The 67,173-nt window shown below is 43.1% G+C and overlaps 4 protein-coding genes across 4 annotated transcripts; 3 read left to right on the forward strand and 1 right to left on the reverse strand.

Moving 5' to 3' along the window:
• Positions 1-12,922: 12,922 nt before the first annotated feature.
• On the forward strand, positions 12,923-16,680 carry p4htmb (prolyl 4-hydroxylase, transmembrane b; the record flags this gene model as incomplete). Its single annotated transcript, XM_080545736.1, has 9 exons — positions 12,923-13,531; positions 13,616-13,697; positions 13,820-14,010; positions 14,123-14,219; positions 14,630-14,792; positions 15,147-15,332; positions 15,823-15,913; positions 16,082-16,205; positions 16,475-16,680. Exons 1-9 carry the CDS (start codon positions 13,214-13,216, stop codon positions 16,678-16,680), a joined length of 1,458 nt encoding a protein of 485 aa, XP_080401862.1. The 5' UTR covers positions 12,923-13,213.
• Positions 16,681-20,044: 3,364 nt separating this feature from the next.
• On the reverse strand, positions 20,045-28,679 carry slc26a6l1 (solute carrier family 26 member 6, like 1; the record flags this gene model as incomplete). Its single annotated transcript, XM_080545737.1, has 19 exons — positions 20,045-20,062; positions 20,506-20,648; positions 20,723-20,777; positions 20,987-21,385; positions 21,715-21,825; positions 22,002-22,094; positions 22,187-22,256; positions 22,363-22,469; positions 22,606-22,701; positions 24,411-24,488; positions 24,717-24,830; positions 25,685-25,832; positions 25,966-26,048; positions 26,304-26,456; positions 27,232-27,396; positions 27,554-27,729; positions 27,914-28,024; positions 28,132-28,271; positions 28,540-28,679. 19 exons carry the CDS (start codon positions 28,677-28,679, stop codon positions 20,045-20,047), a joined length of 2,400 nt encoding a protein of 799 aa, XP_080401863.1.
• A 2,201-nt stretch (positions 28,680-30,880) lies between these two features.
• Positions 30,881-33,776, forward strand: kbtbd12 (kelch repeat and BTB (POZ) domain containing 12; the record flags this gene model as incomplete). The annotated part of the gene is made up of 5 exons (XM_080545738.1): positions 30,881-31,953; positions 32,324-32,594; positions 33,046-33,196; positions 33,289-33,486; positions 33,607-33,776. The coding sequence occupies 5 exons, from the start codon at positions 30,881-30,883 to the stop codon at positions 33,774-33,776; spliced, it is 1,863 nt and encodes a 620-aa protein (XP_080401864.1).
• Positions 33,777-42,758: 8,982 nt separating this feature from the next.
• cUnh1orf159 (chromosome Un C1orf159 homolog) lies at positions 42,759-59,056 on the forward strand (the record flags this gene model as incomplete). The annotated part of the gene is made up of 9 exons (XM_080545739.1): positions 42,759-42,785; positions 43,825-44,004; positions 47,209-47,290; positions 47,437-47,523; positions 47,913-47,969; positions 48,641-48,775; positions 48,909-48,934; positions 55,654-55,684; positions 58,784-59,056. 9 exons carry the CDS (start codon positions 42,759-42,761, stop codon positions 58,882-58,884), a joined length of 726 nt encoding a protein of 241 aa, XP_080401865.1. The 3' UTR covers positions 58,885-59,056.
• Between the last annotated feature and the right edge of the window lie 8,117 nt (positions 59,057-67,173).

Genomic DNA, 67,173 nt, shown 5'->3' on the forward strand with positions numbered 1-67,173 from the left:
GGTATGCGAGGGACAGATCCATTTGTGTGTCTTCTAGTTAAGATGTTATTACTTTATGCTTATTGTGAGCATCAGTAAACTGGCAATAACACAGGTGGAAGTATCGTCTCTCCTTTCGCTCATGTGTGCGTGTGTTGCTTAACTGAGAATGAGACATGTTCAACGTGACGTTGTTTCTCTAGCAAACTACCCACCACAAAAACATAAAAATAAGTACTTTCTCTTTTGTTTTCTTAAAATGTTTATTCACCATAATGTAGTATGGAGTTCAAAGTACTAGAATACCACATAATATCAAAATCGCCAAAATCGCGATTTCCATCTATATTTGCTCTTTGCCACAAACGAATGCCAGCGACATCCGACGGGTTTTCCCAGGCCACCACACATATGTTTGGCAGAGACTTTTGGCTATGTTTTGTTGATAGCAAAACATGTCTAATATTGATAATCTGACTCCAATGTAATTATCACTATGTGCTTAATTTTTTCTCCTCATACAGGGTTAGGGTTACACTGGTCAGATCGCTGTCATACAAAATCTCTGCTATTCTGAGCAGAACAAGGATAGCGGGAGGATAGACATTAATAATATTAGTGTTTCTGTGTGTCAAAGCGGGAAAAGCAAGGCTAGATGTATGCAAATAAATGATGTATCAATTTCTTCCCCGTGTATAATACTGAAGGTAAATGTACAGCAGCGACAACCTTTATCAATGTTCAAACCTTTAAAACTGAAAGTGTTGAAAAAAAAGTTCTGTGGAAAACGTCTGGCCACAGCACATAGTGAGAGGGCTGCCACACGGTACACGTTTATCATGAATGAAAAATAACAAACCGGCTAACCCTTTAAACTGAAACAAAAACCCGGAATTGCTGAACGTCAAACAATAGTCCAAACTTAAATAACAAGATAGTAATACGTCATTGTCGCACGCTCTCCAAACACACAGCCAACTCTGCCACAGGTGTCTGTGGTTTCCTCTCACTCATTCAATCATCTGTCACGCCCCCGTGCACTTCCTCAAACTAAACAACATTTATACAAATTAATCAATGGGCAGAAAGAGTGATACTATAGGCATACATGACTTGCACTGGGCAAAATAATTACACCACCAAGCATCACTATTGTAGTGTTTGGCAAACTGTTGCGTAGCTGAGTGAGCATTGGTAGATCCTACTAGTACAGACTTTACACTCACACAGGCTTTCTCTCTCTCGCTGATCTCCTTATTTCAGGTTCTGGATTCACTACACTTGTCTTTATGAATGAGTTAACATTATTTATTTAAAATTATTGAGATCAAAACAATGTACATTAAATGAACAATACCGTTTAAATGCGTTTACGTAGCACTCATCTGATACACTGCAATACTAATGTATGAACACGTGAGGGCGCCATCATCACGGCCATATAGCAGAAACACTAGGCACGGCGCCATCTGGTGGTCAATTGTCGTCAGCACAACACAAAGCGAATTGGCGAATCCAGAACTTCATGAGAATATTTCCTATTCAGTGGTTGAAACTCACACACATCTGGCACTCCGAATTGTTTCAGCAGCAGAATAAAAAACTGTTATATTTTCCAATGTTTTTATTTATATGAAAGGCCTCCTATTATTGATGAATGTATCCAGCTGTGTAGCAGCACAGTAACATTCCACTCCATGGAATGGAAAAGCAGTGGGATCACCAGCGCCCTCATGTGGACAACATCATAACCTGCAGCCTGCCACCTGGGTGCACTGATACTGTAGCTAAAAGGAGGAAACTAGACTCTCAAACAGTCTGGATAGAATAATGGGGTGACATACGTTTTATTGCATAAAAATAGCAGGAATACAATGACCATTTTAGAACAGGAAGAATGGTTGAACTGACTCAGGCTGTAGAGCAAATATAATAATATCAGTTTTCACATGAATGTTTGGCAGAGACTTTTGGCTATGTTTTGTTGATAGCAAAACATGTCTAATATTGATAATCTGACTCCAATGTAATTATAACTATGTGCCTAGTTTTTTCTCCTCATACAGGGTTAGGGTTACACTGGTCAGATCGCTGTCATACAAAATCTCTGCTAGTCTGAGCAGAACAAGGATAGCGGGAGGATAGAAATTAATAATATTAGTGTTTCTGTGTGTCAAAGCGGGAAAAGCAAGGCTAGATGTATAAAAATAAATGATGTATCAATTTCTTCCCCGTGTATAATACTGAAGGTAAATGTACAGCAGCGACAACCTTTATCAATGTTCAAACCTTTAAAAATGAAAGTGTTGAAAAAAAAGTTCTGTGGAAAACAGCTGGCCACAGCACAGTGAGAGGGCTGCCACACGGTACACGTTTATCATGAATGAAAAATAATAGGGATGTCCCGATCCGATACTGATATCGGATATCGACCCGATATTGGTCCTGAATGCTGGATCGGGGATCGCACCAGAAAAAAAAAAGGCTCCGATCCGATCCTACTGTCATCCGCAGTCAAACTTATGTGTATAAGCGATGAGGAAATAAAAACAGTGAACAGAAACACGTGTCGCAGAAATGCTTCACGCGAGTCCTATATGCGCTTAAAATGCGCATAGCGCTTCACGCGAGTCCTATATGCGCTTAAAATGCGCATAGCGCTGCGCTGTGTGCTTCCGGTTTAATTACAAAGAGGTTAACCCTATATGTGCCTGACGTCTAACAACATTCAAATGACTCTAACTTCATATTTTTTCGGATTTCAATGTATGACACATCATTTGAAAGCTTATGATCCGTAGTTCCAATCCACAACACGTCGCATTTGTTGCTTTAATAAAGGCTGGCAGTCTTTAATTTAACTGTTGTTGGTGTGGACTATATACTGGGGAGGTATTTGTTATTATTCAGAGGTCAAAAAATGTATACAAATATCGGATCGGTATCGGTATCGCCGATACCCGAAGCCCAGGTATCGGTAGTGAAAAAGTGGGATCGGGACATCCCTAAAAAATAACAAACCGGCTAACCCTTTAAACTGAAACAAAAACCCGGAATTGCTAAACGTCAAACAGTCCAAACTTAAATAAAAAGATAGTAATACGTCATTGTCGCACGCTCTCCAAACACACAGCCAACTCTGCCACAGGTGTCTGTGGTTTCCTCTCACTCATTCAATCATCTGTCACGCCCCCGTGCACTTCCTCAAACTAAACAACATTTATACAAATTAATCAATGGGCAGAAAGAGTGATACTAGAGGCATACATGAATTGCACTGGGCAAAATAATTACACCACCATGCATTACTATTGTAGTGTTTGGCAAACTGTTGCGTAGCTGAGTGAGCATTGGTAGATCCTACTAGTACAGACTTTACACTCACACAGGCTTTCTCTCTCTCGCTGATCTCCTTATCTCAGGTTCTGGATTCACTACACTTGTCTTTATGAATGAGTTAACATTATTTATTTAAAATGATTGAGATCAAAACAATGTACATTGAATGAACAATACTGTTTAAATGCGTTTACGTAGCACTCATCCGATACACTGCAATACTAATGTATGAACACGTGAGGGCGCTATCATCACGGCCATATAGCAGAAACACTAGGCACGGCGCCATCTGGTGGTCAATTGTCGTCAGCACAACACAAAGCGAATTGGCGAATCCAGAACTTCATGAGAATATTTCCTATTCAGTGGTTGAAACTATCACACATCTGGCACTCCGAATTATTTCAGCAGCAGTATAAAAAACGGTTATATTTTCCAATGTTTTTATTTATATGAAAGGCCTCCTATTATTGATGAATGTATCCAGCTGTGTAGCAGCACAGTAACATTCCACTCCATGGAATGGAAAAGCAGTGGGATCACCAGCGCCCTCATGTGGACAACATCATAACCGGCAGCCTGCCACCTGGGTGCACTGATACTGTAGCTACAAGGAGGAAACTAGACTCTCAAACAGTCTGGATAGAATAATGGGGTGACATACGTTTTATTGCATAAAAATAGCAGGAATACAATTACCATTTTAGAACAGGAAGAATGGTTGAACTGACTCAGGCTATAGAGCAAATATAATAATATCAGTTTTCACATGAATGTTTGGCAGAGACTTTTGGCTATGTTTTGTTGATAGCAAAACATGTCTAATATTGATAATCTGACTCCAATGTAATTATCACTATGTGCTTAGTTTTTTCTCCTCATACAGGGTTAGGGTTACACTGGTCAGATCGCTGTCATACAAAATCTCTGCTATTCTGAGCAGAACAAGGATAGCAGGAGGATAGAAATTAATAATATTAGTGTTTCTGTGTGTCAAAGCGGGAAAAGCAAGGCTAGATGTATGCAAATAAATGATGTATCAATTTCTTCCCCATGTATAATACTGAAGGTAAATGTACAGCAGCGACAACCAATGTTCAAACCTTTAAAACTGAAAGTGTTGAAAAAAAAGTTCTGTGGAAAACGTCTGGCCACAGCACATAGTGAGAGGGCTGCCACTAGTGATGGCGAGATGAAGCCGACGCTTCGGAGCGTGTGTCGAGTAACAGAGGCAGATTTTTGTGAAGCGCGTACCGAGGCGTGTGTTGATGACGTATATGGTAAGAGTGACGCTTCGTCTTCCGGCCGTACCACGTGACCGATTCGGGAAGTGGCTCTGATTTGGCTCGAGACTCGAAACATAAAAGGGACAGATGAACGCAATGGATTCCCCCTCACAGTTTGTTGACTTGCGACTTTATAGTTTGTTTGTTTGCAATCTTTTGGAGCTTCTTTTTTTTGCGATGGAACCAGCGAGAAAGAGGTGGTATTCCCCTGTCTGGGAACATTTTGATCTGATCTCTCCTAATAAGGTATGCACTATGCACATAGTAATAAATAATAACTAGTGTACTATACTGTAAATAAATGTGACTACACAGTGTATCGTCCCTTGTTCTAATGTCTTTCTTCTAATTTCTGCTATTGTAAAAGGTGAAGTGTCTGGTGTGTTCAAAAGAACTTGGATACAGCAATAACACTTCATCTATGCTGAGGCATTATAGAGCCCTGCATGAGAACAAGGAGACCAACCAAGGTGGACCAAGCTCAGGTAAGCCTTTTTAGGATGCAATGATAAGACGGCATACAAACATACAATTACAGGGTACGTTTTTATTAGACAACATTAATTTATATTTTAAATATGACTAATGAATGACATCTGCAATTGAATACTGCTTTTTTTTTCGTCAGCACTGAATAATGATGTGGATGAGGCCTTGGTCAATATGGTGATTGAGGATTGCCAGCCCTTCACCATTGTGGAGGACAAAGGGTTCAGAAAGCTTGTTAAAGCTTCCAACCCTACCTATGTTCTCCCCACAAGGCAGGTGTGTATGTGAGCACATGAAGCATTTCTCCCCATTTCCTCCTAAATTTCGTTGTTTGGTACCTGTACTGTAGCAATGACAATAAAGTCCATTCATTCATTCATTCATTCATTCATATATGCCATTCCAAGAGTGTTCCCTTCTTTCCTTTAGGCTTTGAAAGCTATGGTGGAGGACAGATATCAGGAGTCCAAGGAGAAAGCCAAAGCCATTGTGTTGAAGGCATCTGCAGTTAGCTTGACTACAGACATGTGGACCTCCATCAACACTGATGCATATCTGGCTGTGACCTGCCATTTTATAGATGAAAGCACCTCTTTGCACACTGTTGTTTTAGGGGTGCTGCATTTCCCTGATGCACATACTGCTGTGAATTTGGCCAACGTCAAAGCAGCACTTATGGCCCAGTGGGGTATTACCACCAAAGTGTCTTGCATGGTGACGGATGGCGCAGCAAATATGGGTGCTTGTGCCAAGGAGTTGCACTTGCGTCACACAATTTGTGTGGCGCACACTTTAAATTTACTTATAAAAAAGGCTATTAAAGAAAACAACGTGTTGGCTGACATCCGGGTAAATTCTCAGAAGATGGTGGGCTATTTTAAGAGCAGCACCAATGCAAAGGTGAATTCCTTTCTTTCATTGCAATATTCTAAATGACGCTGTTTGGTTTAAGTTGCTGCTGCAGTGACTCTTGAATTAATCACTTTTTGTTGGCAAATTTTATAGGAGAGGCTGACACTGGTGCAGGTGCAAATGGGCCGGCCGGCACTGAAGCTGATCCAAGAGGTGGATACACGCTGGAACAGTACATACCATATGCTCAGGGGTGCACATAACTTTTTGGGGCCAGTGCTCAGAGGAGCACCTAGGGATGCTGCTTGATGCACCCCGAGCTCGCGAGTCATGACCCGTCCCACAGGATGGATAAAAAAGGGATACATGGATAACTTATATTAGCAAAATGACATTTATTCATAAATAAAGATGAACGAACAAATGATTGTGTGCAAAACAAAAGAAACAAATGCAAAATCAAATGACTGCTCTTTAAGCATGAAAGTCTGTCAGACTCCTTTAAACACAATGAAATCAACTGACATCTCTTTAAGCACTAACTGAATGTCTGTTCTTTAAACACAATGAAATCAACTGACATCTCTTTAAGCACTGCTCTGTTCTGTAAACACTGAAATCAACTTTTCAACAAAAAGTTACAGCCTAAGCATTTACTTATGCTACAAGCTTAATCATCATCATCACTGCTCTCTTGACTGCTGTTAATACTGTCCTCAATTTCAACCATGGTAGAGGATGTTGTAGGGAATGTAGGCTATCACTTTAAATAGCTCATTATTTTGATTGTGCAACAAAGTTTTTTTTTTTTTCTTCTAATAGAATTCCCAACCATATCCTGGGTCAGGGGTCTAGGTGCGATAAGGAAGCTGTAAAACAAACATCTGAACGTTTGAAAGCTTCAGAGAAAAGAAACGTGTCCCTTGGTGTTGTTTTTCCTTTTAGCGATGAGTCGTTCGGGACTGAATGTTCACGTGTCGGCGTGATAACCATGCGATGCGCGATACGCGGAATGAAAGTACGAGTCACGATACTTTCCGAATGTTTTCGTGAGGGGAGTCGCCGTGGTCGTCGTCGGTGGGTACATTGTGGTCATGAAAGGATATGGTATTGGTATTAACGGGCAGTCAGCAGTAGGAGTTTTGAGGAAGTCAATTCCTCTCCCAGCGGTCCAGCTGTTGGTGCGCAAGAGCGCGTTCATGCCGCTGATCTGCCGCGCAGCATGCATTTTGGCGACGCATGCGCACCAGTTATGTGCACCCCTGCATATGCTGCAGCGTGTGTATGACCTCAAGGAGCCTATAGCAGCAGCTTTGGCCGGCCTACGTACTGACATTGTCCCACTCACATTGGAACAATATGACATCATCGCAGAATGTCTAAAAGTGCTAGCCCCATTCAATGATGCCACAGTTGAGCTGTCAGAGGAGAAGAGAGTGTCCGGTTCAAAAGTTATTCCTCTTTTATCCATGCTATACCACACACTGGAGGAGGAGGAAATGGGACGTGTCCAAACACAAGAGAGCATGGCAATGGTTGAGAGTCTAAGAAAACAATTAAAGGATAAGCTGTACTCATTGCAATCGATGAGCGTAATGTCACTGGCGACACTGCTTGATCCACGTTTTAAAAAGATAGGATTCTTTAGCCACAATAAAGCAGCAGGCCGAAAATAGGCTCATTTTGGAATGTGCTACCGTTATACGAAACAGCGCCGCCTCCTCCTCCTCATCACAACCCCCCATATCAGAAGCTTCGCAGCCTGTGACTCAAGGTAAAGTATACTGGATACATTCTAATTGTCTTATTGTATATATTCACTGACACTGACAGCCTGTTTTAGGTAACAAACTGTGGCGTCGTTTAGACACCACAGTCCGGCAGGCGAGGACCCAAAATGTAACTGCAGACGCAACAGTGGAGGTCCATACCTACCTGGCTGAACCAAACATCGAAAGGATGCAGAACCCCCTACAGTATTGGGAAGAACACAAACATGTGTATCCTAATTTGTATAAACTTGCCGTTAATTATCTATGTATCCCAGCTTCATCTGTGCCCTGTGAAAGGATCTTTTCTAAAGCAGGTGAAATCGTCTCAAAAAAAAGAAACCGCCTGAAGCCCAGCACTGTGGAGAAATTGTTATTTTTAAATAAAAATGAATAAATGAATAAAATGTTGTTGTTCCTAGTAACACAAGCACATTTATTCAATTCAAAGCTTCACACACCAAAGCCACGGTGTCATTATCACTCTGCCTGCTATACATTTATTGTCCACTTGATAGCGCAGTAGAGCAAATGAAGCAACATGAAGCTTCGGTCCAAGTGTGACGCAATTTGATGGAAAGCTTCAACAGTTTTGATTGATTGATTGAAAACTTTATTAGAAGATTTGCAGAAGTAGGTACATGAAAGTACATATTACATACAAGGTCAACTAACAGGATAAAAACCCAAGAAAGCCACTGGCTTATTTCAATTGGGGTCCTTGATTCAAGTTGAGTTCAAGAAGCTTAATCTCGCCATCACTAGCTGCCACACGTTACACGTTTATCATGAATGAAAAATAACAAACCGGCTAACCCTTTAAACTGAAACAAAAACCCGGAATTGCTAAACGTCAAACAATAGTCCAAACTTTAATAACAAGATAGTAATACGTCATTGTCGCACGCTCTCCAAACACACAGCCAACTCTGCCACAGGTGTCTGTGGTTTCCTCTCACTCATTCAATCATCTGTCACGCCCCCGTGCACTTCCTCAAACTAAACAACATTTATACAAATTAATCAATGGGCAGAAAGAGTGATACTATAGGCATACATGACCACCATGCATCACTATTGTAGTGTTTGGCAAACTGTTGCGTAGCTGAGTGAGCATTGGTAGATCCTACTAGTACAGACTTTACACTCACACAGGCTTTCTCTCTCTCGCTGATCTCCTTATCTCAGGTTCTGGATTCACTACACTTGTCTTTATGAATGAGTTAACATTATTTATTTAAAATGATTGAGATCAAAACAATGTACATTGAATGAACAATACCGTTCAAATGCGTTTACGTAGCACTCATCTGATACACTGCAATACTAATGTATGAACACGTGAGGGCGCTATCATCAAGGCCATAGCAGAAACACTAGGCACGGCGCCATCTGGTGGTCAATTGTCGTCAGCACAACACAAAGCGAATTGGCGAATCCAGAACTTCATGAGAATATTTCCTATTCAGTGGTTGAAACCAGTGGCGCCGGCAGGATTCGATTTCATAGTACGCACAGAAACGTAAAAAACTTTGCAGAATTACTTTATTTATTTATTACAAACTACACATTTTGGGCACTTGCGATCCATATACAGCACCCGCCGCAGTATTTCAATCACTAAAAACAGCGAAGTCGCTGCCAGAGCTCCAGGTCGGTGATGTCTACATACATCTTGTGGAGAATCATTCCCCTCACACTGCCGCCAGGATGAAAGCGAACAAAAGTACAGACAGTTATCTGTTTTTTCGATCTGGATGGGTCAATAATGCTAATGTTAGCTAGCTAAAGGACCTACACAACCAACTCCAAGCGGGTAGCGTCCACACCCACAACAACAAACCATGTCAGAACGATTATGCAAAGATAATGACTAAAAATAGAATAACAAGGCTAGTCAAAGTCAAAGTCAGCTTTATTGTCAATCCAATATATGTAAAGACATGGATTATATGTACAGTCAATCCAATATATGTACAGACACAAGATTAGAAAATACCGTACCTATATATACAAAAAATACTAGATAAAAGATTTGAAATGTGCGGTACAATGTACAGGGGTGGAATACAATATGAACAATGACAATAGTGCAATAGTGGTAATTGGCTCAGTATAATCGAGTAAAGTGGCTAAGTAAATAATTAAAATCATCAGTGTTTACTTGAGCTTAATCTTCTCCTCTGAGTTTTTCTTTTTCTGACGGAATTCTGTAGAAGCCCAACCCAGGGTCGTCTCCTCGTCGGTTAGTGCACCCGATTGCACAGCAACTATCCAGCATTTTGTCAAACAACTAATTACTTGGTAAAAACCTGATAAAATAGCTGGCAGGCAGCGGAAGAAAGATTTGTTTTGCCCGCCAGGTGGGCGTTCCCCTTATGCCGTGACGACACGTGCAAACAGCATGGTGACAGCGCACCTCGAAACACAGATGAAAACAGCCCAGGTGACAGCGCATGCGCACCTAACACATGGGGGAAACAAAGGGCCTATTTGGTGACAGTGACAGCGCACCAATACATAGGCTAGCACCGAAACGAGAGTTTTGCACTCACTTTAGGCCTACAACACACACAGCAGCATACACGTTTCAACGACCAGATATGTGACAATATAGGCTAGCCCAGACAGAAGCCGCTGCACCACTTAACAATAAAAGCAAGACCAAACCAATCCGACTGGCAATAAAATCATAAAATGTTCCTACCTATTTGAAGTGAAGTCTGCGCCTCCCCGTTGCATCAAACTCCAGCAGAATGGCCTCCGCATCAATAGGAATATCATGATGTATATTCATAAGGGCAAGTCCACTCAGTCTCTTGTCTGTCATGCTGTTCCGGAGATATGTCTTCAAGCGACGTAAACAGCTGAATGAACGCTCGGCACTGGCAGTGGACACGGGCATTGTTAGGAGAACCTTCATGACAGTATGCAGGCTGGGGTAGAAGTCTGCGGTTAGTCTCAGAACTTGTCATCTCACCGTCAGCCACTCTGGTCTCTGCAAACAGTTGGTTGAGCACAGCACTGCAATAGCACATGTTCCTACCACCGTGTGTCTGTTGAACTGAATCCTCCACTGTGGAACTGCAGACTAAAGGGAGTGGTGATTGTTCAGGTGAGCTGCCTGCTGGGTAATTAGTGAATTGATTTCAGCTGTGCAGGCCCTGACTGTCATCTCATGTTTCTCCTCTGGGGGGAGTGAGAGCCAAACCCATGTTGGGATGGCTGAGTTTCTCGAGGGAGGAAAAATTGGGCTCTTTTTCCTTGTTTGTGACGGAATGGTACTGTATTTGGTTTCTTGTTGAGTTTGCCAAGACACTTGCTCTTAATTAACAAGCTGATCAATGTTCAAATTAATTACAAGATTTCCCCCCACCTAATTCTGACCTCTTAAATCCTATGAATGACTAATACTTCTAGAGTAAGAAGTAGAAGATTAAATGTCATAAATCCATTTTATTTTTCAGCATACAGAAAGCTCAGGGCTGAATCCCACGTCAACCAGCTGAGAGCCAGGAGCCAGGACATTGTCTCTTGGCAGGTTGAATTACAAGTTGCAACTCTGCCCTAAATGTTTTTTCTTTTTTGAAGCGCAAGGATGCAAAGGAGTGACAGGCAACGCTTAATGTGACAGTAAAAGGCAGTTATACCATATGAATGTCTTGTGAAATGTCTACTTTGTGTGAGCAGTGCACAGTGGTCAACTACAGATGATTGCACACTAGTGTTTTTTTTTTTTTTATCTCTCCGAGATAACATTTACATCAATATACTGACACAATACTGGTAGACTGTAAATTAGTAGAATCATAGAAGAATTAAGTTAACAATCTGTGAAATGCGATGACCAAAGTTATTGAAGATTCCACCAGGGGGCAGTAACGCACATGTTTCTGTTCTTTCTCTCTGTTTGCTGTTCGCGCGAGAGTATAGACACAGATAGGAGAAGCCAGAGAGTTCACTCCGCATCCATTACCGTTACGTCCGCTGTCTGTGGAAAAAGCACATTGTCCTTATTGATTTTAGCTTTGTAATATCCAGGGTCTTAACTTATATTTTCGCCGCACATAATGTAACATGTTGTCTAATCGGCAAAAAAGACTTTATTTAAGGAGAGCAACTGTCCGACAAGACCCTCTGCCCTCGTGAATAATAGTGTTTAAGTAAGTGGGAATTTAGATATCATGTTATTGATGTTTTTATCAGCTGATACGGCTGAATAAAACATTTGTGACACAATTTTAAATATATTCCCACTTACTTGCACTTCGCTGTGCAGTTACTTTCACAAATGTATATGACAAAATATGAAACCTATCACTGATAAAGCTAGGTTGCTAGTTTCCGTGGTAAACAATGGCTACCATTGGACCATCTTCTAATTATCCAACATCTTTGTTGTGGACGAGCTACGTCACTACGGGATGCCGCAGTGGCCAGTTGTCAGCGCGATGGCGTCTTATCTGCTAGGGAACAAATGCTGCAGTGATATTTATGGCAGAAATATGTCTGGAAAAGGATGTCTGCATATTTTAACGAATACTCATATTTATAAATGACAATTGCACTCACTACTGGATATGGATAAATCGTACAGGTTTTGAAAATGCTGACGTGTGAGGGTTTATAGGGTTAACCTGCAACGTAAACAAGACGTCCTGCGTCTCAGTCTGACCGCAGCGCTCCTGTGGTTCTGTGGTTCTGTGGTCCTGTGGTCCTGTGCTCCTGTGGTGCTGTGGTTCTGTGGTCCTGTGGTCCTGTGCTCCTGTGCTCCTGTGGTGCTGTGGTCCTGTGGTCCTGTGGTGCTGTGGTTCTGTGGTTCTGTTCTGTGGTTCTGTGGTTCTGTGGTTCTGTGGTTCTGTTCTGTGGTCCTGTGGTCCTGTGGTCCTGTGGTCCTGTGGTCCTGTGGTCCTGTGGTTCTGTGGTCCTGTGGTCCTGTGGTCCTGTGGTCCTGTTCTGTGGTCCTGTGGTCCTGTGGTCCTGTGGTCCTGTGGTTCTGTTCTGTGGTCCTGTGGTCCTGTGGTCCTGTGGTCCTGTGGTCCTGTGGTCCTGTGGTTCTGTGGTCCTGTGGTCCTGTGGTCCTGTGGTTCTGTGGTCCTGTGGTCCTGTGGTCCTGTGGTCCTGTGGTTCTGTGGTCCTGTGGTCCTGTGGTCCTGTGGTTCTGTGGTTCTGTGGTCCTGTGGTCCTGTGGTCCTGTGGTCCTGTGGTTCTGTGGTCCTGTGGTCCTGTGGTCCTGTGGTTCTGTGGTCCTGTGGTCCTGTGGTCCTGTGGTTCTGTGGTCCTGTGGTGCTGTGGTTCTGTGGTCCTGTGGTGCTGTGGTTCTGTGGTCCTGTGGTCCTGTGGTCCTGTGGTTCTGTTCTGTGGTTCTGTACGTTACTGTACATTTGATATGACAGTCAGCCAGCTACTGTAAATCCAGCTTCTAGTAAGACAGAATCAAACGCTGTCTCATAACGGTAATAACTAGCTAGTCATCAACTTCCATTAGGTCTTGAGAAGATGTTTGAACCTCAGGAAAGCGACGATGACACCGGTCCTCCTCCTCCTCCTCCTCCTCCTCCTCCTCCTCTGGCCAGGGTTAGAGTCCCGCTGGAGAAGAGCAGCGTGTGTTCGCGCTCCTACTTCATGGTTGTCATGGTCTTTTTCCATGTTTACATCATCAATGTCATTCTACTACTTCTGTACGTGCATTACAACAACGGTCCAGGAGAAATGACTCCGGGTCGGGATGAGGCCAGCAGTCGTCACACTGAGGCCCAGTCACAAGAATCTGGATTTCAACGTGACATGAACCTTCCACGCATCGAGGGGATACGGGTGAGATAAGGCTTAAGACAATGTATATTGTGTATTATGGTGCAAACTTAAGTTTCGTTAAGTAGTCATTGTTTTGTCTGTCAGGTCGGACATGTCCAGAAGGTGTCACTTGTGCCAAACAGAGTGCACGAGATGCGGACCCTGAGTCTGAAGCCCTTGCTGTTCGGTGAGACTCCTGGCCCTCCTATGCCCTGAGATGTGGGTTTATGTCATCAATCTGGTTCAATTAAATGCTCTCCAAGATTCTGTGTTTATGCTATATATCTCTCTGTGTGTGTTAACGTGCAGAGATCCCTGGGTTCCTGTCTGAGCAGGAGTGTGCTGTGGTGCGGCGGCTGGCCCAGGTGAAGGGTCTGATGGACAGCCAGGTGACGGTGCCCGAGGGCCAGGAGGAGCTGGCGGAGCAGCTGAACCTCGGCCCCGAGGAGATCTTCAACCTCCTGGATCTCAATCAGGATGGCCAGCTGCAACTCCAGGAGGTGTGTGTGTGTGTGTGTGTGTGCGCGCGCGCAAGCACGCGTGCTGAACATGAATGTATTTGTCGTGCATTATGTGTGTATCCATGTGTTTAATGCCTCTCGGCTCCCACAGATATTGACCCATTCACGGGTGCGAGATGGGATCTGGCTGACACCAGAAAATCTACGAGAGATCTATGCTGGACTTAAAGCCGACCCAGATGGAAATGGTAAGAGTTAGGGTTAGGGTCAGGCTTAGGGTTAGGGTCAGGCTTAGGGTCAGGCTTAGGGTTAGGGTCAGGCTTAGGGTCAGGCTTAGGGTTAGGGTCAGGGTTAGGGTCAGGCTTAGGGTTAGGGTTAGGCTTAGGGCTCCTATTCTACTATACAGTAATAGAGAGAGCACCATAAGGCCCGCGGCCCAGATCCGACCCACCTATCAATTTAGACCATTCCTTAGACCAGTTTTAAACATTACCAAACATATGCAAAGAAATCCATGCAAAAATCTTCCGCTAAAATGAGCCTGAATCAAATGTCAATAGAAGAATTCAGGGGCAACATTACCCACAATCACAGCCTCTGTGTCAGTGTACAGGATGTGCCCTCTGTGTGACGTGTAGGCCCTCTGTGTGACGTGTAGGCATGCTGAGCCTGGACGAGTTCCGGCTCCTGAGCGGCGATGCGTTCCAGCGCTTCCTGCAGCAGCGTGGGGTGGAGAGGAGCCAGCTGGTGAGGAACAGCAGACACACCTGGCTGTACCAGGGCCAGGGAGCGCACCAGGTCCTCAGGGACCTGAAGAAGAGGTGAGGAGACCCCTAACCCTAACCCTGAAGAAGAGGTGAGCTAACCCTAACCCTAACCCTGAAGAAGAGGTGAGGAGACCCACTGCTGCCCTCTAACCCTAATCCTGACTCTACTCTGTCCTCTAGCAGCCTGGCATCATTCAATCAAACAAAGGAAATCACCAATGGATTTATTTTGAATATGGTGTTTAACATGTTTTCAGGGGCTTTTAATTTTAATTCAAACCTTATTTTGTTTGTTTTAAGATAATTCAAAACAAATGTCACCACTGAAGTGGCAGTTGATTAAGATGTTCATCCTATTCCCCTCCTGTGTCTGTAGGGTGACTCCTCTGACCCCTCGTGTGTCTGTAGGGTGACCCGTCTGACCCGGCTGCCCTCGGCCCTGGTGGACCTCAGCGAGCCCCTGCAGGTGGTGCGCTATGAGGAGGGGGGCCACTACCACGCCCACCACGACAGTGGGCCCGTCTACCCAGAGACCGCCTGCACACATACCCGCCTCGCAGCCAACACCTCCACTCCCTTTGAGACTTCCTGCAGGTGAGAGAGGCCTATGGCACTGATAGGTCAGGTTTAATCAACCAATGACTGGGTCCACCGGTATATGAGCATACTGTACATGTGTGGTGAAAATGTACTATGAATATGTGAGTGTGTGTATGGTAGCTTGGTGTGCTTGATGCATTGTGTGTTGTATGGCTATGTTTAGGCTTCATCAGTGGCATAACAATGACTGGCATGTTACTGTGAGTGGGGTTGCCCAGCGTTAACATAGCTGTTATGTTACGTATATATAAGATAGTTTGTCCATCGTGTGGGTTTGTTTACCTAGGTACATCACAGTTCTAACCCTACCCCTAACCTTTGACCCTAACCCTAACCCTACCCCTAACCCTAGGTACATCACAGTTCTAACCCTACCCCTAACCTTTGACCCTAACCCTAACCCTACCCCTAACCCTAGGTACATCACAGTTCTAACCCTACCCCTAACCTTTGACCCTAACCCTAACCCTACCCCTAACCCTAGGTACATCACAGTGCTCTTCTACCTGAACTCTGTTGAGGGAGGCGGTGAGACCGCATTCCCTGTGGCAGACAACAGGACCTATGAGGAAGTGGTGCGTAATTTGGGGTGTCTGTGAATGAGTGTGCACATTATGTCTGTTTGATTCATCTCTATATACATACTGTATGTGTTTATGTATGTATGAGTATGTGTATGCATATGTATGTGTCTTGGTCAGTAGTGTTATTGAGTCTTAGTGTTTATGTGTTTGTGTTTTTAGTCTCTGATCCAGAACGATGTGGATCTTTTGGACACCAGAAAGAACTGTGACAAGAGTAACCTGAGGGTGAAGCCCACTCAGGGGACGGCAGTGTTCTGGTACAACTACCTCTCTGACGGACGAGGTACACTGATGCAACATGCTACCTAACCCTAACATGCAACATGCCCCTCAGAGACAAAGGGTAACCCTGTACACACAATTACTGGTATTGAGTCAGTCACTATATTTTATAACATCACTACCTTTCAGGCCAAAAATACAAATACCTTGTTTTAGTAAAGGTTATCAGGACACCTGTTGTAGAAATATTTAGAAAAATAATACCCACTAGAGTCTATAGTAGTTGTCATGTATACAGCATCAAGCAGCTACTTTTGTTTTTCCCCATAGGTTGGGTAGGGGAGCAGGATGAGTACTCTCTGCATGGAGGCTGTGTGGTCACCCGTGGGACGAAGTGGGTTGCCAATAACTGGATCAACATCGACCCAGACTACCAGCGTCAGGCTCGCTACCAGCAGCTGGTCTCACAGCAGCAGGAGGATGAGGGCGAAGAGCCAAGCCCTGAACTGTACACAGACACCCACCAGGACCTGTAGCCTAGCAACCAAAAAGAATGACCTCCCACACCTTGTCTTGAGTCCCAAAGCTACTCCCTTCGCCCCTTGACCCAACTTGACTGTCCTGTGCACAACTTCCCATAATTCCCCCTGCGGCCAGTACAGAGAGAGATATTCAGGGACTGTAGTCATGTTGGGTTTATGCAAATGTCAAGGGAAATGAGATTCAAATTGTTTTAAATGTCCATGTCTTTGTGTTAAGGTTTCCTGTGTTAATGTTACTTTGAACTGAATTCAAGCTATTCCAAACCTTTTTTACATGAATGCAAAATGTACCTCTCCTCTGAATGTCAAAAAACATCAATATTACATTTTTATGAGGTGGAATTCTTACTGTAATGCACCTATTGTGGGAGAAAATGTGACCAGCGAAAAGGTACCATTTGCATGTACTATATCAGATGTTAAGTGAGGCTTTTTTTTTTTTACATTATGGTCATAAATAACCATAGCCAATAGAAAAATGACTTAGACAGATTGTCTCTTGTTTATTTATTATTGTATATCATAACTGCACCAGGTAGGATTGGGAGTATATTTATTTGAGTATTTATTCAGTTTTGTTCACCTTGTTTGTGTCTGTTCCAAATTGCACTAAATCACTTTGCTCTGTTCCAAATAAACACTTTACATTTTTAAATAAACGGTATACATTATCTTCCTTATTTTAGCATAGTGTAGGAAGTGTTAATTCATTTCTGTCATCAGTATCAGAATATTGCCCTTCGTCAATAACTTAAGTTACCTAGTAACACCTCACTGGAGTTCTCTGGGATGAACATAGCAGGTCTGCGCTTGTGGCTCTACGGCTAACCCTAACCCTCTACGGCTACGGTCCAAAGTGACGCAAATTTCAGAGCTGCCCTAAAAACGAAATTAATCTGACCGACCCATAATGGCAATAGCCTATATTCCCCAGCTTTGTCACCCTGACAGTACTGTTGGTATTCTGAGGATAGTGTATGAGTTACAGGATCTTTAATAGAAATAATGATTAACGTTATACATGTTCTCTGCTGTAAAACTATATTTACTTTTTACTTAACTTAAGCAAGATAGGGGCCTGTCCTAATAACTGAAAAGTATCTATCTACCAAACCATACTATTACTAGTTCTGAAAAGTAACCAGAAGTAATGATTATCTCAATCATTATCAATCAAGCTCATAAGAACTTGATAGCATTGATGAAATTGATGGGAAAAAAAGAAACTGCTGGACTGAGCTGTGCATTGCATGAAATATTTTAATTAACACATATTCACATTTTAATTCTATATTACCCTCAATCAACCTCTGTAATCTTAAAATGAAATTATCTAATTTTGAAAACAGTCATACCAGAATAAAGATAAACAAAACATGCATCCAGCAAGCATCCTTTTAGAAAATAAAATGGACCCTGACCTTTCTCAAATTCTTTTAAACTTAATTCCCTTGTTTTTCCACCTTTCCAATCAGATAAAAGGGTCAACACAATAACTTCTGTCTGGTCCATCATAAACATCTATGATCAGTTCTATGATCAGTTCTGTCCAACCATGTTTGTTTTAGGGTCATTTGGCCTGAGGATGTCCATGGGTCTTCAAAATGTGGCACTGCACTGCATATCCTGTAATTACATATTTAAACATGCATATCCTGTAATTACATATTTAAACATGCATATCCTGTAATTACATATTTAAACATGCATATCCTGTAATTACATATTTAAACATGCATATCCTGTAATTACATATTTAAACATGCATATCCTGTAATTACATATTTAAACATGCATATCCTGTAATTACATATTTAAACATGCATATCCTGTAATTACATATTTAAACATGCATATCCTGTAATTACATATTTAAACATGCATATCCTGTAATTACATATTTAAACATGCATATCCTGTAATTACATATTTAAACATGCATATCCTGTAATTACATATTTAAACATGCATATCCTGTAATTACATATTTAAACATGCATATCCTGTAATTACATATTTAAACATGCATATCCTGTAATTACATATTTAAACATGCATATCCTGTAATTACATATTTAAACATGCATATCCTGTAATTACATATTTAAACATGCATATCCTGTAATTACATATTTAAACATGCATATCCTGTAATTACATATTTAAACATGCATATCCTGTAATTACATATTTTCAGAGTTGATGAATTTGTTAAAAGCAATGTATTGTCTTCTGTTCAATAGTTGTACAGTTGCAATCAAAATTATTCAACCCCCATTGCATATTAGGCTTATTGGCTAAATGTAACATTTTTCAGCTGTTTGCAATAAACAAAGTAGACAAGAACAGTTTAAATAGTTCAATAAAACTAATTACCATGGTTTTTATCCAAATTCAACACAAAATGCTACTTTTAATCACTACTGCAGTCTCAAAATGATTCAACCCCCTGTCTCAAGCACACTAATCAAGGGCTTGAGATAGAACACATAAATACCAGGACTGGCTCAGGGTTAGAGCAGGGATGAGCAGGGCCACATGGAGGAACATTGGGCCTGACTGGTCAAATCGTGGCACAATAACTTAATAATAACGACAACTTCAGATAGTTTTCTTTGTTTTACTTTGGTCCAAAATAGCACATTCTGAAAATGTCACAATAATCCTCTTATTTGAAAAAAAGCATTTGACATTTCAAGAACACAGATAAGACACACGCTGCCTCAGTGATTGGAACTTTAGACTTCGTCTCAGTGTATCTACAAAGCCATAACACTTTAAGCCACACACACACACACACACACACACACACACACACACACACACACACACACACAGACACACACACACACACACACACACACACACACACACACACACACACACACACACACACACACAGACACACACACACACACACACACACACACACACTGACACACACACACACACACACACACACACACACACACACACACACACACTGACACACACACACTGACACACACACACACACACACACACACACACACACACACACACACACACACACAGACACACACACACACACACACACACACACACACACTGACACACTGACACACACACACTGACACACACACACACTGACACACACACACTGACACACACACTGACACACACACACACACTGACACACACACACTGACACACACACACTGACACACACACACAGCCTATCTGGGATTGAACAAAATACAAAATAAATATTAAATGAATAAAAGTGATGAAGAATGAAGAAGGCGGTTGCACAACGCAAACCCAAGAATATGACTGAGCTGGAGGCCGTTGAGGAAGGGGCTAAGATTCACTAACCCTGTCAGACGCTGCTGTCTGGCTGTGCAGCACAGCAGAAGGTTATAACAGCAGAAGGTTATAACAGCAGAAGGTTATAACAGCAGAAGGTTATAACAGCAGAAGGTTATAACAGCAGAAGGAAGGAAGTATTGAAGATGCCTGTCATGAAGGGGTTGAATAATTGTGAGACTGCAGTACTAGTGCAGTAGTCATTAGTGCAGTAGTCATTAGTGCAGTAGTCATTAGTGCAGTAGTCATTAAAAGTAGCATTTTGTGTTGAATTTGGATTAAAAAAAAAAAAAAAAAACTTGTAATATTAGTTTCATTGAACTACTTAAACAGTTCTTGTGTAATTTGTTTATTGCAAACAGCTGAAAATGTTTATATTTTGCCAATAAACGTAATGTGCAATGGGGGTTGAATAATTTTGATTGCAACTGTACATTGCGTGTTGTATGTGGTCAAGCACATACAGTATCTTACCATGGAATACTCATCGCTGGGCAGTGATGCTCCTTGGCGGCCGAGACAATATAACACAGCATCATGGATGGTAACAAACAGATGTCCTTTAGTGATGGCCTCAGAGAAGAAGCCCCCGAGTTCTAACTGCTCCACTACAGACGCTGGACAGTGGACAGGAACATTAGTTCAAAATAACACTACAAATCAGGGATGGTTGAGAGCAGGCGTTACTTACCCTGACACCCAGCCATGTAGACGTGAACATCAATCTCACCAAAGTCTTGGAATATCTGTTAACACATAACATCTGTTAGAACAGGGAGAACTGACTCTGAGCGCTTCTCCAGTTAAAGAGGAATTATTACTGGAACACCTAAAACAACCCTCACCTAGTCACTCCTTCCACATTCGTATACATCTTCAGTCTGATAGCCCCTCTCTCTTCTCTCATACTGTATATCATCATTTACCTGCCTTCTTCATCACCCACGTTACTCACATTTCTCATGGTTTTGATGGCCACTGTGTCAATGAAGTTGGCAGTGGAGAGGTCCAGGATGATCGAGTGAATGTCCCAGGTCCACTTGCCCAGAGAACCCAGAGAGATTCTCTCCAGGTCTCGGCTGAGGGTGTCCTCGCTGCTCGAGCCCAAAGTGGTGGTGTCCCCGTCCTGCAGTTCAGACACTGACCCCAGGGTGGCGCTGTCAGGATCACGGCCCTTCAGGTACTCCCAGCTGCGAGGTGTTGTTGGCATAACAAACACCGTCCCGTTCTCTCTGCCACACGGCCGGTCTTCCACTGACTCCTCCGCATCAACACACGTGTCCCTCCAGTGCCCAGCCTCCTCCTCCACAGAGAAGACAGGGCCTCCCTGCTCTGCTGCTCTCTGAGCCTGGCTCTGCAGAATCCACACAGACACAACGTGCAGATGATGGATGCTGATGTCAGTTTACTGACTGTGTTTAGTCTCGCGGGGCCAGACATGTTGCATATGCTCCCTAACCCTAACCCACCTATCCAAACTTGGTGATTTGTGATTTTGTCAGTGGAGGTTAGGGTTAGGTCTGTCTGTAGAAGAAGATGTTTTTCTCCCTTCTCGAAGTTCTCAAAACCTGGATCATTATGTCCACATTAGCTGGCTTGAGACTAGTGTTTATATGTCACAACATACTGTACTACTAACTTTTCTCAGGATCAAATAGAATGCAGATTCACACAATATCTCACCTGTTTCTTGGCCTCCCTCCTAGCTCTCCTCTCAGCCCTCCTCTCTCTCCGCCTCTGCTTTGCCTCCTGTCTCCTCTTGTAGATAATCATCTTGCTGATGTCAAGCCCACTCTAAACATAGATACTCAAACTGTTATCCCAAATAGATTACAATGTGTCCTATAGATTCAGTAGACAGAGACTGAAAATGCAAAGAATATAACAACATGATGCGTAAAATAATGAGCAAATAGCAAAGAAGAAAGAAAAAGACTAAATGTCATTGAGCTGTAAAAAACAAGGTGAACCTTTTCTTTCAGTGCCTCCAGGTAGAGGTCAGCGTTGGCAAAGTACACAGTGGCAGACGAGTGGAAGATAGTGATGCCCAGCACCTCTCTCACCTGACATAAACAAAACAACCAGTTGTCTCTATCAGAGGTTATTGTTCATACTGTGTATTCTCCTGTGTATTATGAGCCATTCACTGCCTCACCTCTCTGTGGGTCTGCATATCCACATAGAGCTCAGTGCCGGGAACGTGCCCCAGAACAGAGTACCTCGGGCTGGAAGAAAGGCCGACAGGGCTCGGTACGGACATAAGGGACAAGGGTGCTTTTCTTCTTACATTTGACTAATTACTGTATATGTGTAATAAGCAAATTAGCTTACCGCTGGGTCCTGAAGATAACGGTTAGAAGGGCAAAGGCGATAGAGGCAGCCAGGCCTAAGTCCAGATTGAACAGCAGTGTCGACACCCAAGTAACCAACCACACCACCTTGGAATAGGACATTGATTTAACCACTAATAATTACTTTAAAACTGATTTGTCAATCAAATCAGGCAATACCGGTGTATATATTATACTAGATCCAGGTGTGATGTGTAGGGTTAGGGTAACCCACTGGCCTCACCAGATCAACCTTGCTGCTCCTCCACAGAGTGGTGATGTCAGAGTACTGCTTGAACATTCCCTTCAGGTTGACAAAGACGATGGCAGCCAGAACGGCCTGGAACACACAGCTGGGTTAGGGTTAGCTGATACACACAGCTGGGTTAGGGTTAGCTGATACACACAGCAGCCAGGACGGCCTGGAACACACAGCTGGGTTAGGGTTAGCTGATACACACAGCTGGGTTAGGGTTAGCTGATACACACAGCTGGGTTAGGGTTAGCTGATACACACAGCTGGGTTAGGGTTAGCTGATACACACAGCTGGGTTAGGGTTAGCTGATACACACAGCTGGGTTAGGGTTAGCTGATACACACAGCAGCCAGGACGGCCTGGAATACACAGCTGGGTTAGGGTTAGCTGATACACACAGCTGGGTTAGGGTTAGCTGATACACACAGCTGGGTTAGGGTTAGCTGATACACACAGCTGGGTTAGGGTTAGCTGATACACACAGCTGGGTTAGGGTTAGCTGATACACACAGCTGGGTTAGGGTTAGCTGATACACACAGCTGGGTTAGGGTTAGCTGATACACACAGCTGGGTTAGGGTTAGCTGATACACACAGCTGGGTTAGGGTTAGCTGATACACACAGCTGGGTTAGGGTTAGCTGATACACACAGCTGGGTTAGGGTTAGCTGATACACACAGCTGGGTTAGGGTTAGCTGATACACACAGCTGGGTTAGGGTTAGGGTTAGGGTTAGGGTTAGGGTTAGGGTTAGGGTTAGGGTTAGGGTTAGGACGGCCTGGAACACACAGCTGGGTTAGGGTTAGCTGATACACACAGCTGGGTTAGGGTTAGCTGATACACACAGCAGCCAGGACGGCCTGGAACACACAGCTGGGTTAGGGTTAGCTGATACACACAGCTGGGTTAGGGTTAGCTGATACACACAGCTGGGTTAGGGTTAGCTGATACACACAGCTGGGTTAGGGTTAGCTGATACACACAGCTGGGTTAGGGTTAGCTGATACACACAGCTGGGTTAGGGTTAGCTGATACACACAGCTGGGTTAGGGTTAGCTGATACACACAGCTGGGTTAGGGTTAGCTGATACACACAGCTGGGTTAGGGTTAGCTGATACACACAGCTGGGTTAGCGTTAGCTGATACACACAGCTGGGTTAGGGTTAGCTGATACACACAGCTGGTTTCAGACGCTATGGTTATAAAACACACTGCTTCATACTTCACCATCACATTCTTGAATAGACCAAGGGCCTCATTTATAAAAAAGTACTTGAACGTCATCTTTGACTTGCACTTAAGCACATTTTTCTAAACGGACGTAAGCATTATTTATAAAAAGGGCTGCGCTTGTTTAAAATTGCGTACGTCTGTAGTTCTATAAATACCAAATATACTTGAGATTGAACGCAGGTGTTTACGCCCTGTCATAGCGGACACCAGTGACCACTGGGCGAGCTTCCGAGTGTGGCTCACATGCCTGTAATAACTCTGCATAACCAGTAGGTAATGTGCGTAAGTCAATACCTGACGTAGAGCTACAATTGTTTCCACCGTCAAATTGACTCACGTTGACATTTTATAAATCACTACTTTGACGTTGTTTTCTACATACGATCAAATTAAGATCCTTGATCCAAAGTAAGATCCTTGATCCAAAGTACTTTCTATAAATGAGGCCCCAACTCTCACACATTACTTCTGTCTTCCACTGACACACAGTGAGAAGTTGACCCTTAGTTGACCCTTACTTTAGGTTAGCAGAGTAGTTAGTTAGTTGACCCTTACTTACTTTAGGCAGCTCCTGGAACATCGGTCCAAGCTTTAGAACCGTCACCAGCACGATGACAGCAGAGGCCATTCCAGCCATCTGGAATAAAAATAACTATTGTAAAACACAAGTCCACTATTTTAGACCATACAGTATAGATTCATATACTTTTAAATCATTCAAACGTCATATGTTATTTATTCGTATTTAGCAATCACTATTATTGAGAATGATGGATTGGAAAAGTGCTATACAAATAAAAGTTATTATTATTATTATTATTATTATTATTATTATTATTAGAAACTTGCAGTGATTTCCTCTCACCTGTGTTTTGCCTCCTGTGGTCTCCTGGATCAGACTGCGGGACATGGAGGAGCAGACAGAGTAGCACTGCAGGAACCCGCCCACTGTGTTACTGAGGCCCAGAGCCACCAACTCCTTCAGCAGGGAGAGGTTAGGGTTAGGGTTAGGGTTAGGGTTAGGGTTAGGGAGGGTGAGGGTTAGGGTTAGGGAGGGTTAGGGAGGGTTAGGGTTAGGGAGGGTTAGGGTTAGGGAGGGTTAGGGAGGGTGAGGGTTAGGGTTAGGGAGGGTGAAACAACAAGAAGAAGCAAGAATTTGTACTAGGTCTGGTACAGTATGGAATGGTATGTTATTTATTTATTTGTTTATCGGGATCCCCATGATGTATGGTATGGTATGCTGTGCTGTGTGGTGGTGTGGTGTGGTGTGGTGTAGTGTGGTGTTGTGTTGTGTTGTGTTGTGTTGTGGTGTGGTGTGGTGTGGTGTGGTGTGGTGTGGTGTGGTGTGGTGTGGTGTGGTGTGGTGTGGTGTAGTGTGGTGTGGTGTGTGTGTGGTGTGGTGTGTGTGTGTGTGTGTGTGTGTGTGTGTGGTGTGGTGTGTGGTGTGGTGTGTTGTGGTGTGGTGTGGTGTGGTGTGGTGTAGTGTGGTGTTGTGTTGTGGTGTGGTGTGGTGTGTTGTGGTGTGGTGTGGTGTGGTGTGGTGTGGTGTGGTGTGGTGTGGTGTGGTGTGTTGTGTTGTGGTGTGGTGTGGTGTGTTTTGGTGTGGTGTGTTGTGGTGTGGTGTGGTGTGGTGTGGTGTGGTGTAGTGTGGTGTTGTGTTGTGGTGTGGTGTGGTGTGGTGTGTTGTGGTGTGGTGTGGTGTGGTGTGTTGTGGTGTGGTGTGGTGTGGTGTGGTGTGGTGTGGTGTGGTGTGGTGTGGTGGTGTGGTGTGGTGTGGTGTGTTGTGGTGTGGTGTGGTGTGGTGTGGTGTGGTGGGATGGGGTGATGGGTCACCTGGTTGCTGTCCACTTTGTAGCCGTGTTTCAAAGCGAACGTCTTCCCCAGGGAGATGGAGATGGCGTATCCGACAATGGCCAAGGCGAAAGCGTCCCCAATAACCTCTCCAAATAAGCTAACATTCGGTACGCAGGGAGGACTCAAGCTGGGTATGGCAAGAGACAGTGGAGGTCAGGGTAGTACAGCAACACACACACACACACACACACACACACACACACTCACACACACACATACACAGGTATGTGTCATTACACGCCTTCACTCTGAATACTCACCCACTGGGAATCTGGCCCACTACTGAGATCGTGTAGTTGCTGTTGAGGTAGGTGTATGATGATAGCACAGTCGCAGCTACGATCTAGTCACAATTTTAAAAATAACAATAATAATAATAATCCTCTCAATGAAAACTGTGTTAATCATTCAGTGAATGTAGACGAGAACCTAGTCATTCATAAGCCAAACATGTCCTAATCATTAGTTATGAATCCCCTGTTTCTGCCATGTAAGACACTTTGAGAATAGTCAAAATAGCTGACTCGGCTGTAAGAGGTGCATTCTATCACACATCTGCTTTCTAACACAAAAGGACAGGGTTAGGGTTAGAACTCACTGTGATGAGCTCCACTGGGATGGGGACAGGCAGTCTGGGGCTGAGGGAGGAGTTGAGCTCCTTGGCTGCGATGAGGAACACCATGGACACGGCACTGACCAGCAGGGTGGGGAGATGGGTCTGGGGCAGCAAGGAGCACACGTCCACCAAGGTCTGAGGATAAGAGTAGGGGTAGTGGTGGTCTAGTGGATAGTGAGTTGGACTTGGGATCGGAAGGTTGTGAGTTCAAATCCCGCCTGAAGCCACACCACTACTAGTGTGCCCTTGGGTAAGGCACTTAGCCCTCAGTTACTCCAGGGGGAATGTCCCTGTAATTCGTAATTGTAAGTCGCTTTGGATAAAAGCGTCTGCTAAATGGCAAAATTATTAAAATTAAAATTAAGAGTTACACGAGCTGACTGCAGGGTCCAGCCAGAGCTAAAGATGCAAGATCTTTATTTATTTCCACAGCTAAGTGTCAACTAAATCATCATGGTATTCTATTACACACAGTAGAGTAGGCTACATTACACAAAGACAAAAACACACTTGAGAAGTGTTCATGTGATCCACAGAGAGAGAGAGAGAGACAGAGAGAGAGAGAGAGAGAGAGAGACAGAGAGAGAGAGAGAGAGACAGAGAGAGAGAGACAGAGAGAGAGAGAGAGAGAGACAGAGAGAGAGAGAGAGAGAGAGAGAGACAGAGAGAGAGAGACAGAGAGAGAGAGAGAGAGACAGAGAGAGAGAGAGAGAGACAGAGAGAGAGAGAGAGACAGAGAGAGACAGAGAGAGAGAGAGGTTTGAGTCATGTGTTTAACAGACCTGGGTTACATTGGTACAGTACGATGGAAGCAGGGGCAAAGACAAGCTTAATCAAGCACATCCCAAGTTTTTCAAATATTTGAAACCATTTACTCATCTTTTGCCCATGGGTGCTTAATAATACTCACATATACCAACGCCAGCGGCCCGTTAAACCTCCTGGGTGAAACTCCAAAGATGTACTTGAGCTGCGCCACCACAGCGTGAGCAGCAGCTGCCGTGGTGTAGGCCCGGACCAACGGCTCAGATAAGTAGGTACCGACAAACCCAAACCTCAGCAGCCCCAACACCACCTGAGAGTTCATACATCACATGTACTTCACACAATGTTGTCATAGTAACGATCATCCACAATGACACTTTCCCTGATTCATGATATAACATTTGGACTATCATGCATTAGTAACATGACCAGAAACATCTTACTGAGTGAGAGCTGTGCATTCAGACCTGGATCAGTCCTCCCAGGACAGTCGTAGCAGCTGCCACCTGGACCCTGTAGGCGTCTCTGGCTGTGATGTCCACTACTGCTGTGTTGTTGGTCCCGTTCTGGATGAGGAAGTCTATGTCTGGTGCTAATCTCTCTGTTACACTGCCCACCATAATACTCAACACCGCAAATGTGCCTGGACGGAAACACACCATAGAGTAACATACATACACACATACAGTAACACACAAACACACATACAGTAACACACAAACACACCATAGAGTAACACACAAACACACCATACAGTAACACACAAACACGTAAAGCATGAGAGTATTTATCTTGTTCATTGCATACAACCAGCCCAAACCACCTACCTATGGAAATGTGTCTGGATGTCCCAAAAAAGAAGTAGACTAATGCAGGGTAGAGGGAAGTATATAGCCCAAACACTGGGGGTAAGGAGGCCAGCAGTGCATAAGCCATACCTGCGGAGAGAAACAAGGAAATTGCTTATGAGCCTCAATCAAACTGGCCAACAAACCACCAGCATTCCTTTGGCACCTTGATGGGTTAGGTCCCATAGTGGTCTTACCCTGTGGCAGGTGCATAATGCCCACGCTGATGCCAGAGATGAGATCGGACATCCCATAGTCCCATATGGAGTACCTGGGTAGCCAGTATAACACAGGCAGGCAGCCCACCACACTTCGCTTCAGCTTGGGTACAGAGCATCTAACAGCAGGAGAGAAAGAGAGAGAGAGAAACGGGGAGCAGGATAGGAAGAGAAATAGAAAGGGGCCAAGTTAAAATGCATATTGCAGCACAGTGGCACCCTAACCCTAACTCCAATCAAATCCCAACAGGCAGTGACAAAGCCACAGGATCAGTTAGCTGGGTTGATGCACCAACCTGCTCATCATTTAAATTGCAGATCTTATCCCATCTATTTCTAACATTAGAATCTCATGTACACGCTCAAGCAACAAGTTATTTGCTTTACCTAAGAGAAGCTTTCAGACGCTTGGTCAGGGGAGGGTTGGTGTCAGCGTAGTTCCTCCTCTGAGCCACATCCTCCAGCCCCTGCTCGTCCAGCACATCCCTCTCTACCTTGTATCTCCCAGTCTTCCCACCAGCACCCATGGCACCTTGTCCTCTCCCTCAGTATGTCCAGACAAGTTAGAATCTCTCACCAGAGTCCTCTCTCTAGATATATCTATCTATCTATCTCTAGAATTCAATGTGACAATAGAGGTGGAGTCAGAATAAAACTCTATAACCCCACAGCAGAGTGAGGAGCTCCGTCTGTCCAGACTATCAGAGACCAGTGCTGTCTCCACGTTACCACTCCCACAACATTTACCCATTCACATACCCGCGTGTGTGTGTGTGTATGTGGGTGTGTTTGTGTGTGTGTGTGGGTGGGTGCCTGCGTACATGCGTACATGCATGTGTGTGTGTGGGTCAGGTGTGTAGAGTGTAATGTGCAGCAGAAAGGCACAGCGCTGATGTACTCCCCCTGATCCAGGCTTCTAATTAAGTAATTAAGTCACTACAGTAAAAGTAATGGGCATGTGTTAAGTGATGTGAACCAACTTTTGTTTTGATTATCCAAAAACAGAAACCGATCTTTAAACCCTGTTGTCCGCTGACACTTTTTTGGGACTTGAATCTTCAAAAGCTCTTGACAATTATATATTCTTAATCGTTAAAGGCAATAGTTCTAAGAAAAAGAATCAATGCGTGTTAACAACAAGTCTGGACAAGCAGACTCTTGAATGAGAGTCCTGAACACACTTTATACCATCCAGACCAAATGGAATTTCATTAGAAAACCAATGACCTTTGACCTAATGACCTTTTATCAAATGGGGGAAACCTTCTGTCAGATTAACATTAGTATAGGAATCATAAACAGTGCTCTCCACAGGCAATCTTTCAACTTGTAAAGTTGATGGAGGAGCGATTTATCAAGGCATTTCCTTTGGCTCCTAAACACAGGTAATCATTCACATAAACACATCTACATTGAATGCAGTGGTCATGAGTTTAACCAACAGTTGTGTTTTTCACACTCATTTACGAACCAGTTTAATAATCAGCTTGTCTTCAAATCAGTCGACAAAACCTTACATTGCAAAATTGATACTAATGAGCCATGATGGAGGTCCAAAACACCCAGACCCTGTTATATATTACAGATAGCCGTGTCTATTAAGAGGCTGATGGACACACACAGGATATGGAAAATGCAACACCAAGGTACTGAGAAATGACTGATTACCAAATGTAATAACCAAACATGCTTGCTAAGGAACAATACTTAACATAACATCCCAACATCATTCAGATAACCCTATGCACTATTTCTGTTGTATCTGAGAAACCATTTAAACATGTGGTGTTGAAAAATTGTTACAGTATCATGATAAGCATTTGTTTTATTACTGTAAACAGTGGGCGTGAAATTCAGATTTTTGCACGGCATTGTAGATATATAGAAATCGTAATTCACTTGTGTTGTGAATTATACAAATACAAATATATCTTCTGACCCACCCCCACCCCTCCATACCTCAGCCTCCTGACCCACATCACACTCAGTCTATTTTAAGGTTAGTTGCTCAGAGGCCAAGGCAACAAGGGGAGGGGGAGCAGCTCTGTAACTCAGGGGGGTTGCTAACTCACTCTCTCTCACCCCACCCAGAAACGCATTCAGCCATAACAACAACGACACCAGGAGAGACATGACAGCCCACTGGTCTCCTTTGAGAACAGAATTCATGAGGATTTCCACTGACCGGTAGGAAATGATGAGCTCAGCTGAGATCTCAGGGCAAAGGGTTGTCTGATTAACACATTGCATGGTGGAGAATGACACTAATCCCCGATAGAAGGGACACATGGCTACACATTGGCAGGACATGACACTGATTTTGTGCTTAACTGTTCTGAAGCCCAGGTGTCAATGTGGGAGAGAGAGAGAGAGAGACAGAGAGAGAGAGAGAAAGAGAGACAGAGAGAGAGAGACAGAGAGAGAGAGAGAGAGACTTAAACCTTTATCGCAGAGAGAGAGAGAGAGAGAATGTCCATTACGGAACGCTATTCACATAATGTGCAACACAACTGAGAGAGAATAAGAAGGTGAAAGAATAGCGATGGACCACCCTAGTAAATGTATCACTCAATGTTAATGTTCATGAACATGTCTATTACAGTGCTTGGCCAATACTGAATGCAAAACATTTATTTTCCTCTACAGATAAAGACCCAATTTTTTAAGAGTAGTCTTGTTTTTCATTTGATTACATTTATTATCTTGCTGCTGAATACACTTAAGCCAAATGGATGTGAGATCCAAGCATGGCCTGGTGCTGCTGGACCAGCTGAAGAAGATGAGGGAGACTGAGATGTTGACAGACGTGGTGCTGGTGGCGGAGGGCGTCAGCTTCCCCTGTCACCGGGTTGTGTTGTCCGCATTCAGCCCTTACTTCCGTGTCATGTTCACCTGCGGCCTGCGCGAGTGCAGCAGTAGAGAGGTGCTTCTGCGTGACACCCCTGCAGATAGTCTGGCCTTGCTCCTGAACTACATGTACTGCTCTCAGCTGCCGCTCTCCAATGCCAACGTGCAGGGAGTCTCTGTTGCTGCCTTCCTCCTGCAGATGGATGACGTCTTCAGCCGCTGCAAGCTTCACATGACTGAGAACATGGACGCATCCAACTGTCTGGGGGTGTACTACTACGCGCGTGACCTGGGGGCAGAGGAGCTGACTGACCAGGCCTGGCGTTATGTGCAGCAGCACTTTGTAGAGGTGTGCATGAGCGAGGAGGTGCTGGAGCTCGAGGCTCATCAGCTGGCCGTCTTGTTGAGCTCCGACGATCTGAACGTGTCGCGTGAGGAGACCATCCTGGAGGTGGTGCTGCGCTGGGTCAGCCAGGAGACTCTGGGGGACGGGGACGGGCGTAGCCGGCACCTCCCAGAGCTCCTGAAGAAGGTCCGTTTGCCACTAGTGAGCTCTGACTACCTGAGGGTAACGATGAAGAGGAACATGAACCTTTTGGCAAACGCCGAGTGCTTGGAGATGATGGAGGAGGCGCTGGAGGCCACGGGGATGCACCCGGCAGCGGCACCCCGCAGGCTGAAGCTCCGCTACGGCATGGAGACCACAGACCTGCTGCTCTGCATCGGCAACGAGGGCGGAGGGATCCGCTCGCGCTACGGCGGCTACGAGGACCGCAGCTTCTGCTTCGCCCCGTCGACAGGCCGGACCCACTACATCACGTCACCGCGCTACGGAGAGGCTCTGGGCTTTGTGTGTGCAGGCGTTGTTACAGAGGATAACCACATCATCGTGGCTGGAGAGGCAGGTGTGCGTAGAATGGCACGGCAGAAGGAGAGTAATGTGGAGATCTTCAGGTAGGAATCCTAATGATCAAACAATAGTGTGAGAATGAGCTCATCACATGGTAACCTGAGAGAGAACATCATGGGCCAGTTTCACAGACAAGGCTTAAGCCTAATCCTGGACTAAAAAGCATCTTCAATGGAGATTTTACATTGAAAGTGTGATTTAGTCCAGGACTAGGCTTAAGCCTTGTCTGTGAAACCGGCCCCATGTGTTCTCATCGCCAGGTAGTGTGACTGTGAGCATGTTGGCCAGTAACCCTAACCCTTAGTGTTTTTACTGTTCTAACCCTAACCCTTAGTGTTTTTACTGAGAAGAAACCTTACTAGTGGACAGGTGGAATCCCCCACACTCATCGTCTGTTTTGCTTGCCTCCTTCAGGTACAGGGTGGAAGCCCAGGGTACCTGGGAGCACCTGAGCTCAGCTGAGTACCGTGACTCGTACGCTCTGGCGGCGTTGGGAGACGCTCTGTACCTGCTGGGGGGCCAGATGAAGCTGAAGAACCAATACATCATCACTAACTGTGTGGAGCGTTGGTCCCTGCAGGGCGGGCCTTGGCGTAGCGCCGCCCCGTTACCCATACCTCTGGCCTATCACAGCGTGGTCACCCTGAAGGACCGCCTCTACGTGCTTGGCGGTCGAACTCCAGAGGTAATGGAGAAAGATACAGAAAGATATGTGTAAACAAAACAGTTGATGTTGACGTGTAATGTGCGCATTTGGGTAAATGATTACAATAGTTTTCATAAATAAGTCTTTATAAATGTTGAAACATTAATGTTAGATTCTTATCAAGCTTCTTATTCATGAAGCTTATAAATGCTTCTAAATGTTAATAAAGCTTAAATGCTGTTAGATATTTCTAAATGTTAAAATACTCAAATATTGGTAGTGTGTGTACACTACCTACAATTAGTTCATTATCTAACAACATTACTTAACAACTTTGTTTCACATATTACCAATGTATTTTTTACCACTGTATTTCACTCACTCCTGAACATGTTGTGCTTGAGGCTGTAAGAGTTGGGAGACAGACTGTGTTTGTGTCAGAGTATGAAACCCTAACCGCACCTGTGCTGCTCCGTCACGCCCCTGGCAGTCCTGGCGGATAGATGATGAGCCTGACAGATTGAGCAACCGCCTCCTGCAGTACGACCCAGACACAAACAAGTGGACGGAGCTGCGCTCTATGAAGCACTCCAAATACCGCTGTAGTGCTGTAGCACTAAATGGTGAAATCTATGTGCTGGGTGAGAAACCAGAGATGCTCTTATCTAGACCAGCTCAGATGATTTCTGCACTTGACAACACAAACAGGTAATGACCCATTTTGCTCTGCCAGGGGGCATCGGCTGTGAGGGGATGGACCGCGGGCAGTCGCGTCGCTGCCTTGACACAGTGGAGATCTACAACCCTGATGGAGACTTCTGGAGAGACGGGCCAGCGCTGCCCTCGCCCCAGCTGTCCCTACGCACCCACGCCTCCAACGCCGGGGTGGTGGGGGGGAAGCTCTATGTGTGTGGCTACTACAAGGGAGCAGGTAGCCCTAACCCTAAAAACCAGTTCTAAAATAATTATGTCAGTCATTAATCCTTTGTGAAATGAGTCCTATAATGACAGCATCTTCCCTAAACAGAATTTTAATCTCCATCTCCCTCAGATCGTCATGACAACATAACAAAAGACATCCTGGAGTTGGACCCCTGGGAGAACCGCTGGACCGTGGTGGCCCGGAGCGCTCTAATGCACGACGGCTATGACGTCTGCTTGGTGGCTAAGCTCAACCCCAGAGGACTGATGTCCCCACCCGCAGATCTGGTGACAGTGTGACACCACTTCCCAAGTGGCTCAGGGAATATTGGCCAAGAGTTGTGAAAGCTGAGAGGCGACTGAGCCCTAACCCTAAGCACTTATCGCTGGGCCAGGAGTGAACACGCATTAACACTCTCCCTGGTCCTGTTTCTGGTTTACTACAAGGCCCTCCACTAGGGCCCTGCACAAAAACACTCTGCGCTTTACACTATATATGACATGTTGTGTTGCACATATTAAATCAATTATTGTATCTTCAATTATAATGATACCTTAGGGTGTTGTGACTCTGAACTATAGCTACTTGTACAAATGTTGCATTTTGTTGTCGTTCATTCTGAAGTGTCTCTATGATTACAGTATGAGGAGATGTTCACTGATTCCATTCAGACATATGCGGCTGTAAATGCAGAGTAAAAGCACGTAGGAAAGTATAGTGTCTGTTAAGGTCTTCGCTATTAAGTCAACATCATTTTGAATAATGGATTTGTGTCCTTATTCATTTATATAAATAATAAAACCATTGACAAGGCCCTAATAATTCAATTGTTTAAAATAAACAATTGCTTTTTATTCTTCCTATGTTCACGATTATATTTCTGTTATGCCAACAAAGCTTTTCAAACTGAGACACTCTTTTCTCAGGCTTAATGTAGGCATGGTGATATTGAGCCTAGGGTTAGGGTTAGGCCTACCGTAGAAACAGACAAGAGGTCTGCAGTATGTTGACATGTGCTGCTTGTTACTGAAGACCTGCACAGAGCTGAGCAGAGCTGCCCCTTAAATGCTATAAAAAGCTCCCCAACCTCATAGTGTTCAGAACGCCATGCAGCATAGTGTACAGAATGCCATGCAGCATAGTGTACAGAACGCCATGCAGCATAGTGTACAGAACGCCATGCAGCATAGTGTACAGAACGCCATGCAGCATAGTGTACAGAATGCCATGCAGCATAGTGTACAGAACGCCATGCAGCATAGTGTACAGAACGCCATGCAGCATAGTGTACAGAATGCCATGCAGCATAGTGTACAGAACGCCATGCAGCATAGTGTTCAGAACGCCATGCAGCATAGTGTACAGAATGCCATGCAGCATAGTGTACAGAATGCCATGCAGCAGTGTTCAGAATGCCATGCAGCATAGTGTACAGAATGCCATGCAGCATAGTGTACAGAACGCCATGCAGCATAGTGTACAGAACGCCATGCAGCATAGTGTACAGAACGCCATGCAGCACAGTGTACAGAATGCCATGCAGCATAGTGTACAGAATGCCATGCAGCAGTGTTCAGAATGCCATGCAGCATAGTGTACAGAATGCCATGCAGCATAGTGTACAGAATGCCATGCAGCATAGTGTACAGAATGCCATGCAGCATAGTGTACAGAACGCCATGCAGCATAGTGTACAGAACGCCATGCAGCATAGTGTTCAGAACGCCATGCAGCATAGTGTACAGAATGCCATGCAGCAGTGTTCAGAATGCCATGCAGCAGTGTTCAGAATGCCATGCAGCATAGTGTACAGAATGCCATGCAGCATAGTGTACAGAATGCCATGCAGCATAGTGTACAGAACGCCATGCAGCATAGTGTACAGAACGCCATGCAGCATAGTGTACAGAACGCCATGCAGCATAGTGTACAGAACGCCATGCAGCATAGTGTACAGAATGCCATGCAGCATAGTGTACAGAACGCCATGCAGCATAGTGTACAGAACGCCATGCAGCATAGTGTACAGAACGCCATGCAGCATAGTGTACAGAACGCCATGCAGCATAGTGTACAGAACGCCATGCAGCATAGTGTACAGAACGCCATGCAGCATAGTGTACAGAATGCCATGCAGCATAGTGTACAGAACGCCATGCAGCATAGTGTACAGAATGCCATGCAGCATAGTGTACAGAACGCCATGCAGCAAGTCGGGTTTGGTGTCGAGGAGAATGAAATGTGGTTTACTGAGATTTAGTCTTATAAAGGTGTTTGGCAATAATTCAGAACAAACTGGGCCATTGGATATAAATATATGCTTTGTTATTCATCAAACTATTTTTTACCAAATATTTTTCTTGCCTCTGCTTCCCTATATATATCCTTATTTATTTAATTTTGTTTCACTCAAGGCAATAAAATATAGATAATTCAGCACTGTTCTTATACATGCGTTTATTCTTTATTGAAACTTGAAGTCTGATGGAAAATGTACAGAGCAAAGATGGAGAATAACATGGACAAAGTCAAAATCAACTGCAAAAAAAGTTAAACTAAAGCTAAACTACGCACCATGAAGCTAAACTATGCAACATGAAGCTAAACTACACACCATGAAGGAACATTTTCTCATGGAGCTCCCCCCACACCTCATACAGTACCCTAACCCTAATACATGTTATTAGTCAGAATCACAGTTTATGTCAAACAGTTGCCAACCTCTTGCTCTCTCGGTCACCTCGGCCTTGGGCCCAGGTAGCAGCTTGTCCCATGCATGCCTCTCATTCCCTGTGTCGCAGAGAGAGCTGTTACTGTCCTGGGAGGTGAAGCTGAAAGGATTATGGTTGTCTTCCGTTAGATCTATGGGTGTGCTTCCGTTAGATCTTGTCTCCTTGTTCTGTTGTTTGAGAGTGACCATCCTTTTCAGATAATGTGGGTCCTTGATAGGTGATGCAGCTGGACACTTCTGCACACTTTGGAGTTTGAGGGGCTGACGGTTTTCGTCCCTCCTGGCCTTCGGGGGCAGCAGAGGTCTCTTCTGTCTCCTCGGGCCTCGCTGCTTAACTTTCCTCACAGCTCTGACGCTCCGGCGTCCAGGGCCCTCATAGGGAGCTGCAGGCTCACTGTGATCCGGCTGGCTGCTCTGTTCAGGATCACGGGGGGTGTTCATGTAACGGGTGCTGATGGTCACATCCTGTAGAACTGAATAGGCCCTGCTGGGGTCCTGCAAGGGGTACTGCAGGGGGTACTGCAGGGCTGTGGCGGCCCCCCTGCCTGTTCTGTGAGTCACAGCACCGTGGCACACCCCTTGCCAAGAACTGTTGGTTGCTTCATCTGGCAGCATCTGGCTGCAGTGATCCTCCACCCCAGGAGGGTAGAACGCTCTGGGCGCCTCTTCACACGTCTCCGGAGGGCCTCTCTCTGTAGGGAGCTGCAGCCCTGCCGTCCCACTCTCACCTACACACGCCACTGCTGTCAGAGGAGCTGTCATACCACACAGACGCACACCCTCAAAGAACCGGTTCTCTTCACTCACAAGGCAGAACCTCTCCACCAGCCCTGGTGAAGTTTGGACTGTGCTGTCTGCTACACTGACAGGGCTCGGCCCAGACCCATGCTGAGACACCAAGGAGCCTAGCAGGGACAGGGCCTCTCCTAGCATGCCTTGTTCTCTTCTCTGCTCCTGTTGCAAGGCCTCCAGGTTCTGCTGCAAGCCTCGCATCTGCACGCTGAGCTCAGCGGTCGCCACTCCCGTCTGCATCAGAAGAGAAATATCATCAGTGTGGATGCAGATCTAACCCTAAACAAATCTGAGGTCATGTTCTCACATGAAAGTCAGAACCGAGACCCGGAGCAAGTGGATGAGATTACAACATGGTTGCATAAATTATTTATCTGATTTGCGTTCTCACAGCCCTTTATGTAAACGAAGTAACATACGCAATCGAAGCAACAGACGTGGTAGTTGATTGGTCCGAAAAATTGGAAATTGCCCGTTGTCCCGCTCTTATCCAGATCAACACGCGTGCGCTGTTGTTTTCCTATGGACAGCCTCGAGCAGCGTTCTCACCAAAAGCGAAGTGAAGCAATGTGATGGATGCGTCGTTTCTAACTGAAGCTAAGCCACCCTTTTCAAGCGGAGCATCTGACGGGTGTTTGCTCCAAACGACGCAGAGCAAAGCGAACTTTATCCTAAACTCTGTTTCAAGTGAAGCAAATGTTCTAGTGAGAACACACCCTAATAGAGATCCTGTAACTGACAACATTATCAGCATATGTACAGCATCATTATAGGTCGCTTCATTCTTATTGTGTCCAGTGCAGAAATATTAGGCCTACTTGCTGGAAAGCAGTACTCATCCATGTAACTAGGTAGTAATGCAGCAGCCTCATGAATGATGGGACACACTGCCACATGTAGCAGCAGCCTCATGAATGATGGGACACTGCCACATGTAGCAACAGCCTCATGAATGATGGGGACACACTGCCACATGTAGCAACAGCCTCATGAATGATGGGACACACTGCCACATGTAGCAACAGCCTCATGAATGATGGGGACACACTGCCACATGTAGCAACAGCCTCATGAATGATGGGACACACTGCCACATGTAGCAACAGCCTCATGAATGATGGGACACACTGCCACATGTAGCAACAGCCTCATGAATGATGGGACACACTGCCACATGTAGCAACAGCCTCATGAATGATGGGGACACACTGCCACATGTAGCAACAGCCTCATGAATGATGGGACACACTGCCACATGTAGCAACAGCCTCATGAATGATGGGGACACACTGCCACATGTAGCAACAGCCTCATGAATGATGGGACACACTGCCACATGTAGCAGCAGCCTCATGAATGATGGGACACACTGCCACATGTAGCAACAGCCTCATGAATGATGGGGACACACTGCCACATGTAGCAACAGCCTCATGAATGATGGGACACACTGCCACATGTAGCAGCAGCCTCATGAATGATGGGACACACTGCCACATGTAGCAACAGCCTCATGAATGATGGGACACACTGCCACATGTAGCAACAGCCTCATGAATGATGGGACACACTGCCACATGTAGCAACAGCCTCATGAATGATGGGACACACTGCCACATGTAGCAACAGCCTCATGAATGATGGGACACACTGCCACATGTAGCAAGCTTTCTCTGTTGCAACCAACCCCCTCCCCACACATTAGCTTTAACTGATCTTAACTGTTGTGTGCAAACTAAACAAATTAAAAGGCATGATGATATTATACATCCCATTTGTCCTCACCTTGACTGCTCTCTCTTCAGCCTCTCTCAACATCTGACACTGGGAGCTCACTTTATCTACCATTGCATCAAACTGCAATGCAATGCCACCCTGCAAACTGGATATATTTTGCTGAACTGCAAAATATGTTGAAGGTTAATGTAAAATGTGATCAAATCTAATAGATTTCTTTTGCATTTCACAAATCAAAGGGGAAAAGCTTCCTATAACTATGTTGGCTAGAACGTATCTACAGTAGTACACACTGCCCCATCCCAGTTAGTTCAACAGAACATAAGATGAATGAATCCTAACTGGAGATCATCAAGTTGAATCATAGCACAAATTACCCATTGACATGAATGTAAGATTTACACAAATATCAGTTACATGCACAGATTCGAGTTAGGATTCCACCCAGAGATTAGATAGATGCTAAACAAGAGCCCCATCTACTGGTCGCAAAAAAAGCTTTTAAAATACTGTATGGCAATAAATCGGCCTACCACCAGTATCTGGGCTCTGTATTATAACCCTTTGTGTATGTATGCTACTACTAGCCTAACACTTAAGTCACTTAACTCACATGTCTTTGCAAAATTGTCAAGGCCTTCCAATAACACTTTTTTGCATATAGTAGTGCACTGATCAATCTTGTTGATAGAGAGCTTCATCTGAAACACACAGAAGTAGGTTTTATCATATCAGAAAATGAAAATGAAAAAAAAAAAGATTGAAACCAATCAAGCAAAATCTGCAATCATGACTCACATTCTCAAGGTTTTCACGAAACTGTAGAAATTCAGTGGCAAGAATGCCGCTACGAAAACAAAAGAGAACATTAGTAAGCACTAATAATATCTTTATTTTCAATTTTCAATTTTCAATATAATTAAATCAAAGAGACACAGCCCTCTTCCAAACCCTAACCCTAACCCTAACTCTTACCTTTCACACTTTTCTTTTGCCTTTTTCTTGTCCTCTTCAAACCTTTCCAACATGCCAAAAGCTTTGCCACTGGTGACATTTGGCAACCTGCCTTTGTCCTTGAAGTCGCCTCCAAACAAGAATGGTTTGGTGTGGTAACTGCTGGAGATCTTTAGCTCACTTGCCTAAATAGCAATGCATCACACATCACAGTGACACAGTCGTACTTCAAATGCAGATACATTATGCTCATAATGAAGGGTTAGGGTTAGGTGATGGTCAAGTATAGTGTTATAAACTGTGGGACAATAGAAAGTTCCAGACAAGTCAAGCAGGTGAATTGTGAGCATGTCCAGTACCTCCTGTGAGCTGGGCTGAGATGTTCTGGAGATGTTCTGGCTCATCTCCTGGGATCTGCCCTGAGAGGCTTCAGGCCAAAACTGGGACCCAGATAGAAACTGTGAGTCTGTCCAGCTGCCGTAGTCGCTAGTAGGACCCGTCTTTCCTGGGGGTTTGGTCCCACTAAGGACATATTATAAACACAGACATTATTATACATACACATACACACAGGCACTGTCACTACGCGTTTCCTATACTAGCAATATGAATATGCCTTGAAATGTCAAATCTGACTGACTGACTATGTTCCCACAGCCCCATGGTCCCACATTTCAAATATTTCATAGGTGGGTCAGTGTTAGGGTCAGGGTTAGGGTCAGTGTCAGTGTTAGGGTCAGTGTCAGTGTTAGGGTTAGGGTTAGGGTTAGGGTCAGTGTTAGGGTCAGTGTCAGTGTTAGGGTTAGGGTTAGGGTCAGTGTTAGGGTCAGTGTTAGGGTTAGGGTTAGGGTCAGTGTCAGGGTCAGTGTTAGGGTTAGGGTCAGTGTTAGGGTTAGTGTCAGGGTCAGTGTTAGGGTCAGTGTCAGTGTCAGTGTCAGGGTCAGTGTCAGGGTCAGTGTCAGGGTCAGTGTCAGGGTCAGTGTTAGGGTCAGTGTTAGGGTCAGGGTTAGGGTCAGGGTTAGGGTCAGGGTTAGGGTCAGGGTTAGGGTCAGGGTTAGGGTCAGGGTTAGGGTCAGGGTTAGGGTCAGGGTTAGGGTCAGGGTTAGGGTCAGGGTTAGGGTCAGTGTTAGGGTCAGTGTTAGGGTCAGTGTTAGGGTCAGGGTCAGGGTCAGTGTTAGGGTCAGGGTTAGGGTCAGGGTTAGGGTCAGGGTTAGGGTCAGGGTTAGGGTCAGGGTAAGGGTCAGGGTTAGGGTCAGGGTTAGGGTCAGTGTTAGGGTTAGGGTTAGGGTCAGTGTGGGTTAGGGTCAGTGTTAGGGTCAGTGTTAGGGTCAGGGTTAGGGTCAGGGTTAGGGTCAGTGTTAGGGTCAGTGTGGGTTAGGGTTAGGGTCAATGTTAGGGTCAATGTTAGGGTCAGTGTTAGGGTCAGTGTTAGGGTCAGGGTCAGTGTTAGGGTCAGGGTCAGTGTTAGGGTCAGGGTCAGTGTTAGACACAGCTACTAACAGACAGACAGCTACTAACATTATGCTGGGTTTATTACAGGACAGAGAGCATGCTGGGGTTAGGGGGGGGTTATGTAGAAGGTGGGAGGTTCTTGGGGAGGTAGAGAGGGTTGATGTTATGGGGGGGGTGATAGTAGGTATATAGGTCTGGTATGGATACATGTGTGTGTGTATGTGTCTGTATGTATGCGTACGTACCTGTGTTTTATGTGTTGTGTGTGTGTGTGGTTACCTTGTTCCAGGGATGCTCAGAATCTCCTTGATATTCCACACGTTGGGATTCATTATTGCCTGTTTCTGTTTCTGATGATACAAACGTTCAAAACCTTCAATAGTTACAACTTACAATGCCTATGAACATCTACCTTCATTAATCTAAGCATTGAATTCAAAACACAACACACACAAGCTTTACACAACACAACCAAACCTCTAAGTCAGCTGCGACGAACGGAGCTTCAGTGACCGAGGAGCAACACTCTCTCTGAATGACACGATAGCTCTATGCTAGGCTAGCTCTACATGCTAACAGAATAGCTCTCACTATGTTTACTGTTACTCACCACGAGCAATGTAATAAGACAACACAATACTAACTCTGATATCTATCTATATAGGTTAGGTTAGATATCTATATATCTATATGGGTTAGGTTAGATATAGATATATATCTAGCTTCGTAGCTGTTAAAAATAGTTTCGCTAGCTAGCCAACTCGTTGACGGTCTCATCCACTCAGCCCTGTCACCACACCTGGTCTGAATAACGACGTTAACGAGCCGCACGTGAAGATTTAAATCTCCCGCCATGCAGCGCGTGGATCACATGATCTCCGTTAGCCTATCCGTCAGACTATCGTGACGTCAGAATTATAAGGTTCTATTTCCATTTTTGTCAAAATTGAGTTTTTTACATAATCTGATCCATTAGGTGTTTATTAATGCCTGTATTTTAAAAATGTTTATATTTTTTAGTTAGTAATTAATAAAATACAAAGGTTCCATCTCACAGAACATAATGGAATGTAAAAACGTTGACGCTCAATATCTCTGAACTGCCCTAAACGGAGATAGAACCTTATCATTCTAAACGGAGATAGAACCTTATCATTCTAAACGGAGATAGAACCTTATCATTCTAAACGGAGATAGAACCTTATCATTCTAAACGGAGATAGAACCTTATCATTCTAAACGGAGATAGAACCTTATCATTCTAAACGGAGATAGAACCTTCTCATTCTAAACAGAGATAGAACCTTATCATTCTAAACGGAGATAGAACCTTCTCATTCTAAACGGAGATAGAACCTTATCATTCTAAACGGAGATAGAACCTTCTCATTCTAAACAGAGATAGAACCTTATCATTCTAAACGGAGATAGAACCTTCTCATTCTAAACGGAGATAGAACCTTATCATTCTAAACGGAGATAGAACCTTATCATTCTAAACTCACGATATGTTGTTGCGTCATAAATAATGCATGTTAATAACATCTGTATGATAATCTACCAGCTGTGTCTGACCCTGACCCAGGCCAGAGGTTTAATAACATCTCTGTTAGTGATGTCAGGGGACGTGACCGGCTCCTGGGTAAGTATCTTAGTAGGGTTAATATGTCATATTACAGGGTTAGGGTTAAGGCTAGATGTGAATATGTCATATTACAGGGTTAGGGTTAAGGCTACTATGTGAATATGTCATATTACAGGGTTAGGTTTAAGGCTACTATGGGAATATTTCATATTACAGGGTTAGGGTTAAGGCTACTATGTGAATATGTCATATTACAGGGTTAGGTTTAAGGCTACTATGGGAATATTTCATATTACAGCCAACAGAGCTTTAGAACAGATAGCAGACTAAAGAATCAGAGATTACAACATTACAATCCTTACTTACGAAATGTTTTAGGATTAGATACCATGAACACGTTTGTAAATAAGACATATAGAAAAAGTGCCAAATTAAGTATTTGAAATGTGCTACAATTTCAGCAAAATGTATCTTTCCCATTTCCATTGAGACAGTTTCCCAGTGGTGTCCATGGGCACCTCCGCACCAAATCCAGAAATGATATTCTGCAGGAATACAGGACAGCAGCCAGACCCCCACCTCCCGACAGGCTGCTGCAGAGGCTAAAGGTCAACAAACAGCTAGCTAACTCTTAACAAACAGCTAGCTAACTCTTAACAAAAGAGAGAAAACTGAAATCTTAAGAAACATTCTGTAGGCCTACAATACACAAAGAAAACATACTGTCATACACATTGTATTTATTGCACCCTTCCTTTTCAATGATGTTGTGATGTGGTGTGTGTGTGTGTGTGTGTGTGTGTGTGTGTGTGTTTCTATTTACAGGAAAACTCGAAGAAGCACAGTTTCTCAAAACATGACAACAGGGAGTTGTTCCAGGGCAGTGCAGTGTAGTGTATTTTGAAGATGTAAGTAGCCGTTAAAAATGATAATGGATATTTCATCTAGACATATATTCATATAGACCATGTGCTAGCTAATAATCTGTCTACCTGGAAGTTACATTTACAGCTACATTCTCTGACAGCAAGCAGTACTTTTAACTTTTACATTTTTACTTTTAACTTTGATTAAGTCAAACTCTCAACTTTCCTAGGGTTTAGGCAGGAAGCATGTCTGCAGCCCTATTGCCAAAGCTGCTCACTTCAAACCGGAGCTGTTGACTTGGGGTCCTCTTAAGGGTGCCGGCCCCCCACTCAGCCTGTACGGCACCACCTTCTGCCTGCAGAAGTCTCCCAAAGTCCAACCCCCGCGCCTCCTGCTTCCTCGGCTGCTGGTGCCCCCCTCATCTAATGAACCCTACAACACCACCTACCACTACACCTATTGCAGCCAACCTAACCCTAACCCTAACCCTAACCCTAACCCCTCATCTGAACCCTACAACACCACCTACCACTACATCTACTGCAGCCAACCTAACCCTAACCCTAACCCTAACCCTAACCCCTCATCTGAACCCTACAACACCACCTACCACTACATCTACTGCAGCCCAGCTTTGCCAGGGGCGACTGTCTCTGGGAACCGCTCCAAGTCTAACCTAGCTAAGACACCACGCTTCGTACCCCTTACTGTGTCTGACTGTCTCCGCTGGCCCCACTTATAAGAGCATAGTCTCAAAGCAGATGGGTGATGATCTGAGAGTAATGGGAATGCCCTCATAATAAAATCATTAATCTGACATTTTTAATCAGAATCATTCATCTGACAGGACTAGTAGATGTTAAAAGATGTTGAAAAACAAACACAAAAACAAACACATTTTTGTTTTCACCAGGGTTGTTTTTAGTTGGTTTTAATAAATCCAAAATGTATTCATTGGTATTTAAAGAACCACAACCTAAATAAGTCCATGACATTATTTACTTTTTTATGTATGTAGTGTATTGCCAATGCTGGGATGTTTATTCATCGTTTTTTGATCAAATAATAATATACATATAATAATAATAATAATAATAATAATAATAATAATAATAATAATAATAATAATAATAATAATATTAAACATTTTCAAATGACTTTTCTAAAGTCTTTCACCGAGGCACATGTTGGTCATGTTGAGCAGACACACCCCATGGTCTTTCTGTATCCTAGCAACTGGCTGTAGATGAGATGTGACGTGGCAGCACTTTTAAACACTGCGGATGTGACATTATGAAATAAAAGTCTAATAGATTTCTTGCACAACGAAAGTAAGTTATGATGGCAATCTGCAGAAGGTTAGGCTTAATGATAAGAAAAAAACATACAAGTGAAATCCCGCATCTAACTAAAAGGAAAGACAATTAATTAACCGTTTCTCTGCATAACAGTTAAAGGCTCGAGGTAGAGAGATGCAGGGCTCACTCTTTTCATATTCCGCAACATCATATATATATATCATATATCATAACATCATAATAATCGTTAACTTAAACACGTTAACTAACAACCTTATCTACGGGCAATCATAAACAACGTTATTATAATGAGACAGAAAATTGCCTTATTATCGTGGAACTTTTATTGTGATAAAGTCACCTGATCTCCGCCGGAAGTCACCTGATCTCCGCCGGAAGTCTACCTGATCTCTCTAACAACACGGAAGTTGTTATTGAATGTGATGAAGAGAGCAGAGCTGTCATCTGTCTGTCATCCTAACGCGTGTTTTCATTACAGGTTAGTGGTTTCGGTTTCTGATTGAATTATATTTTCAGCATGTTGTCAACTGAACTGTTCTCTGTTCAACTGTTCTCTGTTCTCTGTGAGACGTTATTAAACATATAAGCAGCTAGCTAACCCTAACCCTGTGAGACGTTATTAAACGTGATGTACATGGAGGTGCAGAGAGTCTCATGTATCTGGGCAGAGCCTCAGCTCCGAGCCTAACCAGCTAGCTTGTCTCCGCGTATGACACGTTTTGTTGTTTAGCTTCTGTTTTTAAAATAACAAGACATTTGATTGGCGTCATTCTGGGGCTTTTCTGTTAACTGTCTAGTTCACATCTGGATAATAATGTTATTAGCTTGCAAGATCAATCAGATGACAAAGCTCCAGCCAGTTTGAGCAGCTAGCTTACAACCCCTAACCCTGTACAACCCCTGACCCTAATATAACCCTAACTAGCTCCACTGCACAGCTCGTCTGACTGGATGTTCCTGTCCGTCTGCAGCTGAACTCTGCTGGGAGCCAAACAGCAACACAGTGTCATTCTTTCAGTAATTATTGCAAATAATACAATTGATTTTATAGACATTGTTTTAAAATGTATGTTAATGACATAGTAGTACAACTGACTTGTTACATTTAATAACCAGAACACTGACTGAGTTGATTGTTTATTCAACACATGAGAACATGTCTGTTGTCATTGGAAACTTGAAATCCTCTCAGTGTCTCTTACCACTGATTTCTCTCTAGGCCTGTTCTCACTATGGCTCTGTCATACCCCCTCTCTCTCTAGGGCTGTCCTCACTATGGCTCTGTCATACCCCCTCTCTCTCTCTCTAGGGCTGTCCTCACTATGGCTCTGTCATACCCCCTCTCTCTCTCTAGGGCTGTCCTCACCATGGCTCTGTCATACCCCCTCTCTCTCTCTCTAGGGCTGTCCTCACCATGGCTCTGTCATACCCTCTCTCTCTCTCTCTCTAGGGCTGTCCTCACCATGGCTCTGTCATACCCTCTCTCTCTCTCTCTCTAGGGCTGTCCTCACTATGGCTCTGTCATACCCTCTCTCTCTCTCTCTAGGGCTGTCCTCACCATGGCTCTGTCATACCCCCTCTCTCTCTCTAGGGCTGTCCTCACTATGGCTCTGTCATACCCTCTCTCTCTCTCTAGGGCTGTCCTCACCATGGCTCTGTCATACCCCCTCTCTCTCTAGGGCTGTCCTCACCATGGCTCTGTCATACCCCCTCTCTCTAGGGCTGTCCTCACTATGGCTCTGTCATACCCCCTCTCTCTCTCTAGGGCTGTCCTCACTATGGCTCTGTCATACCCCCTCTCTCTCTCTAGGGCTGTCCTCACTATGGCTCTGTCATACCCCCTCTCTCTCTAGGGCTGTCCTCACTATGGCTCTGTCATACCCCCTCTCTCTCTCTAGGGCTGTCCTCACTATGGCTCTGTCATACCCCCTCTCTCTCTAGGGCTGTCCTCACTATGGCTCTGTCATACCCCCTCTCTCTCTAGGGCTGTCCTCACTATGGCTCTGTCATACCCCCTCTCTCTCTCTAGGGCTGTCCTCACCATGGCTCTGTCATACCCCCTGGTCTTTGCAGCAACTCTGATTCTGATCAGTCCTGAAACTCCACTAACTAAGGTAAGAGGGTGGCCCAGACCGTCCTAGCAGTATACAGCTGTCATTCTGACCGGTTTAGGGCTGTTGATGTAAATGGGTGACGCAGTTTTAACACAATTTTAATACCGTTTTAAGCGTTCTTTGGTCCAGTCGAAGTCTAGGTTACAATAGTGATGCTCTATTTGTATGATTTTGTTTCAGGCTTTACATCATAATCCCTATGACTGCTGTGGAGAGAGACAAAGAGGGAACAGTTCCTGTAATGGCAGTCATTGTGAGCCAGGTACCTCAGCCCCCCTTGTCTCCTAACCCTAACCCTAACCTCAAAGTACTGCTGTACATAATGGCATGAAAATCCCATAATTCGGTCATTTAGTCTATGGTCTTCCTGCATTGTGTTTCCTTGCATCCATTTTCTGATTTCCTCAGGATGCTACCTGCGTGTCCTGGAGAACAACACCGCTGTGTGTGTGCACTGTGATCTGGACCAGGAGAACTCCACAACCTGCAACTACTGTAAGTGTAACAGGCCTTCAACTACTGTAAGTGTAACAGGCCTTCAACTACTGTAAGTGTAACAGACCTTCAACTACTGTAAGTGTAACAGGCCTTCAACTACTGTAAGTGTAACAGGCCTTCAACTACTGTAAGTGTAACAGGCCTTCAACTACTGTAAGTGTAACAGGCCTTCAACTACTGTAAGTGTAACAGGCCTTCAACTACTGTAAGTGTAACAGGCCTTCAACTACTGTAAGTGTAACAGGCCTTCAACTACTGTAAGTGTAACAGGCCTTCAACTACTGTAAGTGTAACAGGCCTTACCACTGGAAGAGGCTGCTAGTTTCTGACTGAGACTTAAGTTGACCACCTCTGACTACTAGACCCTTTCTCTTTCCTTCATACAGCATATGTTACGGAGAGGACAAATCGTACAACAATAACTACAGTTCTCCCTCAAATTGGTAAGAAATTATTTAATTTAATGAATTCATTTTTTGAACGTATGTTGATAAAAATCTGCAGATGAAAAAGTGTTGAAGGTAGACTCAGCGATAAGACGTTTGGGTTAAAGTAGCTGCATGGTCATTGATGTTAGTACGAGGGTAACCCTAACCCTAAGGTACGAGGGCAGCGATGACTAACTACAATAGTTACCACAGTATCATGAGCTCTATGCACAAAGTCTCACACAACAGACCTATCGCTAAGCCACGCCCCAAAATAGAGATTGTCCAATCATATCACAGCAAAAGTCACTATAGGCAGAAAACTCGGACAAACAACTCGCTAATATCTGATGGTGAAAAGCTTCTAGACAAAATATTCTTGTAATCTTTAAAAAACATGTCTATTACTTACTTGTAAAGCTGAAATTTCAACTCCCGCCATTGTAAGTTGAATGTTATTCAGTCACGGTCGGTCGGGCAGTCACTGTCAGTGAAGAATTTGAGCGAGCGTTTGTTTGTTTGTCCAAGTTTTCAAAGGGGCCGTGGCTTAGCGATATTGCATCCAAATGTTGGAGTTTAATTATTAAAACCCTGCACTACTGTATATGTCAGATCACCTGCTTTAAGTGTATAACATCTTTGCTCTACTGTGATGAGTGATGTTGAATGTGTGTGTCTGTGAGCAGGTGGTCCAGGGGTGGCAGCCTCTCTCCTGCTGGGAACTCTGCTGATCAGCCTGTTTCTGATTCTGTCTGTTGCTTCATTCTTTTACCTCAAACGCTCTAACCGACTTCCCAGTGTGTTTTACCAGCGCAACAAAGGTAAGTTGGTTGAGTTTGATTGTGAAATGTACTGTTATTCATTATATTATGTGCTGCAAATACGTAACAGTAAATGGTTGAATACAAGCAGGTATCTAATCTAATTAACTAATATATTTATGTATTTTCACAGCCTTCATATTCCAACCAAGTGAAACAGTAAGTCATATATTTGTAAACAATACTGTTAAAAGAAAGACCATATCACTCCTAATACATGAAGATGTATTCTATTATACATATATACATTATATTCTATTAGCTTACGTATGAGATCCATAGTATGGTGGCGATGAGATGCGAGCTTGAATGTCCAGTATTGTTATGGACACATTCACAATGTTATTTAATCTGAATAAGTATACATATAGTATAACAGTGGAGTCAGTGTAATGATTGTTACTTTTCCTAGATAATGTTTAGCAGGGTATTATAGATGATGTTTAGCAGGGTATTATAGATGATGTTTAGCAGGGTATTATAGATGATGTTTAGCAGGGTATTATAGATGATGTTTAGCAGGGTGTTATAGATGATGTTTAGCAGGGTGTTATAGATGATGTTTTAGCAGGGTATTATAGATGATGTTTAGCAGGGTATTATAGATGATGTTTAACAGGGTATTATAGATGATGTTTTAGCAGGGTGTTATAGATGATGTTTAGCAGGGTGTTATAGATGATGTTTAGCAGGGTGTTATAGATGATGTTTTAGCAGGGTATTATAGATGATGTTTAGCAGGGTATTATAGATGATGTTTAACAGGGTATTATAGATGATGTTTTAGCAGGGTGTTATAGATGATGTTTAGCAGGGTGTTATAGATGATGTTTAGCAGGGTGTTATAGATTATGTTTAGCAGGGTGTTATAGATAATGTTTTAGCAGGGTATTATAGATGATGTTTAGCAGGGTATTATAGATAATGTTTAACAGGGTATTATAGATGATGTTTAGCAGGGTATTATAGATGATGTTTAGCAGGGTATTATAGATAATGTTTAACAGGGTATTATAGATGATGTTTAGCAGGGTATTATAGATGATGTTTAGCAGGGTATTATAGATGATGTTTAGCAGGGTATTATAGATGATGTTTAGCAGGGTGTTATAGATGATGTTTAGCAGGGTATTATAGATGATGTTTAGCAGGGTGTTATAGATGATGTTTAGCAGGGTATTATAGATGATGTTTAGCAGGGTGTTATAGATGATGTTTAGCAGGGTATTATAGATGATGTTTAGCAGGGTATTATAGATGATGTTTAGCAGGGTATTATAGATGATGTTTAGCAGGGTATTATAGATGATGTTTAGCAGGGTATTATAGATGATGTTTTAGCAGGGTATTATAGATGATGTTTAGCAGGGTGTTATAGATGATGTTTTAGCAGGGTATTATAGATGATGTTTAGCAGGGTATTATAGATGATGTTTAGCAGGGTGTTATAGATGATGTTTAGCAGGGTATTATAGATGATGTTTAGCAGGGTGTTATAGATGATGTTTAGCAGGGTATTATAGATGATGTTTAGCAGGGTATTATAGATGATGTTTAGCAGGGTGTTATAGATGATGTTTAGCAGGGTATTATAGATGATGTTTTAGCAGGGTATTATAGATGATGTTTAGCAGGGTGTTATAGATGATGTTTAACAGGGTATTATAGATGATGTTTAGCAGGGTATTATAGATGATGTTTAACAGGGTATTATAGATGATGTTTAGCAGGGTGTTATAGATGATGTTTAGCAGGGTATTATAGATGATGTTTAGCAGGGTGTTATAGATGATGTTTAGCAGGGTATTATAGATGATGTTTAGCAGGGTATTATAGATGATGTTTAGCAGGGTGTTATAGATGATGTTTAGCAGGGTATTATAGATGATGTTTAGCAGGGTATTATAGATGATGTTTAGCAGGGTGTTATAGATGATGTTTAACAGGGTATTATAGATGATGTTTAGCAGGGTATTATAGATGATGTTTAACAGGGTATTATAGATGATGTTTAGCAGGGTGTTATAGATGATGTTTAGCAGGGTGTTATAGATGATGTTTAACAGGGTATTATAGATGATGTTTAACAGGGTATTATAGATGATGTTTAACAGGGTATTATAGATGATGTTTAGCAGGGTATTATAGATGATGTTTAGCAGGGTATTATAGATGATGTTTAGCAGGGTGTTATAGATGATGTTTAGCAGGGTATTATAGATGATGTTTAGCAGGGTATTATAGATGATGTTTTAGCAGGGTATTATAGATGATTAACAGGGTGTTATAGATGATGTTTAGCAGGGTATTATAGATGATGTTTTAGCAGGGTATTATAGATGATTAACAGGGTATTATAGATGATGTTTAGCAGGGTATTATAGATGATGTTTAGCAGGGTATTATAGATGATTAACAGGGTATTATAGATGATGTTTAGCAGGGTATTATAGATGATGTTTTAGCAGGGTATTATAGATGATTAACAGGGTATTATAGATGATGTTTAGCAGGGTATTATAGATGATGTCTAACAGGGTGTTATAGATGATGTTTAGCAGGGTATTATAGATGATGTTTAACAGGGTATTATAGATGATGTTTAACAGGGTATTATAGATGATGTTTTAGCAGGGTGTTATAGATGATGTTTAACAGGGTATTATAGATGATGTTTAACAGGGTATTATAGATGATGTTTAGCAGGGTGTTATAGATGATGTTTAGCAGGGTGTTATAGATGATGTTTAGCAGGGTATTATAGATGATGTTTAGCAGGGTATTATAGATGATGTTTAGCAGGGTATTATAGATGATGTTTAGCAGGGTATTATAGATGATGTTTAGCAGGGTGTTATAGATGATGTTTAGCAGGGTATTATAGATGATGTTTAGCAGGGTGTTATAGATGATGTTTAGCAGGGTGTTATAGATGATGTTTAGCAGGGTATTATAGATGATTAACAGGGTATTATAGATGATGTTTAGCAGGGTATTATAGATGATGTTTAGCAGGGTATTATAGATGATGTTTAGCAGGGTATTATAGATGATGTTTAGCAGGGTGTTATAGATGATGTTTAGCAGGGTATTATAGATGATGTTTAGCAGGGTATTATAGATGATGTTTAGCAGGGTGTTATAGATGATGTTTAGCAGGGTGTTATAGATGATGTTTAGCAGGGTATTATAGATGATGTTTAGCAGGGTATTATAGATGATGTTTAGCAGGGTATTATAGATGATGTTTAGCAGGGTGTTATAGATGATGTTTAGCAGGGTATTATAGATGATGTTTAGCAGGGTATTATAGATGATGTTTAGCAGGGTATTATAGATGATGTTTAGCAGGGTGTTATAGATGATGTTTAGCAGGGTGTTATAGATGATGTTTAGCAGGGTATTATAGATGATGTTTTAGCAGGGTATTATAGATGATGTTTAGCAGGGTGTTATAGATGATGTTTTAGCAGGGTATTATAGATGATGTTTTAGCAGGGTGTTATAGATGATGTTTAGCAGGGTATTATAGATGATGTTTAACAGGGTGTTATAGATGATGTTTAGCAGGGTATTATAGATTATGTTTAGCAGGGTATTATAGATGATGTTTAACAGGGTATTATAGATGATGTTTAGCAGGGTATTATAGATAATGTTTAGCAGGGTGTTATAGATGATGTTTAGCAGGGTGTTATAGATGATGTTTAACAGGGTATTATAGATGATGTTTAGCAGGGTGTTATAGATGATGTTTAACAGGGTATTATAGATGATGTTTAGCAGGGTATTATAGATGATGTTTAACAGGGTATTATAGATGATGTTTAACAGGGTGTTATAGATGATGTTTAACAGGGTGTTATAGATGATGTTTTAGCAGGGTATTATAGATGATGTTTAGCAGGGTGTTATAGATGATGTTTAGCAGGGTATTATAGATGATGTTTAGCAGGGTATTATAGATGATGTTTAGCAGGGTATTATAGATGATGTTTAGCAGGGTATTATAGATGATGTTTAGCAGGGTATTATAGATGATGTTTAACAGGGTATTATAGATGATGTTTAGCAGGGTGTTATAGATGATGTTTAGCAGGGTATTATAGATGATGTTTAGCAGGGTATTATAGATGATGTTTAGCAGGGTATTATAGATGATGTTTAGCAGGGTGTTATAGATAATGTTTAGCAGGGTGTTATAGATAATGTTTAGCAGGGTATTATAGATGATGTTTTAGCAGGGTATTATAGATGATGTTTAGCAGGGTATTATAGATAATGTTTAGCAGGGTATTATAGATGATGTTTTAGCAGGGTGTTATAGATGATGTTTAGCAGGGTATTATAGATAATGTTTAGCAGGGTGTTATAGATGATGTTTAGCAGGGTGTTATAGATGATGTTTTAGCAGGGTATTATAGATAATGTTTAGCAGGGTGTTATAGATGATGTTTAGCAGGGTGTTATAGATGATGTTTAGCAGGGTGTTATAGATGATGTTTAGCAGGGTATTATAGATGATGTTTAACAGGGTATTATAGATGATGTTTAGCAGGGTATTATAGATAATGTTTAGCAGGGTGTTATAGATGATGTTTAGCAGGGTATTATAGATGATGTTTAGCAGGGTGTTATAGATGATGTTTAGCAGGGTGTTATAGATGATGTTTAGCAGGGTGTTATAGATGATGTTTAGCAGGGTGTTATAGATGATGTTTAGCAGGGTGTTATAGATGATGTTTTAGCAGGGTGTTATAGATGATGTTTAGCAGGGTGTTATAGATGATGTTTAGCAGGGTATTATAGATGATGTTTAGCAGGGTGTTATAGATGATGTTTTAGCAGGGTATTATAGATGATGTTTAGCAGGGTATTATAGATGATGTTTAGCAGGGTGTTATAGATGATGTTTTAGCAGGGTGTTATAGATGATGTTTAGCAGGGTGTTATAGATGATGTTTAACAGGGTATTATAGATGATTAACAGGGTGTTATAGATGATGTTTAGCAGGGTATTATAGATGATGTTTAACAGGGTGTTATAGATGATGTTTAACAGGGTGTTATAGATGATGTTTAACAGGGTGTTATAGATGATGTTTAACAGGGTGTTATAGATGATGTTTAACAGGGTATTATAGATGATGTTTAACAGGGTGTTATAGATGATGTTTAACAGGGTATTATAGATGATGTTTAGCAGGGTATTATAGATGATGTTTAGCAGGGTATTATAGATGATGTTTAGCAGGGTGTTATAGATGATGTTTAGCAGGGTGTTATAGATGATGTTTAACAGGGTATTATAGATAATGTTTAGCAGGGTATTATAGATGATGTTTAGCAGGGTGTTATAGATGATGTTTAGCAGGGTATTATAGATGATGTTTAACAGGGTGTTATAGATGATGTTTAACAGGGTATTATAGATGATGTTTAGCAGGGTATTATAGATGATGTTTAACAGGGTGTTATAGATAATGTTTAGCAGGGTATTATAGATGATGTTTAACAGGGTGTTATAGATAATGTTTAGCAGGGTATTATAGATGATGTTTAGCAGGGTATTATAGATGATGTTTAGCAGGGTATTATAGATGATGTTTAGCAGGGTATTATAGATGATGTTTAGCAGGGTGTTATAGATGATGTTTAGCAGGGTATTATAGATGATGTTTAGCAGGGTATTATAGATGATGTTTTAACAGGGTATTATAGATTATGTTTAGCAGGGTGTTATAGATGATGTTTTAGCAGGGTATTATAGATGATGTTTAGCAGGGTGTTATAGATGATGTTTTAGCAGGGTATTATAGATGATGTTTTAGCAGGGTATTATAGATGATGTTTTAGCAGGGTGTTATAGATGATGTTTAGCAGGGTATTATAGATGATGTTTAGCAGGGTGTTATAGATGATGTTTAGCAGGGTGTTATAGATGATGTTTAGCAGGGTATTATAGATGATGTTTAGCAGGGTATTATAGATGATGTTTAGCAGGGTGTTATAGATGATGTTTAGCAGGGTGTTATAGATGATGTTTAGCAGGGTATTATAGATGATGTTTTAGCAGGGTGTTATAGATGATGTTTAGCAGGGTATTATAGATGATGTTTAACAGGGTGTTATAGATGATGTTTAGCAGGGTGTTATAGATGATGTTTAGCAGGGTGTTATAGATGATGTTTTAGCAGGGTGTTATAGATGATGTTTTAGCAGGGTGTTATAGATGATGTTTAGCAGGGTATTATAGATGATGTTTAGCAGGGTATTATAGATGATGTTTTAGCAGGGTGTTATAGATGATGTTTAGCAGGGTGTTATAGATGATGTTTTAGCAGGGTGTTATAGATGATGTTTTAGCAGGGTGTTATAGATGATGTTTAGCAGGGTGTTATAGATGATGTTTAACAGGGTATTATAGATGATGTTTTAGCAGGGTGTTATAGATGATGTTTAGCAGGGTATTATAGATGATGTTTAGCAGGGTGTTATAGATGATGTTTTAGCAGGGTGTTATAGATGATGTTTTAGCAGGGTGTTATAGATGATGTTTTAGCAGGGTGTTATAGATGATGTTTAGCAGGGTGTTATAGATGATGTTTTAGCAGGGTGTTATAGATGATGTTTAGCAGGGTGTTATAGATGATGTTTAGCAGGGTGTTATAGATGATGTTTTAGCAGGGTGTTATAGATGATGTTTTAGCAGGGTGTTATAGATGATGTTTAGCAGGGTATTATAGATAATGTTTAGCAGGGTGTTATAGATGATGTTTTAGCAGGGTGTTATAGATGATGTTTAGCAGGGTTGGGGTTTTAGGTGTTATAGATGAGGAGGAATAAGCTTGACCCGTGTCTCTTGTCTCTTGTTCCAGGCTGTCATGATACCGTCAGCGACGTCTTCAGGTAAGAAACCTTATCAAGCTATATAGTTAACGTTATTATATATATAGTTAGCGTTATTATATATATAGTTAGCGTTATTATATATATAGTTAGCGTTATTATATATATAGTTAACGTTATTATATATATAGTTAACGTTATTATATATATAGTTAGCGTTATTATATATATAGTTAGCGTTATTATATATATAGTTAACGTTATTATATATATAGTTAACGTTATTATATATATAGTTTGCGTTATTCTACATTACTTTCCCACAATACATTCTGTATCTATAATAATAGTACAATTAGTTACGTTTAGTACAATTATGTAAGCATAATTGTCTAGCAGTGCACTACCATACAAAAGATGACAATATTCACCTTTCATCTTAAATTTGAATTAATTTTACAGATAAAAAAACTATTCGAGGCACTCCTGTGTCCATGCCAGCCTTACTGTGTCCATGCCCACCCAGCCTTACTGTGTCCATGCCAGCCTTACAGTGTCCATGCCCACCCAGCCTTACAGTGTCCATGCCCACCCAGCCTTACTGTGTCCATGCCAGCCTTACAGTGTCCATGCCCACCCAGCCTTACAGTGTCCATGCCCACCCAGCCTTACTGTGTCCATGCCAGCCTTACTGTGTCCATGCCCACCCAGCCTTACTGTGTCCATGCCAGCCTTACTGTGTCCATGCCCACCCAGCCTTACTGTGTCCATGCCAGCCTTACTGTGTCCATGCCAGCCTTACAGTGTCCATGCCCACCCAGCCTTACAGTGTCCATGCCCACCCAGCCTTACAGTGTCCATGCCCACCCAGCCTTACTGTGTCCATGCCCACCCAGCCTTACTGTGTCCATGCCCACCCAGCCTTACTGTGTCCATGCCAGCCTTACAGTATCCATGCCCACCCAGCCTTACAGCTGAAATGACCTGCGAGTGTGTGAGAAAGTCAACATAGGGGACACACGTGTGCAGTGGGTTTATCATGTCTCTCTGTATGCAGTGGGTTTATCATGTCTCTCTCTCTGTATGCAGTGGGTTTATCATGTCTCTCTCTCTGTATGCAGTGGGTTTATCATGCCTCTCTCTCTGTATGCAGTGGGTTTATCATGCCTCTCTGTGTGCAGTGGGTTTATCATGTCTCTCTGTATGCAGTGGGTTTATCATGTCTCTCTGTATGCAGTGGGTTTATCATGTCTCTCTGTATGCAGTGGGTTTATCATGCCTCTCTGTATGCAGTGGGTTTATCATGTCTCTCTGTATGCAGTGGGTTTATCATGTCTCTCTGTATGCAGTGGGTTTATCATGCCTCTCTGTATGCAGTGGGTTTATCATGCCTCTCTGTGTGCAGTGGGTTTATCATGTCTCTCTGTATGCAGTGGGTTTATCATGTCTCTCTGTATGCAGTGGGTTTATCATGTCTCTCTGTATGCAGTGGGTTTATCATGTCTCTCTGTATGCAGTGGGTTTATCATGCCTCTCTGTATGCAGTGGGTTTATCATGTCTCTCTGTATGCAGTGGGTTTATCATGTCTCTCTGTATGCAGTGGGTTTATCATGCCTCTCTGTATGCAGTGGGTTTATCATGTCTCTCTGTATGCAGTGGGTTTATCATGTCTCTCTGTATGCAGTGGGTTTATCATGTCTCTCTGTATGCAGTGGGTTTATCATGTCTCTCTGTATGCAGTGGGTTTATCATGCCTCTCTGTATGCAGTGGGTTTATCATGCCTCTCTGTATGCAGTGGGTTTATCATGTCTCTATGTATGCAGTGGGTTTATCATGTCTCTCTGTATGCAGTGGGGTTTATCATGTCTCTCTGTATGCAGTGGGGTTTATCATGTCTCTCTGTATGCAGTGGGTTTATCATGTCTCTCTGTATGCAGTGGGTTTATCATGCCTCTCTGTGTGCAGTGGGTTTATCATGCCTCTCTGTATGCAGTGGGTTTATCATGTCTCTCTGTATGCAGTGGGGTTTATCATGTCTCTCTGTATGCAGTGGGGTTTATCATGTCTCTATGTATGCAGTGGGTTTATCATGTCTCTCTGTATGCAGTGGGTTTATCATGTCTCTCTGTATGCAGTGGGTTTATCATGTCTCTCTGTATGCAGTGGGTTTATCATGCCTCTCTGTATGCAGTGGGTTTATCATGCCTCTCTGTATGCAGTGGGTTTATCATGTCTCTCTGTATGCAGTGGGTTTATCATGTCTCTCTGTATGCAGTGGGTTTATCATGTCTCTATGTATGCAGTGGGTTTATCATGCCTCTCTGTATGCAGTGGGTTTATCATGTCTCTCTGTATGCAGTGGGTTTATCATGTCTCTCTGTATGCAGTGGGTTTATCATGTCTCTCTGTATGCAGTGGGTTTATCATGTCTCTCTGTATGCAGTGGGTTTATCATGTCTCTCTGTATGCAGTGGGTTTATCATGTCTCTCTGTATGCAGTGGGTTTATCATGTCTCTCTGTATGCAGTGGGTTTATCATGTCTCTCTGTATGCAGTGGGTTTATCATGTCTCTCTGTATGCAGTGGGTTTATCATGTCTCTCTGTATGCAGTGGGTTTATCATGTCTCTCTGTATGCAGTGGGTTTATCATGCCTCTCTGTGTGCAGTGGGTTTATCATGTCTCTCTGTATGCAGTGGGTTTATCATGTCTCTCTGTGTGCAGTGGGTTTATCATGCCTCTCTGTGTGCAGTGGGTTTATCATGTCTCTCTGTATGCAGTGGGTTTATCATGTCTCTCTGTATGCAGTGGGTTTATCATGTCTCTCTGTATGCAGTGGGTTTATCATGCCTCTCTGTGTGCAGTGGGTTTATCATGTCTCTCTGTATGCAGTGGGTTTATCATGTCTCTCTGTATGCAGTGGGTTTATCATGTCTCTCTGTATGCAGTGGGTTTATCATGTCTCTCTGTATGCAGTGGGTTTATCATGCCTCTCTGTGTGCAGTGGGTTTATCATGTCTCTCTGTATGCAGTGGGTTTATCATGTCTCTCTGTATGCAGTGGGTTTATCATGTCTCTCTGTATGCAGTGGGTTTATCATGTCTCTCTGTGTGCAGTGGGTTTATCTGCCTCTCTACATTGTGTTTCTTTATCTGAAGTGAGGAAACCCAGATACGTCAGGAGAGAGCGGCCCTCCATGACATCATCCCATCCTGCCACAATCCCCCCCGCGGCCACCACCAAAGTCTACAACGTCTAGACTCTATAACCCTCTATAACCCGAACCCTCTACTATAGAGGGCCTGGAGCCAACTAGCAGGTGCCAAAGGCTCGGTGGAGAGCCCTTATGACTGTGAAGGCCGATCTTCCTCCAAAGTGTTGCCTAAGAGGACAGCTTCATTTACTCCCAGGCGGTGGTGCAATTCAGCTCTCTTTCCTCTGCAGTATCTGCAGAAGCCTTCTTTCTCTAGGTCGATGATTCCGTTTTTTATAATTCTGTTTTTGCAATGTGTCTATACACACTTATCCAGTCATTTATTTTCTGTATATATTTTGTATATCATTTTTTTACTTTATTCTATCTCTGTTGAGCATTTGGCCAAAGGTTTACCGGTATTAAGAATGGAAAGAGCGGGACTATGGTGTATCTTTGATATTGGTGAATACTTTCCAGACAGATTTTGTTTTTAATTTAATACTATTTTGTTTCTGTTTGTCGGTTGAGCTCTGAGCCAAACTAAATGTTTTATTTATTTATTGTCTTACTGCACATATAGAAACACAACAAAAGAGTACTTACTGTTACTGTACATATAGAAACACAACAACAGTTACTTACTGTTACTGTAGTTGTTTTTATTACATCTCTCATTGCACTCCATGACATTCATGGCTCACACTAAACTAAACACATGATCCATCGTCTGTAGTTATGCTTGACTCTGTCTTAGCCAATTAATTCCAAAAGAACATGGAAAGATGGAGAGCATGGACCCCATGTGCTGTGCTGTATGTGACTAAGCATGTTTGCAAGGTAAGGATATGTTGAATGAATGTATTGAAATCATCCTGAGGTGATACTCTAACAACTAATTATCAACAACGTACTGCAAATATTACTTGTTGATATGAAGCTTAAAATTTGGTGGATGTGAGGGGCAAAATATGCCAAAATATGTTGTGTACAGTTAATGCAACAGTGCACTAAAGGTCTTTGCTGTGCCATTGGTGGGACGTGATGGTGGGATGTGTGATGCTCCCAAGATCTTTCCAGGAAGGCTGTGAGGATTATTCAAAGACATGTTTTTTCTCTGTTTTATTCTGGGGTATTTTGACGATATCCTGATAGCCTTAAACAACACCTTGTTTTAAATCCAGAGTGAATACCTGTGCTTTATGTGCAGGCAGTTTTGGTAGATTTAAGGGTAGTTGTATGTTTTTGACAAAGTGACGTTTAGGTTGTTGCTTTTTGATTAACTGATGCTGGAGGGACTATGAACAGAAAATGTTTGAGGGTTCCAGATTGTATGAATGATTCTGAAGTGAAGATGTTGGTAGATAGATAGATAGATAGATAGATAATAGGCGTAATAGGACCACTGATTGTAACATGGCTTTCATCCCCCCCAAAATATGTATCCATTGCTTTTTACATTAGCTGTTGTACAGCCATTTGTCAAATTGATCATATGTACATATTGTTTTTTATACAAATGAATCTGATCTATTGTTTTTTGTAATTATGTCTTTTTTATGTGTTGATTCTAGTTTAATGGTCATTATGAAGTATGTTCTTAATGGACTGTATCGTTTACAGAAATAAAGCACCTTTCTATATAATCCTTTTGAATGAGTTAGTGAGTTTGAGCATTAATTAGGAAAGCTGTCACAGCTGTGTCATGTCTGCAATATCCAGTATATAATAGGTATCTACATGTGTCATGTATGCAATATCCAGTAGAGGTATCTATACCTATATAGAGCTCTGCATTACTATGACTAAATATCCACAGCCACATTAACACATGAACACATCGTTGGAAATCAAATCCAATAAGGGTTAGGGTGGTGAGCTTTATTGGGTTGGGGTAATATCACATCATTTATGATGCAGTGGGATTATAGACTATTTACACGTATCTTACATTTGTTATGGGTAAATATATGGGATATAAGATGTATGTAAATAAAGATTTGATCTTTGAACTCTGTGTGGTCTATGAACAGAGTCACTGCAAACATTTATACTGACTGATCTCACATTCTGACACATCTTCACAGACATGTATAACATTTTATTACCTTGACACAACTCTTTTATAGTTCTGTACCTTGTATGCATAGACCTGTACCTACATTTCCATATTAACCAACGTATGTGCATAGACCTGTACCTACATTTCCATATTAACCAACGTATATGCATAGACCTGTACCTACATTTCCATATTAACCAACGTATGTGCGTATTCATGCATCTGTCCACCCTTGCTCATGCTAAAATAAAACATATATTTGATTGTTCATCATCATCTCGTCTCTCTGCGCACATCTTATATCTGTATCACCTAATCCTGTTACTATCATGCTTTGTTCATGAGGATACTAACTTATGTCTGGTGTTCCACAATGCTTTGTCTTCAAAGACACTTGCACATCATCTCTATTTCACAGCTTCTGTTTTCACATAATATACTTACAACTACTACTATGTTGGGTAATATGTAACAAAGTATAGAATTGATCCTACATCAGAGGACTTCTATTTCAGGCACTGAAATGTTACACCTCTGGGAGGGGAGGGCTTACAGGCCACTACATGTGACGGCTCTATTTATAACGTTGAATATCAAGGCCTCCCACTCCCACATGCAAGGGCAGGGGGACACCATGTCACTGCAGGGAGACGCATTGAAAGGTTGAACCTGGAGATATTCTCTCTATGCAACAGGTAGGATCCCCTTCCTACACCCCTGCATACACCCCACATAACCACACAATCTGTTTCATCGACGCATAGTGGTGTTCTTATGGACCTCTAATGGAAACTACATAGTGGTGTTCTTTCTTAAGGAAACTTCTGTCAACAGCTTCCGTTGCCTGCAGGAGGTCACAGAGTACACTGCCGTACTGTTCATCTTAACGCTTAATTTTCACACTTTTGACATCTCATAATGTGGCTGATTTAATTGCAAAAAGCTTTGTCTCACAATACAGTTTCTGTTTAGTGGTCAATACAGTATCTGGTCTATCCATACTTGTTTACCTCAAGGCTTTAAACTCAGCTTCAGTACAGAGCCAATTATCAAAATAGATGTTTTCCTTTTTGCATTTAAGCAAACGCCAAATATGATCTATTCATATATATATATATATATATCAGTGTTTACAAGAAAGTGAGTGAGGACAGTGAAATATACTGTATGAGTGAATGATGTCTAATACGAACACTTTTAGCATTGCTTTTAGAATTAGTATTCAACATCGTGCCTCTGGTAAACTGAGCCTGTTGTGATGAGGTAGGTGGGCGTATCAGACCACATGACCTGTGTTCTAGAGGTAACGCCACATGACCTGTGTTCTAGAGGTAACGCCACATGACCTGTGTTCTAGAGGTAACGCCACATGACCTGTGTTCTAGAGGTAACGCCACAGAGTATTTTAGGGTTATGGAACTAGTCTGTTCCTCTGACGCGACTCCACAGCTTTTTTACATGAGCTGATCTGCTGTGTGCAGGAAGGTTCTACTGAGGGTAAAGAGACAAAGTGATTCCCACACTGTTCTGTTGACATGGCATACAAGTCTAGTTTGTAAACAACCATTTGAAGAACATAGTCTTGAATTCTGCGCTGAGGCATTTAGTTCACAACATTTGGAGAGCACCTATACAAATCTATATATTTTAAAAAGGAATAACAAATATGCATCATAAGATATCATAAACCATATCTAGCATGTCTTCGAGAAAGCAGTAGAAATTATAGTTTTTCATATTCCATAATTCATATCGACTACTATCCCATAGCAACATAGACGACACATTTTGCACACTGATGATTTTGCCAGGAAGAATAAGTAAGTTGTAATTAAGTAAATAATTCTAAATGTTCTGTTCCTGTTTTCAGATGCAGCAGCATGTAAAGGGCTCTTGGGCACCATGGATGACTTAGACCACAGCGTGTACATAGCCGACCGGGACTGGGAAGAGTTCTATGAGGAGAGTGAGGAATGCTGTCTCCAGCTGCCTGCTCTGGCAGGTCTGGACGACTCCAGTCTAAGCGACTTAGAGGACATTGAGAATCCAGTGTGTCCAGCCCTCGGCACTGGCCAACATGAGCTACAGCCAAGCACTGCTACAAACGATGCCCCATCTCACACAGTTGCTGAGGGATCCAAAAAGGCAGAAGGGGGCTGTGCTAGCCTCACAGACCTGCCCATTCACATGTGTCAGAGTGGCACTGAGGCAATACGATTGGATGACCAATCAAGCTCAGCTGGGGAGGGTGCTGCTCTCCTGAGTGAGCCACAGAGGGAATCAGGCTCTGGGGAAACCCTGCTAAGTACAGAGTTAACCCTAACCCCAGAGGAGACGGCTGACAAGGTCCCAGATGCGCTGAAGAAGGACACAGCAGATGATCAGACTCTTCTAACAAAGCAACTGATCAGCCGATCAACAAATGATCAATGTTCAGCGGCCTTAGGATCCACCACCAACATATACAGACCTAACAGTGACGCCTCTGACGAGGCCCTGGGTGCCTCAGTATTATCAACAGGTCTCAAGAGAGTCGATGAAGAGATAGAAGGCGGCACTTCAAACCTCTTTTCAACATCCCTCCTTCCTCAGTCGGTGTCGCCCCGTCACCTTCCTCCAGATCAACATATGATCACAGAGCAAAGGTGCCATAGAGACACAGCAGCATGTGAGAGAGACAGAGACAGAGAGAGCAGTGAGAGACACAGAGACAGAGACAGAGAGAGAGAGAGACACAGAGACAGCAGTAAGGCACCGAGGACAGAAAAGGAGCGCTGGTTTGTGACAGTGAATGATAGTCAGCTGCCTCCGCGGATCCGTTCTATCCCCTCTGCAAAAAAAAAAAGAAGAAAAAAACAACATTGTAGAAACTCTGTCCACAGGAGCACATCAGATCCTGTCCCAGAGAGAGGCTCTGAACTACAGAGAGATGGAAGGACTGAAGCAGAGGGACAGGTGGACACAGACGACTTCACACCAGCATGCCATGACTCAACAGCACTGCCGAACGCTCATATATCAACAGATCATTTTCATAGAAATCTCTCTTCAGATCCCCCACCGTTTTGTGGGGAAGACAATTTCTCTCCTGATTTGCCCTTGGAGAGGTCTGATTCTTCTGAAGCACGAGTGCCAGACTCTTCTTCTTCTATGGACGATGTGAAATATGAAAAATACAGCTCAGCTGTTTGCTTAGAAAAGGCAGCAAACCCCCCAGCAGCCACACTGCATGACCCAGCAACCACACTGCATGACCCAGCAGCCACACTGCATGACCCAGCAGCCACACTGCATGACCCAGCAGCCACACTGCATGACACAGCAGCCACACTGCATGACCCAGCAACCACACTGCATGACCCAGCAGCCACACTGCATGACACAGCGTTTATCCAGAGTCCAGTTACCCCCGAGTCTGAGGAGTTAAAAGATGATGTCGAATTCTTTTCCACTTCCAGCTACGACTCTGACGACTATCTCTCTGCCACAGAGTCTGAGGCTCAACAAGACTGCCTCAGCAGTATGCATAATATGAACATCAAATTGTTTCCTCATCACGATGCACAATGTAACATTTCAACAACTACACTTTCTCATGCCATGTGTTCAAGTGATGCACATATTGGCACCATATCCAGTAGCATAGTTTCCACTCCCTCTGTCTCTAGTAGGTCACTGCCCCTAGCTAGTTTACAGTCAAGCCCTAACCCATCATCTGAGAGCGACTGCCTTCAACGCCCCATGCCACAGCAATGTGATGGTTATGACATCACAGCTGACCAGGCTTACCTTGAGTCTGCCAAAACATTTCTAATTACTGGTCACAGCAGCCCCATAATGCCAGAGGACGACTCCATGGCTGTTGATTCCAGTTCTCTCTCCCACACGACCTCTGAGACACCAGACACGACCTCTGAGACACCAGACAAGCCGCTGCCTTCCTCTTCTCCTCCTCCTCTTCCCCGTGTAACAGTGACACCTAGCCCCATGACGGAAAGCCCTGAAACATGTATTCATGCATTGGACTCCACTCGCCCAGTGTACGCCATCTCTGCTTTTTGGGATGAAATGGAAAAGTTAACAATAAAGGACATCCTGCAGCTTCGTGGATGCAGAAGTCCGTCTCCAGTAAGGGGGACAGATGACCCTCAGCTAACTGCAGGTGCACATATGCAGAACAACTCCTTGGTTGATACGGCAGAATACCTTCTACCAGACAGCTCTCTGGGGGACACCTCAGATGGGACAGACTCAGACTATTTCACACACGTTGACGACTCCAAGCCAGACCGCTCCAGTTGTGAGTTCTCTACTTACTCAGATTTTGATGAAGAGTATCTTCAGTTTCTGGGCGCCAGCACAGACCCCAGCCCCGAGCCTCAGGAGCTAAAACAGCCAAGTGAAGAAACAACGACAACAGACGAGTCTCCCTGCCTAACAGGAGGAGACGACCCGATTGGTGTGGAGACGCATGTTGACTGTGAGCTTTCAGTCCAGTGCTCTGATGAAATAATCCCAAACACCCAAAACCTCTCAGAGGAAGTTACGTGCCTAAAAGGGATGACAAAGAGCAGAAGTATGCGCAATGTAAAAGCTCTGGAGACGGAGACGCAACTTAAAGACAAACAGACACATTTACATCTGCAGTCAATAATCCAGGAGGCAGGAAGGAGCGCATTTCTTAGCGACTTCTTTAAGGAAAATCCCTTTGAAGTGAACGATGGAATCACAAGAACACCCAACAGAGACAAACTGCGTGAGTCCTATAACATCTCCTTCCCAGAGGTGTTTGAGTTCCTTTTCACAGAGTACGAGCCACTTGGTTGCTCCAGGTCAGTTGTCTCTGTCTATGACCCAGACTCTGAGCCCTGTGACCCTAGGGTTAGCCCTAACCCTAACCCAGACTCTGAGCCCTGTGACCCTAGGGTTAGCCCTAACCCTAACCCTAACCCAGACTCTGAGCCCTGTGACTTCTGCCCTCCTCTCTCTACGTACGACACAGGGATGTTACTTCCTCCCCATGTCCAGAGATCCCAGTTCAGTGACAGAGAAACTGTTCCCATCTTCTCCTGCTCGCGCTCTAAAGCCACAGACCTCCCTAACCCGAACACATTCACACACTGGGGTGAGTTTTTCTTTCCACAAGACACGTATGCAGCATCAGAAGAGGAGGACGACGGCTCCGCTATCCAAGATGCTCTGTTCTCCTCTGCAGCCTCAGACCCACAGCTGTCCAGTCAGAGTGGCTGGACCAGAGTGTTCTCGCTGAGGAGGATCTGCTTCCCAGGGACGGGCAGCAGCTGGTGTAGGAGGTCTGGAGCCTGGGTGCTTCCGGCCGAGGCTCAGAGGGCCTCAACGCCCAGTCAGACCTGGGTGCTTCCAGCCTCAACGCCCAGTCAGACCTGGGTGCTTCCAGCCTCAACGCCCAGTAAGACCGGCAGCCAAGCCAGAGTCACTCCGCCTCCTCCTGAGACAGTTCACCTTGGACACCAGGTCTTCACAGAACTTGCAGAGCAACAGAGGCAACAACAGACAACTTTCTCATTATCAAGTAAGTCCAATTCAGTGCAATGAGATTGATCTAATTGTTATTAATACAATGAATAATCAATATATTTAAGTTGGATAATTGCACTTATCCATCCTGTAGAGAGAGATGGGATCCTCTTCACACTGAAACAGTCAGACATGTGCCTGGTCTGCATCGCCTTCGCCTCCTGGGTGCTGACGTCTTCTGATCCCGGGGCGGCAGACACGTGGAAAGCAGGTAAATCCCGCGGTCTTAATACCAGTTACATTTAATATCTATACATCATACACATTTTCTGTTTTTTTATTTGTATACATGATTTTTTTTGTGTAGTCCCAGATTCTGTGAATAATTTTCCTTGAAATACTGTTCAGCTCTGCTGGCAAACGTGAGCGCAATCTCTGCCATCCAGTACCTGCGGAGGTACGTGAAGAAGGATTCAACTGAAGATGATCCATGACATGCAGCTGCATGTAGAGGATCTCTTCCAGGGGCCAAAGTGTCAAAGGAGTTTCATACAGTGCAACACTGTCATCTATATCTGAGTAGTATTGCCAAGTCATAACAGAACAGTCTGTTCTAACATATTAACAGTTTGTACGGGTTTGCTTTGTGGTGTGGACCCAGGTGCGATAGGCACAAATAAAGACTTCTTTACTGAGACGGTAAACTAACAGAATTATAACTAATAGGGGAGAAACCAAGAAAACAGTGTAACAGAAAAAAGACAAGAGCATCTAAATGCTACAGAAAACACACAGAT

This window comes from Nansenia antarctica (assembly GCF_963989245.1).
Source record: "Nansenia antarctica genome assembly, chromosome: 15".
In the NCBI taxonomy this organism is placed as follows: Eukaryota; Metazoa; Chordata; class Actinopteri; order Argentiniformes; family Microstomatidae; genus Nansenia; species Nansenia antarctica.